This window comes from Zea mays, chromosome 5, assembly GCF_902167145.1.
Source record: "Zea mays cultivar B73 chromosome 5, Zm-B73-REFERENCE-NAM-5.0, whole genome shotgun sequence".
Classification (NCBI taxonomy): domain Eukaryota; kingdom Viridiplantae; phylum Streptophyta; class Magnoliopsida; order Poales; family Poaceae; genus Zea; species Zea mays.
In genome coordinates this window covers 167,609,508-167,681,596 of record NC_050100.1, presented here as the reverse complement: position 1 = coordinate 167,681,596, position 72,089 = coordinate 167,609,508, and the positions used below count along the sequence as shown (strand labels likewise).

Genomic DNA, 72,089 nt, shown 5'->3' with positions numbered 1-72,089 from the left:
CGCCTTCGGCACCAGATGACTTAGTCGAACTGGTCCCTCGGAGGGCAAATGTTGGGGCGAAGGCGAAGACGCCACCCTTCGCTCGATGCCTTCGCTAGACTCGCTCCACCAACGGAGACAAGACGACTGGCAGACTTGACCCTTCGTCCCACGCGTCGGAGGACGAAGGCCCATGACGAGGTCGTCCCATCGCACGGCCTCGTCTAACATGGAGGCCCACGCGTGAACCGACCCATTGTAACAGGCCCTGCGCGGCCGCTACGCATTATGGGCCTAATTTGTAAAGGCTTCCCTGTAATTACAGTCTGTAATCCTGCTTTATGGGAATATTTCGGGGATAATCTGGGCGTCTGAGGGCACATGCGTCCTTAACTCAAGATGTTGGGCACTCAGGCACCTATAAATACCCCCGCACAGTGCCCTTGAGAGGCTAGATTAACAGAGCTATTGCCATCTCGAGTTGAAACCTTGTTTACATCGCTTTTACTCCCCCGTTGGATCAACTTGCCTAGGAGAGCAAGTTCCAACACACGTCCAACAAAATCATGAGTGAGAAACTCATCATTACTCGCAGTGGGGATAGTTCCAACCTAGTCAAAGATGAGTTCATGGTGTCACTAGGTCCGTAAATGTCACTGTGCAGATCAACTCAACGAGTAGTCACATGATCGCTATCTAAAAACCTAAGTCGCGACCCGTGTAGGTTTTTCAGTTGAGCAAGGTTTCAAAGACACTGCTCTCCCCACCGTCGACGTTGTTGGGGACTTGTTCTCAAATGCTATGAATTAAGAACAAGGCAACATAAAATGTTAAATGTTAATGTCCTTCGTCCAACGAAGCATTATTCCCTTGGGGATTAATGGACCTTGGACGAAGGTTGATGACAATACGATTACGAAGGTTAAATCTTCGTAATTGAATTTTAATAGATTGTATAAGATAACATAAAATATAGAGTATCAAAGGTAAATGAATCATAAACGAACCATATTATATCTACTCAGTATATTTAATCATTGAATACAGTTATACCTCTGCCTTGGCAAAGATTGGTTCCCGAATGATGCGATTGCCAATACAGGAATGCGTGAACAGTAAAGGAATATTGTTCACTATTTATAGGCACAGGACACAGCCTGTGGGGAATTACAATTATGCCCCTTATAAGGGATTACAACAGCGACCCAAACATTTATGGACTAAAAGGTCATTCTACTTTTAAGTCGGTTTGTAATTCCGAAGCTTCATGAAGAGGATCCTTCGGTCATCTCATGCGGACAGCTTCAGCCGAAGCTGCTTCTTCCTACAAGACCTTCGGCGACGAAGCATAGTCCCAACAGTAGCCCCTTTCGCGGCGCTAGATCGTTTTTCGTAACGAGCTTGATCCGTGAAAAAAGTCTCTTAAGCTTCGGGAAGCCGAAGGTCCAAAAAACACCTTCCCTGAGCTCGTTGTCGAGAAACGATTCAGTTTCCGAGCGCGTAGCGGTCCCACCTTGTAGAGCTACTGTTTGGTCTCTGCGGTCCACCGCGCAGCGAGTGCAAGCGGCTGTCCGCCTGGTGTAAAAATCCTGGTGATTCACCTTCTTACCTGCATCACTATATAAACAGACGAGTAGGTGTGAAGTTACCACAGCATTCATTGCTATTTGCACTGTTTTGCTGCCAAAATTTTTAACCATAGCCGAAGCTTGACTCTCAGAATCAAACGAAGCTCCAGTTTGAAGCCTACTTCGTCAGAAGAAAAAGCTTCGGAAGAAAAAGCATTTAGTTCCCAAAAAATTCAGAGTTAAATGGCCAGAGTGCGTTCTATCGCTAGGGTTGAGCGTGAGGGAGGCGAAGCTGAAGGATCGGAGACTGTTCCCATCTCCGAAGCGATGCAACGATCCGGACTGGTAACCCCGGAAGAAATCCCCACTGCTGAGACAGAACAGGCGACTGCCGAAGCGGAAGAAGGAAACATTGAGGAAACTGATTCCGAAGATGATTATCGTATTGCCATGCCAAGTAAGCCCAGCCACTTGGACTTCGGAAAGTCGACTGTTTCAAAGGCTGATCTCTCCAAGATGGTGAAGTCGGGTTATTTCAGTGAAAGTCAGAAGAAGCTACTACGCTTCGGGGGGGAAGAAACTACCCCGAAGCCAGAGAAGGATGAAATAGTCATTTTCAAGAGCTTTCTAAAGGCTGGGTTGAGATTCCCCTTGCATGGGATTATTGCAGATGTATTGAAGAGGTTTGGGATCTACTTTCATCAGCTGACTCCTAACGCTATCGTTAGGCTTAGCGTCTATATCTGGGCCCTCCGAAGCCAGGCGGTGGAGCCGTTTGCCGACAGCTTTTGTCGAGTTCATGAGCTGCATTATCAGACGAAGGCTAGAAAAGATGGATTGCATGATAACTTTGGTTGCTATAATTTTGCCTATCGGAAAACCACAAAGTTTCCTGTCATCAGCTATCGAAGCAAGTGGCCGGCAGGCTGGAAATCGGAATGGTTCTACGTCAAGGTTGATGACGACAAGGAGAAGCTTGTGCAGAGTCCGCCTGAACTAATCTTCGGAGAAACCCGACCTCATTGCAACATGACACCAGAAGGTCCAACCCAAAAAGCGTTGGCTGAGTTTAAAATTATTTCAGAGCATATCAGCACAAGAGACCTGGTTCAAGAGTTTTTGGCTTTCAGGGTTTTTCCTACCTTAAAAGAATGGGAAATGCCGAAGCTAGAGGGGGAGAAGAAAGAAGGGGAACTTGTGCGGTTACCTTACTATTACAAGTTTAAGAAATATTTTAAAACACCTTGCCAAGAGTGGCTGGACACAATTGAAATAATGTGTAATGAAATACTCGGTAATTACTCCAAAAAAGAGGATCAGTTGATGACTGCGGCCTTCGGTACCCGTCCGAAGCGAAGACTGAATCGAGTGCTGGACGCCCTGGGTTTTGAATACCCTGACTACGAAAATCTGAATAAAGATGTCGAAGGCCGGAAAAGGAAAAGGGTAGCCGAAGCTTTAAATGAAGATGAGAAAGAACCACCAAAAAAGAAGAATATTCCGAAGAAGAGGAAAGTATCATCTCCGAAGCAAAAAGTATCCGACAAAGAGGAGACTCCCGCATCACGCTCTGCCACTGACGTGGAAGAGATTTTGAAGGTAATGACTGAATCCCTGCCTGCGAAGCTAAGTCCATTGGGGCCTCAACTGACAAAGTTTTTTCAGAAGGAAAAGGAGCCCGAAAAAACGAAGAAAACAACTAAAACAAAGAGACAAAGAATCATCGCAGTGACAGAAGTCATTGACAAGACACCACCGAGAGCTTCAGCTCAGAAGATACCAGCGGCTGAGGAAATAACAAATATTGAAGTCACACCTTCGGAGGTCGCGGCTACCGAAGCTACCTCAACTGAAGATTTGAATTTGGCAAGCACAATCGAACACATCGACAAAATGCTGCTAAACATGGCCACAGAAGAAGCCACTACTGTCGCCGAAGAGGCCATGGCCGCAGTGTCTGAGAAAGAAAAGGAAATTGCTGACGAAGCTTCAGAGGACGAAGCCTTCATGTTTCAAAATTTAGTTGGACAAGAATTATCAAAAACCGAAATAGAAGAGCTTAAAGAATATGCCAAATCTTGCGGATATAAACCAGGAGCACTCCTCTTCGGGGGTATTGACGATGAAAAATTAGACTGTATCCGGGATCAAACTGGAGCTAAGGTTATCGGTACTCTATCAAAGAGTATCGGTTTTCCGAAGCTGGAAACGGACATTAGCCGCTACCGACGACAACATATCGTTGGTAGTTTATTTTATTCCAATTTCAAGGTGAACTACTTTTCCCTTGACTTTTATTGTTTTTAATAATGAAGACATGTCTAACGAAGGTTGTTTACATGCAGAGTATGCTGTTGAGCAAGGCTTTGAAAATGCAGCAAGATCTAGAAGACAAAAAACACGAGGTTATAATTGAAAATTTAGAGAGCAAAATAAAAGAGCAATCAGCTACTATTGAAAAGAAAAACTTCGAGCTTCAGACAACTGAAAGCTTATTGGCAGAAGCCGAAGCTAAAGTAGCAGAATTGGATACGAAGCTTCTCTGCCAATCTGAACAGTTTGAAAAAGAAAAGCAAGAACTTAATACGAAACTTGAAGCCGAAGTCCAACAAAATTCAGATTTGAAAAAATTATTGGCAAGCCTTCAAGACAAATGTTTGGAGTTTAGCAATAAATGTATTCAATGACTGAGAAAAATCTTCCACTCAGTCGGGGCCAGCAGTGGGAAGTTCACCCCGTCAACTGAAGATTTACCAAAGACCTTCGAACATATTGAGGGTGAAATTGATGAGCTTGACGAAGTTATAGCCGGGCACGGTGACTTCTGTGCCTGGGTAGCTTCTCGGGGCACTGCTGCAGCTTTTCTGAAAGCTGGCTGCGACCATGGAAAAATTGTTAATAGGCCCAATTTCACTCTATCACCATCAATTTTAGATGATATTCCTGACCTCGCCCGAAGCATTTCTAATAGATTTGTAAAGATGATATGGACAAAAGGCGGGCGAGAAAAGGCTGGAGACGAAGCTCGGAGTCATCTTGAACCAGTAAGAAATCATGCCTTGTGCTTACCTTTTCCTTCAAGCTTGGTTTTGACCCACGACAACTTAATTCATGTAGGATGACGAAGCCGAGACCGATGCTTAAAGAGTATGACGCCGAAGCTGAGGCCTCATGAAGATCAGTAGGAGTAGACTGTAGACAAACTCAAGAAACTTTTGAAATAACTTTTGTAAATATGACTAAACTGTTCTTAATGAATTCTGTTCATACCTTGTAATATGCTCTTACCCTTCCATTAATGTATGAGAGACGCTTTGATGTGGACGAAATTATCTTTTTGAGCCGAAGGCGAAAAAACACCTTCCCTTCTCTTCGTACACAGCGAAGCATAAAAAACAACTTTTCCTTTTTTCCGAAGCTCTTCTTTTCGTACACGACGAAGTACAAAAGACAGTTTTTTTCCTTTTTGCCGAAGCAACAACTTATGCTATGATGATGGTTATCCTACATATGCCTGGATGAATGTTTATGAATGCAAATGTTATGATGTAATGTGATGTGCAAATGAATGTCCAAACACATATCCGAAGCCATAATCACAACCGTTATTTCCTTAGAAACAATCACATATCAGCGCTGACTTTTCGCTGTAAGCCTCCTTAGGAGCTTCTTCGTCTTTTACTTCAGCGGAATCAGCGTTGACTTTTCGCTGTAAGCTCTGCATTCCCTTAGGAACGTCTTTGGAGCTTCTTCGCCTTTTACTTTCAGCGGAATCAGCGTTTATTTTTCGCTGTAAGCTCTGCATTCCCTTAGGAACGTCTTTGAAGCTTCTTCGCCTTTTACTTTCGGCGGAATCAGCGTTTATTTTTCGCTGTAAGCTCTGCATTCCCTTAGGAACGACTTTGGAGCTTCTTCCCTGTTTCTTTCCGGCACTCGATGGTGCGTTCTCAGCTTTTACATTTACATCTTTGGGGGATTTTGCTCTTATAGAGCTAAAAAAGGAAATTACATGTGATGGCCCCATTAAAAACCTTTCTCCCCCTTCAGAAAGGAAAAGGGTGCCATGAAAGAAAAAATATAAAATATAAAAAATTACATCAAGTTATACATAATATCGCCGAAGCTCATCCGCATTCCAAGATCTAGGAATGTCGTTGCCGTCCATATCCTTCAATCTGTATGAACCGGGTCTTGACGAAGATACTACCAAAAAAGGTCCCTCCCATTTCAACTGCAACTTGCCCACTGTATCTGGGTTAGCCACTCTCCGAAGCACCAAATGTCCTGGCTCAATATTCTTTAGCCGAACCTTTCTATCACGCCATTTGATTGTTTCGGCTTGATATTTATTGATGTTCTCCACAGCTTGAAGCCTGATCCCTTCTATAGCATCTTTTTCCACAAAATGATCAGCTTCAGGATCTGATTCTGCCGAAGCTACTACTCTTATTGATCCAGTTTTAGCTTCTTCCGGGGTTATTGCTTCGTCACCAAACAATAATTTGAATGGAGTAAAGCCTGTTGACCTTGATGTTGTTGTGTTGTGGCTCCATACCACTTTGATTAATTGATCTGGCCACTTTCCCCTGGGTTGATTGAAGATTAACTTCATTATTCCTGTCATTATGATGCCATTGGCTCTTTCAACGAGTCCATTTGACTCCGGATGCCTGACTGATGCAAAATGGATCTTCGTGCCAATTTGATCACAGAATTCTCTGAAAGCTTCGGAGTCGAACTGTGTTCCATTATCTACAGTGATGGCCTTTGGTACTCCGAAATGACAAACAATATTCTGCCAGAAAAACTTTTGAATGGTGGCCGAAGTTATTGTGGCTAAAGGCTTTGCCTCAATCCATTTAGAAAAATATTCCACAGCCACTACAACATATCTTAAGTTTCCTTGGGCCGGTGGTAACGGACCTAACAAGTCAAGGCCCCACCTTTGCAATGGCCAGATGGGTTGTATCAGCTGAGTTAGAGACGAAGGTTGTTTTTGATCTCTTGCACATTTCTGACAACCTTCGCACTTTTGAACTAATTCTGCTGCATCTGAAGCTGCCTTCGGCCAATAAAACCCTTGACGGAAAACTTTTCCAAGTAACGGCCTAGATCCAATGTGAGATCCACACAGGCCTGCATGTATTTCTTTCATCAATTCTATGCCTTCGGCTCTAGATAAACACTTGAGTAATGGAGCACAAACTTCATGCTTGTACAACTCCCCTTCTATCATGACATATGGACGAGCTCTTGCCTCTATCCTCCTGTTGTAAGTTTCGTCATCTGAAAGGAAATTACCCTGAAGGTAAGAGATAATCTCAGTTCTCCAGTCTTCACTATAAACAGGAGATATATTGAGGACTGCTCTTTCAAGAAGTTCCACTGAAGGTGCTTTTATTGTTTCGAAGAACACATCCGAAGGTAAGGGCAGCCCCTGTGCTGCTGACTTAGCTAGCAAATCAACATGCTCATTTTGTCCTCGAGGGATATTTTTGACAGAAAATCCTTCGAAGGAAGCTTCAATCCTTCGGACCGTGTCTAGATATTTTTCAAGCTTCGGATCTTTAGCCTTACAACTCTTGTCGATATGACCCAAAACAACCTGGGAATCAGTTTTAAGAATGGCCCTTCTGATTCCCATTGCTTTTAACTTCCGAAGGCCCAAAAGCAGGGCTTCGTACTCAGTAATATTGTTAGTACAACTAAAATCGAGTCTTGTTGCATAACAAGTTTTAACTTTGGATGGTGAGACAAACACAGCGGCTCCTCCTGCTCCGAAGGTTCCCCAAGACCCATCGCAAAACACTGTCCATACTTCGGCATCTTTATTTGTTTCTTCATCCTGAGCCCCTGGCGTCCAGTCAGCAATGAAATCTGCCAACGCTTGAGACTGGATCGAAGATCTATGCACATAATCAATGCAAAATTCATTGAGCTCTGCAGCCCATTTTCCAATTCGTCCAGTAGCTTCTCTATTTCTCATAATATCCTTCAACGGTTGTGAAGAAGGAACAACAATATTGTATGCTTGAAAGTAATGCCGAAGCTTCCTGGATGCCATCAAAACAGCATATAACACCTTCTCCAATTTTGTATAGTTTTTCTTTGACATACTAAGAACTTCAGATACAAAATACACTGGGACCTGCTTCTTGACTTGGCCATCAAGCTTCTCCTGGACAAGTGCTGCACTTACCGCTGAATGCGAAGCTGCCACATATAATAACAAAGGAGCCCCTGGCGTTGGTGGAGTTAATGTTGTTAAATCTATCAAATATTGCTTCAGTTCCTCGAAGGCTTTTTGTTGGCTTGGTCCCCATTGAAAGACTTCGGCTGATTTCAGCACTTCGAAGAATGGTAAATTTCTCTCTGTTGATCTGGATATGAATCTATTGAGAGATGCCAGCCTCCCTATCAATCTTTGGGGCCCCTTTTTGTAGTTGGTGGCTCCATTCGAAGTATAGCTTCAATTTTACTTGGATTAGCTTCAATTCCCTTTGTTGAAACCAAGCATCCAAGAAATTTCCCCTTCTTTACTCCGAAGACACATTTTTCTGGATTCAACTTTAGACCAGCTTGTCTAAAACTGGCGAAGGTCTCCTGCAAATCAGCAATGTGATTTTCCTGTTTCGTGCTTTTTACAATGATATCATCAACATAAGTTAGCACATTTCTGTCTATCTGAGACTGGAGAACCTTCGCAGTCATTCTGCTAAAACTTCCTCCAGCGTTCTTGAGCCCCTCAGGCATCCGAAGGTAACAATATGTTCCACTAGGGGTTATGAAAATGGTCTTCGGCTCATCCTCCTTCTTCATCCAAATTTGATGATAGCCTGAATAACAATCGAGAAAACTCATAAGCTCTGACGAAGCTGCTGCATCAACTAAGGAGTCTATCCTTGGCAATGGTAATTCGTCCTTCGGACAGGCCTTGTTGAGATCCGTAAAATCGATACACATTCGCCATTTGCCGTTGGCCTTTTTTACCATAACAGTGTTAGCTAGCCATTCTGGGTACTTTACTTCTCTGATAACTCCTGCACTGAGGAGTCTTTTGACTTCATTCCGAGCGCCTTCGGCCTTGTCATCAGACATTTTCCGAAGCCTCTGCTTTCTGGATCTGAAAGATGGGTCAACATTGAGCGAGTGTTCAATAACATCCCTGTTAACTCCGCAAAGATCATTGGCTGACCATGCAAAAACATCTTTGTTGTTGAAAAAAAACCTTATCAAGGTTTTCTCCTGTTCTTCGGATAATTGAGAGCCCAACAGCACCTTCTGCTCTGCTATGTCCTCACATAAGAGCATGGGCTTCGGCTGATCTGCTGAAGCTGCTTTCTCCCTTCTGAATTTGTACTGTTCACAAGCTTCAGCTCCATCTATGTTATGGATTGCTTTTGAGTCAGTCCAGTTTCCCTCGGCCCTTCTGGTAGCTTCCTGACTTCCATGAATAGCAATGGGTCCTTGATCCGAAGGTATCTTCATGCAAAGGTAAGCAGGATGAAGAATTGCTTCAAAAGCATTGAGGGTGCCACGACCAATAATTGCATTGTAAGGGTATTCCATGTCAACAATGTCAAACACAACTTGCTTGGTTCTGGTGTTGTTGATGAAGCCGAAGGTCACTGGCATGGTGATCTTGCCCAGTGCTACAATCTGTCTTCCTCCGAAGCCACAGAGAGGGTGTGTAGCATCATGAATCTTGTCTTCTGGCTCTTGCATTTGTCTGAAGGCCTTAGCAAATATAATATCAGCTGCACTGCCTGTATCAACCAAAACATTGTGGACCAGAAATCCTTTGATAACGCAAGAAATAACCATAGCATCGTTATGAGGAAAATCCTTGAGCTGAAGATCCTCTTGGGAGAAGGTGATTGGAATGTGTGACCATCTTGACTTGATGAAGGGTCCCTGCACTCCAACATGTTGTACCCTTCTCTGCGCCTCTTTCTTCTGCTTTTTGTTGGCTGGTTCTGAGCACGAACCACCTGTTATCGGGAACACCAGCTTCGGGGCCGAAGCAGCTCCAGCTTGATCGTTAATCGAAGCCATCAGCTCAAAAAGTGGAAGTGAGTTGACCGGAGGTGGGCGCCAATGTTGGGGACTTGTTCTCAAATGCTATGAATTAAGAACAAGGCAACATAAAATGTTAAATGTTAATGTCCTTCGTCCAACGAAGCATTATTCCCTTGGGGATTAATGGACCTTGGACGAAGGTTGATGACAATACGATTACGAAGGTTAAATCTTCGTAATTGAATTTTAATAGATTGTATAAGATAACATAAAATATAGAGTATCAAAGGTAAATGAATCATAAACGAACCATATTATATCTACTCAGTATATTTAATCATTGAATACAGTTATACCTCTGCCTTGGCAAAGATTGGTTCCCGAATGATGCGATTGCCAATACAGGAATGCGTGAACAGTAAAGGAATACTGTTTACTATTTATAGGCACAGGACACAGCCTGTGGGGAATTACAATTATGCCCCTTATAAGGGATTACAACAGCGACCCAAACATTTATGGACTAAAAGGTCATTCTACTTTTAAGTCGGTTTGTAATTCTGAAGCTTCATGAAGAGGATCCTTCGGTCATCTCATATGGACAGCTTCAGCCGAAGCTGCTTCTTCCTACAAGACCTTCGGCGACGAAGCATAGTCCCAACAGACGTCATGGATAAATGCGTTAGAGGTTGTGCAACACTGAAAACTCTCTTGCCTAAATCTTATATATGAGTAGATTATTTTTTTCTCATACCTTTTAGTGAGAATGTCATCTTTATGATAGGGGACAATGCTATGGGATTACCCTCAACTTCTAATATGTAACTAGACTTGACAACATTGGTTCATACATGAATTAGCCTTTGAATTTTTTTATTAATTATTAGAAGGAACATGGACCAAAAACCATATAATTTCAACATAACATACTTTTATTGTTGTTCAACATCTTATAAAAATTACTCCATCTGTCCCAAAATGTTTGTCACTATGGTATTCGCGTCGGTTAAACTTTCTCAAGTTTGACTAGATTTATAGAAAACATTAGCAACATTTATATCTCCAAATAATTTTACTATAAAAATAGATTCAAATATTTATCTAATGGTACTAATTATGTACTATAAATATTAATGTTTTCTTATATATATATATATATATATGTTTGGTCAAAGTTAAAAATAGTTGACTCCTTGAAAAGTATGGACGACAAACATTTTGGGATGGAGGCAGTACTTATAACTTAGGTTGTGTTTGGTTGGGGAATCAACTAGAATCAAGTGGCTCTATTCAAGTTTCTGAGAATGGAGTCGTTCCATTTTTTGTTTGGCACAAGTAGAATGATGTTGATCTATTTTTTGTTTGGTTGAAAAGTAGAATAGAGCAGAGTCGCTTCGTTCTTTTGTTTGGTTGGGGAGCCATATGAGTGTGGAGGGAAGAAGAGGGAGGAGAGGGCTTGCGTATGAGAGAGTGTTGGTGTTCGATCGTTTTGGTGGAGCAGGTGCATCCTAGCTGTTTATGATATATTCTCATATGATGTCACACCCGGGTTTCGGGGGCACCAAGACCCAGGCGTGAAATAATCACCAAGTGTGCTTGGACCAAGTCTCACACATATTATGGCCCATGGTACAGATACAAATGTCATATCTTTACTATATAATAGGAGTTCTGTATAAAATAAATAAATAATTACATCATATGGAGAATGATCCAGAAACCCAAAGTTGACTGGGAGACGACGACCTAGACCTCTCACGATCTCATCATAGCATCCTCCATGCGCCTCATCCTGTGGTACCTGTGCTTGACCTGTGGGGGTATGAGACAGCAAGGGTGAGCTCACATACGTTCATCTCTCAATAAGTTGCGGGGAATAATGTGCATGAACTCGCCAAAGGTGGGAGCTCATGTGAAGTGTAAGGTTTACCAAAGAGAATGGTTAAAGCTGAGCGTTGCTTTTAAAGTTGGTCAAAATTTTATTAGCAGTTACTAAATGTAAGTAGATACCAACCCAAAAAAGTAATAGATCAAAATTGGTAACAACACCCGTGTTGCAATGCATATGACAAAATTAAGTTTAGTTCCATAAATTACTCATGTGAGGGTCCGAGCCGCTCATCACCGTGAGCACGGCTGATATACCAGTTTTACACTTTGCAGTGGTTGCACATCTTTACCCACAAGTCGTGTTACCCATCTGTCAAGGGGTCATGAATCCCATACACCTCTACCAAGGAGGCGAGGCAGGGTAACACTACGAGGCCTTTACAAAGTTCTACTAGTTTCAGAAAACCCGCTACAGTTTCTGGGAAGATCCAATGCAGGGATCCCTCGCCTAACCGCCATCACAACAAAATCAACCCAAGGACCTCCCTACACTGACCACTCCCCTACTGCCCTTGCCCCTTTCGGGTAATGTAGTCTTCCACTAGCTTTCCTAATTAGTCAGTCAAGGGCGTCCCATACCACCCTTGTGGTAGCACTGTTTTCCCGGGTGGTCGCTCCATGTTCCAATTAACATAATGATCTTATCATAAACAGTAAATAACAACTGATAATAAAAGCATGATCATGAATAATGTGTATCTCAATGCCCAAATCCACATAAAGCACTAACAAGTACTACCCAAAAGTTCAGTGGTAACAAGGCATAAAGATAGTCAAACTAGGGTAACCTATTGGGTCCCATCAAAATTAACCTGTGCAGATCATAATGATTAACATGAACATTATTGGGTAAATAGAAGTGATCAAGGGCACAACTTGCCTGGGATTCGAGATTCCAGGTACCAAGATGATCTTCCGATTCTCGTGACCCCACTGCTATTCGTAGCAATGCAAACAAACATGGCATAGACAAAATTAACATCCCACCAAACATAAAAACAAACTGCGTAATAATATTCTACACGATGCTACGAGATTGTAGGAACGAGAATCACTAAATTTGGAGTTACGGTTATCGAGTTATGATTTTATGAAATTATTAAGTGTTTGGCATGGAATAAATTAAGTAGACAATTTTAATCTATGTTTCATGTCTAAACAGAGTTACTAGGTGATAAACAATATTAAAACAAAATTAATGCCACTAGAATGGGTCATTTCGGAGTTAAAATGGATTAAATATGAATTACACAAGTTTCTGAATATTTTTACACTAAAAATCAATTTCTAGGATTTACTCATAAATTTTAATAGCGTTTGGATCGAGGGAACAAAATCCCGAGAGCTCAGGGTTCAAACCCTAAATTCCAGGACCATATTGTGAGGAATTTAGCCTTAACCTGGACGTCGTGTTTATTTTAGTAAAACGCAGGGTCTCTTTAGCAAATTGTTGAGGGCGAAGGGGTATCGTATTATCTGGGCCGCACGATCTGTTTTCAACGCTCCAGATTATAACCCGAGCCCCACGAGCCGGTATGCACCCATGACCACCATATCACGATCCCACGGTTCAGATTTTCAATACTCGAGATCCACCTAGAGCCATCCGATCGACGCCCAACCGCCTAGATCCGAACACCCGGAAGGGTCTTCACTGCTCTAATCCCCACCGTTGGTAACCCGATCTATGGACATAGTTTCTCCCCCAGATTTGAGCGCGTGGCAACAAAACCTTACCTAATCTGAGCCGTAGATCATTGCGCCAACGGCCTGGAACCCTTCTTCCTCAGCTCTCCCCGCCGAACTCACAGGTCGCCATGTTCCACGGCGGCACCCTATACCCCGTCGAGCAATCGACAGCGCACTAGTGCTCGAAACACCGAATAGATCTGTGCTACCTACAACGGGTGCTAAGACGAATCAATGGGGAAACGTATTACCGGTGGTGGCAGCACAACAACGATACATGTAGAGGGGGCATGGCGGCGGGTCCCAGCTTCCCCGTCACAGCACAGCGGCGAACTCTCTGTGCGGCCGGCTCATATGGACAAAGCGATGGATAGGCTTTAAATTTTATTGCCCCCAGGCTAAAAGATCCCAACTGCAAATCGTTACGCCCGACGGCGCGATCCTAGGCGGATTTCTGTGCGAGTTTGTTGCGATGTGCTCGCGGTTCGTTACGAAGAAGACGGTGCTGACATCCCGGGCCCACGACACAGCAAGGCGGCTGAAAATGCAGGCCCGCATGGCAGCAAGTGTATCTGGCGCGGCGTGAGTGTCAGGCCGGTGTGGGACCCACGTGCCAGGGAGCCACCCGTGGCTGGTGTGCGCGCGGTTCAGGTGGAGGTGTGGGTAAATGGGCCGAGAAAGATTCGGCTCAGGCGCAAGAAGATATTTTTCTTTCTATTTTCTATTCCAAATCAATTCAAATTCAAATGCAGTTTTAAATTGCAAATTCATTTAGAATGCACAGTTCAAAAACTCCGGCATGAATAGAATTTGTTTAATTTATTTGTTTATTATACTATTTAAACAAATGCTTTCAAATATAAAACTCATACACACTAAAATAGAAAATAGGTATTTTAAGAAATATAATCTCTAGTTTATAAAATTCTTTAGCGAATAATTATAAATATATATTTCAACAAAGGGGTAACAAATTTATATAGAAATTATTTTATTTAAATCTTTATTAGGAACATGTTTATTTTAGGTGATGTTGCTTCAAGTGTAAGAAAATTCTTATTGGAAGGTATTCTAATATCAAAATTCTTGGAGAACTTTTACTAACTTTCAAAATAAGATTTTGGATCTTGAAGATGGCAGGAGCCGTTCCGCTCCTCTTTCATTAAAAACCAAACATTTAGAAAATATGAATTGAGCCGTTTTATTCCCTCCACCCCTTAACCAAACATTAGAGTAGCCGAGGAGTGAAAAAGTAGAAAAATGATAGAAAAAATAAAAAGAAAATAAACATCCCGGGCTCCCGGCCACCGGTACGGTGTCCGCATATGTCACGGAACGAGCTAGCCAGACTCACGCACGGAATCACTCGAATCAAGTGGTAGAAGAGAAGAGAAGAGAAGAGAAGAGAAGAAAAGAAATAAAAAAATCAGACGCCGTGAAGAGTTTAATTAAATCCGCACACACGGCTGTTGGCTGCGAAAGCTAAGAAACGAGTGAGCTAGCTGCCGTACGTGATACTCCCTCCGTTTCTTTTTAGTGATAGTTTAATTTTACACTATCCAGCAATAACTAAAACGAAACGAATGGAGTATTGTATTTGTGCCATATACATCATGCATGTCTGCATCGCTCGAGATGTTTTTAAATCCAACATACAGGACCTAAAAGGTCAGAACTCAGAACGGCGCGATCTATCTACGATGGATCGGCAGGATGTGCAACGCATGCAATATGATGTTAAAAGGTCGCCGTCTAGTCGGAGAGGCATGGCCCCGGCCGCATAAGCCTTCAATTCATTTGCGCGGGTGGTTGAGTGTTTGTCATCGTTCCGATCGCAGGCGGCCGCATAACCCTTCTTCCTCCTCGATCGATCGGCTCTAGCTCTCCTGATCCCATCTCCTCCTCGACCACGAGGAAGCCAAACCCTTCTTTGTCTCTAGCTAGTGTGCCTCTGCTGCACGTACACGCACTCTCTCTCGGCTAGCTAGCTGCTGCTCTGCGTTCTTTCAATTCAGCTCAGCTCAGCTCCTTCTATATATTTTGGCTTAGCTTCGTCCTCCGGCCCGACCGGTCAATCCATCGTCGAGTCCAGCGCCTGCTCCTGCCTCCTGCACGCTGAACCTGTAGCCGCAGAATATGCCTCCAGCCGTCCTCCAAGAGCCATGAATAACACCAGCAATAGCACCAAGAAGCACAGCCTCCTCGCGCCCAAGGCCACCGTGGACATGTCTCGCCTGCACCAGGCCTACGACCGCGGCTAGCTAATAGGCCGGGTTGATAGTCTTTTGATCTGCTGTGGTCGTTAGCTTGTTGAACAGAAAAACCTACTGGGTTGATAGTGTTTGCCTTGTGCAGTTGTGCTAGCTTAGCTTGTTTGCGGCTCAGTTACTACGCCGTTTAATTACTGTCGTAAGTTCGTTCGTAATCGTAACATCAATGAAGGAAGGAGGCGAGAAGAAGAACATCCTGTCCAAGACGCTGCAGAGGTGCCGGACCTCGCTGGCCCAACGGAGGAGGCCGCCACCGCCGGCGGCACCGAAGAGGGCGGCGTCGTCGCCGTCCCTGGGCGTGCCCCCGCCGCCGCCGGTGCCAGCCGCCGGCTACTTCACCGTTCTGGTGGGCCCGGAGAAGGAGCGGTTCGGGGTGCGCGCCCGCTGCGCCAACCACCCGCTGTTCCGGGCGCTGCTGGACGCGGCCGAGGCCGAGTACGGCTTCGCCGGCTGCGACGGCCCGCTCGAGCTGCCCTGCGCCGTCGACGACTTCATGGAGGTCATGTGGGAGATGGAGCTGGGCGACCCCAGCGCGTCGCCTGGCTGTGGACGCTTCGCCGCCGGCAGCACTAGAGGCTACCACCACGTGCACCAGCTGGCCGGCTACCAGTTGGTGGTGAGCCCGCCGGCGAGGTTCCTCGTCGCTGGCCGTTAATTCAACAGAGCACCTGCTTGCATGCATTGCTAGCTGCTTGGACGCCCGGCCGGCGACGGTGGTCTAAAATGGTCTGGTCGTATCGTCGGTTATGGTTGAGCTTGAGCTTGAACACTCTTTTCTTCCTCTTCTTCTTCGGCGTCATCATAAGTAGACTAGAGATCCGGGCGCGCGCAGAACTTTGTTCAAGTGCTTGCTGCTTGCTTTACTTTGCCGTCTGTTAACGTTTGTTTCACTCTCTTTGCCTTTTCATCGCAAGTGTACTCCATAGATTTGTTTTTGTGTCTTTGTAACTCTCATGTTGTCTTCAAATCGTTTAATTAACGATGTATGTATGCATGTATATACATCGTGTTTACTGTAACGAGTGTAACACGTTAAATACATATAATAGAAGTGGTGTATGTATGTTCTGTATATAACTATATATCGTTCGATGCGAGTATGCTCTGATCAATTCACGTGCTCTTCACATTTCGTTTCATAATTTCATCCATATATGCTAGCTAACTAGGATGAACTGTTCTCTGTTCATATAGATAGTATGGTTTTCACCTATATATATGCTAGCTTACTTGTCCTATCCCTACAACTCTGCGTGTTTGAAGGTGATTCTCTTGGCTTTCCTACGATTATTAATGATATATAGGTGAAAGGTGAAGAAACTGTTTTTTTCTCAGATTCTAGCTTCCTAGTTCATTTTAGAGAATTGCTTTATGGAATCAACGTAGAGTTTACTCTATGTGAAGAAACGATGCGCCAACAAATATATGGAGAAAGCATTTGTAACCAAATATGTTTATTTAGGCCGTGCTCGGCAGACTGTACAAAACATTATTTTGTATTGTAGACTATATTATTTACATAATAGAGTTTAAAATAGGAGGGTGTGATATGAAATATGCTAGAGAGATAGCCTTAATGGATGTATGCATTGTGTATTTTTTGTGTTCTGGTCACCTAGTTTCTTATGTGTACATGACTTATTTAAGCGCACGGCAATGGTAACTAATTAATAGGGATGGAAACTAAAACTGTAATTTTCAGTTACCGGAATTTATTTTTCAAATTTTACCGAATTTAGGGCTAAACGAAAACAATTACCAAAAATACGGAAATGAAATAAGTAGAAAAAACTAGAAACTAAAATGAAACGGTTTAGGTCTTTTTCGACCGTTTTCGGTAATTGTCGTATTTATTGGGTATTTCACCGTCGATAACAGATTCGATATTTTTTTGAAAAATATTAAATCTAAAGTAATCTTTGTATATTCATAGTAAATTCATCTTAACTTAGAAAAAATGAAACTAATTTCATTTTTTTCTCTAAAATTAGGATCTATCTAATGGTATATAGTTTATAGTTGTTTGAAACTTTTTTAATGGCTCTTATTCATAGATTTTTACCAATTATTATTCTTGACATATTCATAGTTCGCATGAGAACTTGAGGAAGGATCTAGAGGACACCAATTATGTTAACTAAGTCGAATATGCTAATGTCATGTCATCAATCATCGTACACATCTTGGTTCTATAGTCATATGCTACTAGGCTTTCTAGTGCTTTGCCTTTTTTTTTAAAAGATACATGATTTTTGTATTGATTGTGATCTCCTATCTTGTAATAAAATATCTTATAAATATTACTTATATTATGATGAGTTAAGTTATATGGCTAGTTATACGCTCCATAGTTTGATGTGTGATATTGTTTTATGGTTTTTAGTAGTTATCGATGTATTTTTAATTGGGTAGTTTCGTTTTGTAAGGTACCAAGTTGTGACTTTCTAACTATATATGTATGCACACACAGTTCTTATTGTTTTAATGTTTTGTGAGATATGCTTTAATCCTTCATGGATTTGTGAGTATTTATTATTACTAACTTCTACATGGATGTATGACTCCTGTGAATTTCTTGATTGCATTCTAGATCTGGATCGTGACCGGTGTATTTGTTATACTGAACTTTTGTTTTCGATGTTTTTGAATTATCGATGTCGTTTCCGTTTTCGAGAGTCATTTTCTCATTTGTAAACGAAGAACGAAATTCACTTCTAATTCTACTCTCTCTGCAGACAAAAAGATGGAAAACATTCCACGCACCGATCGAAGGCCTCAACTAGAGATGTCCAAATGGGTCGGGCTTGCCGGGCGGCCCGAAACCCGGCACGTGTTTGGCCCGGCACAAACCCGGCCGGACACGTAGTAAACCGGGCCCGTGTCAGCCCGGTCCGGTCATCGGGATGTGCCTGGGCCGAAGGTGTGGCACGACGGGCTAGGCCCGGCACGAACCCGGCCCGGCACGTAGTGAATCGGGCCCGTGTCGGCCTGGCCCGGTCATCGGGATGTGCCTAGGCCGAAGGTGTGGCACGGCAGGCTAGGCCCGGCACGAACCCGGCCTGGCACGTAGTGAACCGGGCCCGTGTCGGCCTGGCCCGGTCATCTGGATGTGCCTGGGCCAAAGGTGTGGCACGGCGGGCTAGGCCCGGCACGAACCCGGCCCGGCACGTAGTGAATCGGGCCCGTGTCGGCCCGGCCCGGTCATCGGGATGTGTCTGGGCCAAAGGTGTGGCACGGCGGGCTAGGCCCGACACGTAGTGAACCGGGCCCGTGTCGGCCTGGCCCGGTCGAAGGTGTGGCACGGCGGGCTAGGCCTGGCATGAACCCGGCCCGGCACGTAGTGAACCGGGCCCATGTTGGCCCGGTCCGGTCATCGGGATGTGCCTGTGCCGAAGGTGTGGCACGGCGGGCTAGGCACGGCCCGGTTTTATTTTTTTATTTGTTTCATATAAATACATATATTATACTTGAATGTAGAGTATAAAACACAGAAAACATGTGTTTTATTGGTTATATGGGTGTAAATAAATGTTTAGAGCTAATAAATATGGTTGAAACCCTCAAATATGCATACTTTTAGGATATTTTTATCATTTAAACGTAATATGTTGTTATGGACCCGTTAGGCCCGTCGAGCCGTGGGCGGTCCGACACGATTATTAACCTATCGGGTCGTGTCTGGACCTCGTTTGGGGCTCGTGGGCCAGCACGACACGGCCCGCTAGCTAATCCGGGCCGAGCCGGTATGATCCCAATTCGTGCCAGGTCTAGCCATGCTCGGCCCGGCACGGTCCACCCATTTGGATATCTATAGCCTCAACGAGGAAAAGTACGTTTTACTTATACAGTGGAAAGTAACACATGAGCTAAAAGTCAAAGTCGCAGCTACTGCCTACAGCTTGGAAGTCTACTCTAAGAGCAACTTGATCCATATGCAAAGCACTAGCTAGCAGCAAGCGTACGTACCCCTCCCAACTCCCCAAGCGGTTGGCAGGCACAGATTTTTCTGACCTGGCACTTGCCGGGCCTGCAGTGCAGTGCAGATGCTCTGAACCGGCAAAACCAACCATCACCTGCCGCGGAATCGCGCAACAAGTCATTGTCATGGCGTGGCGTTGGCGTTGTGTGCCGTCCCAAGTCGTCAGAGGTTAGAATACGACGAGGACAAGTTTGACAACGTTTATAAAATCAAATGGTACTCATGCAATAATTCGTACCGGGGGCCTAAAGGCTGAGGTCACCGGGCACGCGTGCTTCATCCACCCAACGAGTCCTGGCCCCTCGAAAGCACAACGTCCTCCGTTTCATTTTCCTTTGTGCAGATAATACAGTGTAGGATTGGCAACAGAAACAGACAACTAGTATGACGTGGCCAAGGTCAGTGTACTGGCAGGCTGGCAGCATACGGTCCGACGCGTGTATTTCTATTCACGTCATCGAAACCGCTTATGCAACCACATGCCCACATCATAACTTAGAATAGTCTATGCCCAGCAATCACATACGAGAGGGCTAGTTATCCAGATGTTTCGATACCAAGGTTACTATCGTTTCTCGCCATCCACCTTTGAATATCTACAATACAACAACAACCTTTTGCAAGCAGGGCAGAGCTACAATGAACTGTGGCAGCGCTATACACCCGTTTATACACTCTTCGGAGCTACAGCCTGTGCACGTTGTACAACCTAGCGATCAGGTGAACTAATGAACTATGTTGAAGTAGCAGCCCGCGTCATCTGGCTTCAAGAATCCACTGCACGCAGTCCTGCAGGAGCGGGAACTTTTGGCTCACCGCCACCTTCAGGAACACCCGCATTTTGCTGAGGAAATACGAAGGCTCCTCCTTGCACCGGAAGGAGCCCCCGCAGGAACACTGCTCCGACAGATGGGCGGCCTTCACCTGCCTGCAGCGCACGCACACCAGGTCCTGCAGGTGGTACAGCCTCTCTCGCTGCCGGACCACCTGCAGAAGCGCGTTCTCCATCTGCTCGCGGTGGTACGGCTGCCCGCACTGCGGCACCGCGCATCTCCACTCCTGGCCCTGGAGTGCCGAGTCGCGGCAGAGATCCAGGTCCCGGCAATCGTTGCAATAGCTGCCAGTGTAGTTGTTTCATAAGGTTTGCTAACATCAAGATTCAAGAGAAAAAATAATGAAAATAGCTCTTGAATCTGTCCGTTATGGTTCTAAGATTGGAACAATTTCCAGCTAAAGCTTACATTTACAAATTAAGCAGTAAGGTGAGAACTGGCAAGAGGAGCAAGAAACACTATTTGGTTCCGATTCTCTGATTAACATTTTCCTGTTTGTTGCTTTTTATGAATATATATATATATATATATATATATATATATATATATATATATTCCAGCTCATGTGCTTTGATGCAAGCACAAAGATAAATAGCTAAAATACTATCACAAACGATCATGCAAGGATGCAACAAACTTTCCACAAACAAATCTGGTTCATAGATAAAATACCTGCAGATCACATTTGGCAGAGTGAATGAGGCGCATGGGTCTTGGAATTGTGCTTCTGGAGCAAACTCCTTTACACGAACTAACTTTAACAGGTTCTTCCTCATTCTCTGCCAGAAATATTTGTATGGTGAGAGGAATTATAGTACAATTACAAGCATAACAATATAGCCGTCATAAAAAACGAAAGGTTGCTTATTCTTCTACAGCATTTGAAGGAAAAGGAGTTTATTTTCTTGCCAGAATGTGGCACAAGACCATTTGGTACTGCTGTTAATTCCAAGACAGGCAAACTCAATGACAGAGTGGCAGTAGGTCCTCTAGAGGCTGCCGGTCAGGGTTCAAGCCATTGCTTGCATGAAAAAAGGCTGTTTTCAGAGATACATGTGTTGCAGGACCGTCCTGAGCAGCCAGCTATCAGGGCCTTTTCTCGACCAGCTCAAAGAAATTTCTAGCTTAAACTGTGATGGTTTGGGGGAGGTTTTTCCCCAGGTAAGTCTTTTTAAATTATTTTATTCAAAGGCAGGACATGACCCAAATGTTTTTTAGTTAAGGAGTCAACAAGCATGTCAGAACAGAGAAGACAGACATGTTAACCTATCAGCAAGTAATTGGTAGATATATAGCAACAGCACAGGATGAACACCTAACTACTTGGTAAAGAAATAACAATTAACAAATAATCTTCTGCTATAAGTTCTTCCAGTGAAAATAGCAAGTATCAGTTAAGTCGTCCAAACAGAAGATTTACCAAAATATCATGCTGAACATTTTGATCAAGAGCAAGAACTGCACAGATATGCTTAATGAACTCCAATGCAGCATCGCCTTTATGCGTGTGAGGATCAGATTTTGCAGGTTCATCTGACTCATGTTTGCTTTTCCCTTTGAAATGGTGAAGTATATCACTTACAGTTCTTAGAAGCTTGTCTGCAAAGTAATTGCTAATCTGCATAACCAGGTATTAAAGTCAGATTATAAAGAACAGTGTTTACAGAGCATATGGTACTCCATTTATTACAAATATTTTGCACAACTCCATAACTCTGAATAGCATGTAATTAGGAACCATCATTAGCTTTATGCACAACAATAGCAATATATTCACTGTAGTAAAAATGTCACTTGTAATTGTTTGGACGCCCACATTTTTTTCTCCGAAATGCAGGAGAGCTGCATTTCATTAAAATAAGAATGGTACAGAGTCTCAAATAGACCTTAGACCTTAAACGCTAGGGCCAGCTCATGGTAGCCAGAACTTAGAATACAAAAAGGATCCATAGAAAACACTACCTACCAACAATGGATGACAGGAACACAAGTCCTTTGGCACCAGCCATCAGCCACAAATCCCTCTCTTCACAAAAACGAGAAAAACAGTAGCCGTGTTACCTGGACGAAGAAAACACGTTACCTTGTCACGGAGGTGTTCTATCACCTGGCCCTCAAGATTCTCAGCAGCCATGATTGTTACAGATGGAGTGCATGAGGTATCATCCCTTATGGTAGCTTGAGCAGCTACTTGTTCCTTCATGAATTTCCACGGAATATATAGGAATTCTGATACGATTAAGACAAAATGATCCTGTATTTTAACAAAATATAAGGTCAGAGCAATCATTTGAGTTCATTTGCAGGAAAGTCATTACTAATGTAGGATGATTCTGAAATTATAACAAATAGACCTGTGTATCTTTGGGCAAATCTTCTGCCATGTTCCAGCTTGAGACAATATCAATATCATTATCACCATCTGAAGAGTCTACGTTTTGTGTTTTAGCTTGAATTCCGCCATAGTTATACTAAACCATAAAACAACATAAGATAAAGAACCATCAAAGGCAAAAAAAAAGAAGTCTAAATCAACATAGTGTGGTAACACGACAAAAAGTACAAACCTGATCCATGAACAGTAAGGAATGCCAAAAGTGCAATGGTTCCAATTCTATCCACTCGAAGAGGTCCCTAAAAAATAGACTATTAGTCTCAGTTTAGAAAATAACTGGAGCACCCATTCTATTTGCAACAAGTGGTCAAACGGTACCTCGTCTGCAAGGTCCTTAATAAGCTGTCACAATATGCATGTGCAGATGACAAATCTACTTTTCCAGTATCTATGATTATCTTAGAAAAGTTTGCAAAAATAACATTAGCCCCCAGCTTTCGTAACTCGGCCAACAATAGAGCAAAGACTTTCTTCATCACCTGGTAAAGTTCAATTATAAAGAATAGACAGGGTAAGATAAATTGTAGCATAGGTAATGTTGGACATTCGACAGCATACAAACTGATACTAGATTATTTAACAACAGTTGTTTGGAAAATAAATTGTTTTGCAAATCTAGTAAAAAAATAAGCAGTAAATAGTGGAAACAATATCTGTATTACAAAAAGGACTGTTAACACAGTTAAGTATTCAACTTACATTATGAAGAAGACGATGGAGAGCTGGATCATGAAGTTTCGATCGTGGGCTGAAAAAAGTATTCAAGAACATGCTAAGAGAACACTAAAATTGAAATGCAATTACTAGAAGTTCAAGCATAAACATGAGATATTACCTGCAAAGCCAGCGGTAGAGATGTTGCAATATTGCATCAGCAAATACATTTCCAGACGACACTGCATCTGAAATGCATCTTTGAATAAGTTGCTTTAGCACCTGGAAAGCAGGTATACATAAGCTAGCATCATCAAAGTCAGTTTCAGTGGCATTTGAACCCGGAGGCACGTCGTTTCCAAAGCTACCGATTGATCCTCCTTCCATTTCGTCCACTTGACTACTCTTTAGGAGAGCATTAACCGCCAAATGGTGGATCTGCAGAAGAAACATATGTTACATATAAATTGATTATCAGCAGAGAAATGAGCATGTAGCATTTTAATGGGTCCAAGCCAATAGGATCTGAGCCTACCTTAAGCTCAACAGAAACTCTTCTATATGCACCAGGATAAGTAAGTGCAGGCTGAATGACCTATAAAATGAGGTCATATTTAGCCAAACAGTGAAAAGGGGTATAAGAAAACATGCGTATTAGCAAATGAACGAATGCTTCTCACTTCATCAGCAAAACATGTCTCTCCTTCATAAGTGCCTCCTAAATCAGGAATGCCATCATCAGATATCCATAGTACCTACATATATGCAAGTCAGTAGAAAACATATGCACTACAAATAAACTCCATATTAAACCATGATGGTTTTTTCTAACAAACAGGGTTGAACCCTGCTTTGGCTCATTAATTAAACCAGGCGATAGTGCAGATTGTTGCCATCCCACAGATTACAAACCACACTTCCAAGCCAAATGGACTCAGTTTTAGGCAGAATGAAAACTGGTATTATAATTTCTTATATTTCTCCCATATGATATGGATTTGGTTGGGATTTGGGGTAGATGGGAATAGTAGGAAGAACCAGCTACTCGCTCTTCATCTAGAGGATCTGACTGGTTTCAGGGTTCTTGCTTGATCTCAACGGAAACAAGGCTGTCTCTTTCATAGACGATCTATTTGACCCCCTAAGCAAATGTCCTGATTAAATTTATCCAACGTATAATTTTCCTAACAAACCAACTAATCTTAGAGCCTGTTTGGTACAGCTTAGTTTCTTTAGTGAAGCAATTTTTTGGCTTTGGTTCCATAAAGCAGCTTCACTAGTGAAGCTAAAGCTATTTAAAAAAACACTTGGTAAAAGAGCTTCACAAGTGCATGTGATTCAAACAAAATAAAAGCCAACTTCCATGACCAAGATAGAACAAACCTGCTGTTGATCACGCAATGCCCTTGAAAAGAATACATCGGCAGTAAAAAGAAGCCAGTCTAGTTCAAAATTACCCAGTGGCACCTGTTTAAAAGCATTCGTGTTCAGTTTATTTCCATGCAAACTGGAATAACTAACTGAAGTATTTGCTAGTAGAGAACCTTACATGTGCATATTTAGCGAGTGAAATCCGTTCATTGAACCATTGGGTTGATGCAGCACAACGCTGCATACTTGTTCGGCCAGCTGTTGCTTGCCAGCCAAGAGCCTGGACAAGTAAGCAAAATAAGAGGAAATACAAAAGGTAAAAAATGCAATGGCCTTTGTCTATTTCATACCTGATAGTTGTTGTCACGTGCATTGCTAGGAATGGTTACACATGGCAAATCATCAAGTGCTCGTATAGCTACCTTTATAGCTTGGAGCTTAGGGCACTCTATGATGCCTACGACAGGTCCAGAATGTTGTTGCCTACAAAAGGTTTCCTTGGAGTTTATGATAAACAAAATTACTAAATAATAAATACCATAACAGGACACCAGATACTGTCAAGCATATACACAACTTAGGTGCCTCGGCCATCAAAACAGAAAGAAATTTGGCAATTCTGATGTCGAAACATACATTTATGTAACACATTTGCACTTTATGTTTCAACCTAGTAACCTACTCTGTATGTTTGTCAATCTTTAGGTAGTGCCCTTTCAGACAAAACTTAACCACAGACAACAAAGAATTATACTAATATAACTCTCTACTGAATGAATTAGCTAGACTTACAACAGGAATTTCGGATGTGACAGTTACCACATGGCAAATTTGAGTTAGATGGAGAATCAAGTTATTGAACAATGTATGGAGAAAGGGTACCTATCGTTTTTGCGCTACTTTGCCTGATTATATTAAAATAAGATTTTTTTTTTCCTTCTTTTTTCACCCACATAATTTTCTAGAACAAAATGGCTGGTGTCAGCAACCAGCGAACACGAAAAGAGTCCAAATGTAATCACAGGATACAAAATTTGCATATATGCATGTCCAGTACAACAGCAATTTTTTATTCACCAGATTACAAAACCTGGCCTAATAAAGTGCTCATGGCTCCCAGAAAAAGAAGCCAAGAAAACAAAACTGTTTTTGAATAATCAGAAAACAGCATACCTGTACTCAAGTAACATTCTTTGTGCGTATTTGCTTCCAGCATCAATTGATGTTTGGTAGTCCACCTAAATATAGAATCAAAGAATTAGAATTAGGTATGCCAAGCAGCATGAGAAAAATTATATATTGCATCTCATGATTTCACTCGTACATGGAAAGACAGATTCTCAGGGACAGAACCAAGGGCTTGGCAAGCATCTCCAAATTGCTTTTCAAGAAATGACGGAGATATTTCTTTGTTACGGAAAGGATTGACAATCACTGCATGTATTCGGAAAGACGTGGGGAAGTAAAATACATATACAGCCCTTCCTTCACTCAAGCTGAAATTAAAGAATATGTACGTAAGTCCCAAATTAATAAATGTATAACTGGAGAGTACAGATGGCTTTCATATGATACATGAAAGGGAGTACATTCATTGATGCCCGTCCTACAATATATTTAAAAGTAAAAGATTGTAAACATGTGTTTTATGATTTTGATAAAATGTCCTAGAAACAATCGTGGACTCGTGGTCGTGGAGTCCTAGAGAGATCATACATAACACTAAAATTAGCAGTTTGCTTCATGGTACAAGGGTTTCAATTAGTTAGCTACAATTACTCTATACTTCTGATAGAGATGAAAAATGGGCATACAAGGGTTTCAATTAGTTAACTACAATTACTCTATACTTCTGATAGAGATGAAAAATGGGCATACAAGGGTATCAATTAGTTAACTACAATTACTCTATACTTCTGATACAGATGAAAAATGGGCATAATAACCACTCTGTTGGCAAATTATAATGGTGTCAAGTAGTACACAAATTACCATTATAAGTCTTATATGCTTCTAATAACTATATTATTAGGAGTACCTGTGGTATAAATAGAAAAATGAAAATGTCTGTTCCAGATATGAGCACTCGGCGGTTGTTTTCATTTGCAACTCGGCTAGATCCCATCCATCTTGTATACTTCGTCTTTTTGCAGACTTGTCCACTTTGCAGACACATCCGATTTGGAGAACAGCATTGAGCTCTGGTGGAATTTTTGTCTCGTATATTCCCTAAACGCAATTCAAAGTTATAAAGGAAATGAAAAGAAAATAATGCAAAACTATATCCCATAAACACATCAACAAATGCTCACCTCAACATCTGGCTCTGCTAGATGAGCTGCAAGTTTTTTGCCTTCAGCCCTGAACTGTTCTTCAGTTGTTACAACCTAAATGACATAGTCATAGCATGTTCTCTTAGACAAAGAAACTGTATCCCTACTTACTTTGCAGCTATTATTCACAACATTCACCTCAATAAGGTTGAAACAAGGTCTACCATGTGGGAGAATCTTTTTGACACGCCTTCCTGGAAACTCTTCTGTGACAGGAGCCTTTGAGTTTAGGTAAAAAGTTCTAGGCACATTAATAGGAATCTTGAACATAATCCCTTCAGCAACAACCCACGCAAAAAAGTGACCAGGCACTGTACTTGAAGCAAGCTGGATTATCTGGTGTGGACAATATATGGAATTAACAATCATCAACAAAGCAAAAAAAAAAAGATGGTAAACCAATGCTACAGAGCATAATAGATAACAGAAGACACATGCCTGCCAATGTGATCTAAAGAGGGCCAATTCTTGTTTCTGGAAAAATGTAGATCTATTCCGACTGTTGACAGGTAGCTGATTGGCATGTCTGGCCGAGAGCAAAGCGTTAGGATCGTCAAAAGTGGCGGCAGCACCCAACCTGGCAGAAGCAGAAGAGAGACATGACTTTGTTCTTCTGCATAATTACTGCAGTTAATTGGTTTAGTTCCCCGTCACTTTAATAAGTCCAGAATAAAAGGAACTTAGGGTGAATGTAAGTTCTATGTAAGGGGTACAAATGCACCCCCAAAAATGACAAAACAGTTATTGGTTAAAATTCCACCATATATGCATACGAGACATATCTATGTATCCAAAAAAGTTTAACATATGTAGTATGCGCAGCAAAGTGCAGAAATAGTAGTAAGAACCTACTGAAAGTTTAAGCAATCTGATTGTACTTGAAATTTAACATATGAAGTAGTATACGCTGCAAAGTGCACAAATATTAGTAAGATGACCTACCATACCATAGTTATTAAGGCGACCGACCCCCTTTTTATCTTTTAGGCGGTAAAGTGTAAGGCGAGGCGACACCTTAATAATATATATAAATTATACAATATATATATTACTAATTTAAAGATAATGAGCAAGTTAGCACAATCTAGTTAGAAGAGGGAAACAGGAAAAAAAAAAGCCCAACAGTGAATATCCTGCACCGTGGTCGCGTGGCCCTGCACGGTACCGTTGCGGGCGCCCTGCACGCCGCTGCCGTGCCTCGCCTTACGGGTCCAAGCACGCCTTACCACTTAGGCGTCGTTAAAGCGACGCTTTAGCAACGGCTTAATAACCATGTGACCTACTGAAAGTTTAAGCTATATAATTGTACTTAAAAAACAATCTATAAGAGTCCCATAAAATGACCAGCACCTAACATCAAGCTAAACCGCTAAAGTGTATGGATTTAAAAGAGCACCAATTATAAAAGTATATTAACTTATAAAGATGTATAAAGAAGTGTGTATTTTAATAGTTGCATACCTTCGACGTTTTTTTTGTTCACGGACATATTTCCATTTTCTTTTCTTAGCATCAAGCCATCCTTGATAGTCAGTACCCTTATCAACTGTTTCATAAGAAGCAGCATTTTGGATTTGTGAAGTGCAAGGAACATTTAACCCAGTCATACAGTTTTGTTGTTTTTTACTAATATTCAAACCAGATCCCACTGATGCTCCATTTGGATTGTTTTCTTTGTCAATGTCTAAACCATGAGAAGGATTTTTCCTCAAATCCTTGTTTGAAATTAATAAATCTTCCATATCTCCAGTCCTATTCAAGTTATGCAGCCCCTCTTCTTTAGCCAAGGGACTGAAGATATCACGCAGTTTACGCTGCCGAAATCGATCATCTTTCTCCCTGACCTTTTTGTGTAACCAATCTGGATGAAGAACTCGAGGAACAGGATTTGAGATCTGTAAGAAATAAGGATTCACCAATAAGATTAATCAAAGAGAACAAAAAATAATTACAACCTCCGATTCCAGATCTAGGTCATACTAGGATTGGATTTTATCAAATCAAACTTTATTGACTTAGACAATCAGCATGTGAAAAGTTGCATAGATTCACAATCACAACGCATGTTGATGTTATCATATTCATCATGGAATATACTATTGCAGTATATATTATTCTCACTACTTAAAACTGTCCATTTAAAAAAATATAATTCAAAGTATCACATTGGAGCCCATGTCCATTTCCTAAACCTACATTTGGAATCAGAGGGAATATATTACCTTTTGCATTGCTGCAGGAATTGTAATGATTTTCTGAATAGCTGAACTTAAGCGTTGCTTGTAGTAAGACCAATCAACAATAGATCGAATGTTTGCATCAGAGGAGAATCTAAACCATTTCCTTAAATAATGCTTTGCGATCTCTGAAAGGTACATGGATAGCATGAGAGTAAGTAAATTGAACAGTTTGACTGATGTAGAAGGTGCGGTTTTCATGTAAAATGGTACCAGGATCTGTCTCGAATATAGCTACCGGAACAGCACGCTCGCTCACTGGAGTGCCCTAAATATTTTAAGAAAATCAAGTTAACCATACTAAAGACAAATACAAATAATTCAACTTGCCCAATATTACAATTTACATGGGCAAACTAATGCCACAAAATATTTGCCAACAAGAAGAAAGAACTAATTCCACCAAAATGAATCAAGGGATGTTCATGTAGTTCCTTGATAGGATCACATTAGGGATGCCAAAATAGGACAGGGGAAAGACCACGGAAACATAACATTGACAACTATCCTAATTTGAAGTTATGTAAGCTGAATGAATTTAATCACTGAACCACTTCAAAGCTTACTTGTGGCTCCCGAGCAACAATATATTGGCAATGTAGTCCTTTGTCTTTAACCATCGAATCTCCAAGAAATTCGGCAAGTCTTTTTGCTGTAGTTACAGCACAAGACTTCTGCTCTCCGTAGTCAACTAAAGATTTACTCATTGTGCTCGACTCCGATATGAAATCAAGCAATTCACTGTCAGCAATATCAATTCCTTGATTCTGTAACAGAAAAATATTTTTATATGTATTGATCAATAACATAAGTTGGTTGGCTTGTTGAGGATTTAGAGAATAAGAATATAAGAATATAGTTCATTATACAGATCGCTTACATCCAGTAGGTCCAACCACCGGTTAGCAACAGAGGCAACAGCAGAATAGCATTCCTCCAAAGTTGAACCATGAAGAAATTTGTCAAATACCTCCGCCTGTAAGCAAATTATTTATGTTAAATCTAAGAAATTAAACTGGTCAACTAACAGATAACTTGTCCACAAAGATCTACAATGCAAATGGACATTTTAGCAGCACTTTTTTATGGAGATTTTCACAATTGCTTCATGGAAGATTTGGAAAGTATGGAATGGAAAATATCTTTAACTTCTGTCCTTTTTCTTTTTATCTGTTTGCACATAACTAAACCCTTTCTATAACAAAAAACACTGCAGCAGGTCCTGAGTTCGTTAGGTGGTAGCTGAGTTGTCAAAAAATTGAGTTCTTTATTGGTAGCTAAGTTGGTTAGGTGGTCTGAGTACCACTCCATCTGAGTACCACTCCTCAGTCCTGAGTTCAACTCCATGTGGGAGCGAATTTCAGGGTGGGGTTAAGAAAATCCCCTCGTGTGTCTCACGCCAAAGCACAGGTCTAACGTCTGGTCCTGATCGTTCTCACATGGGCTACGGTGCCGATGTGTATCGATGGGGCAGGGGTTCGGTGGTTTTCTCGACCTGTGTGAGGTCTTCTTCTTAATACAATACCCGAGGGTTGTCTTACCCCCGACAGGTCAAGCTTTTTAAATGCAACAAATGTAGAGAAACTATGTGTATAAGGTATGAGGTAAAGAAGAGAGTGTGTGCAGGGCATGCAACACACCAGAAATTCCCACTCTAAATATGGTATCTACTATCTAGCCAGGGTTACTTAGTCGTCGGCAGCAGTGGTGCAAGCGCGAGGTGGTAACGCATGCAGGTGAGTCTCTAAAGGAAATTCGAGGGAAAGCCTTCGAAGTAAAAGATCTTGTGTCCCTTTGTTATTTCCTTAGGATTGAGATTGTCAGGTCGCCAAAGGGGGTTGTTCTCTCAAAGGATATATTGGCAGAAACAGTTATGCTTTGATGTCATCCATGTAGTTCCCCTATCGATAGAAGTCACCAAACTCATGCCCAATCAAGAGATCCGGTTGATAGAAAAGCTTATCCAATCATGCAATACCTGACATCTTCTATGCAGTGTGGTGAGTACATAAATGTATGGCCCTAGAACAAGACATATGGAGGTGGTCTATCGAATCCTAAGGTGCCTAAAGGGAACTCCTAGAAAGGAGTTGTGGTTCCGGAAGAACATGCATCTGAATCTGGAAGGGTACTGTGATGCAGATTGGGCACGTAGCAAGGATGATAAAAGATCTACATCTAGATATTGTGTGTTTGTGGGTGGTAATCTTGTCTCATGGCTGAGCAAGAAACAAGCAGTGGTGGCTCAAGATACTGTGGAGGCCGAGTATAGAGCAATAGCATTGAGGCTATGAGATGGTGTGGTTAAAAGGCTTGTTGAAAGAACATTGATTGCTGAGAAATGAAACTATGGTGCTTCATTGTGATAATATTGCAGCGATCAATATTGCAAATAATTCAGTTTGATCGCACAAAGCAAGGTTATTAAAACGATATAACATTGAAATGCTCATGGGTGAAGTTTTGACTTTTAAACGTTAAACGATCGTTTAAACGTAGTTTTAAACAACATAGGAAAAATACCAATATATGATAATTTCAGACAATAACATGAAGTTAAATACCAAAATACAGAGGTTAGTGGCTTACCAGAACTGCACCCATGAGCTGGATTGGACCCAAAAGTAACTAACAGACTGGGCTCAAAAGTAGCTAATGGTCTAAAATGCATGAAACACTGTGTTTTACAGTTTGGAATGCCAAAACCCCAAAACATTGTTTCAACATCTAATTAGCATTTTGACGCGTTTAAACATAGTTTTAATAACATTGGCACAAAGCATATGGAGAATTATCAAGGAGAAGCTAGGATTGTGGGGTCATAAGGCTAAACCGCTAAAGTACATCAAATCTTGTAACCAGCCAGTTGTTTATTTCAAAAAAAGGTCCAAGCCCTACAAATAACAAGTCGATTTATAACAAGATGAGCATGATAAATATTTTTAGTTCATCTTGAGGGGGAGTGTTGGTCAAAATGTACAAATGTAGAGAACCTATGTGTAAATGTAAGAGATAATGAAGACAGAGTGTGTGTGTGTGTGTGTGCAGGGGATGCAACACACCAGAATTTCTCGATCTCAATATTCTTATTCCCCTTTAGAGCACAAACAGTACTCAGTTCTTTTTCTGGTGTTTGTGGAGCGAAAAAATGTTCCCTTGCTTGTGTTATCTGAGGATTTTAAGAAGAGGCATGGCCTATATGTTTACCAAGTGCCCTTACCTCAGTTAGTTTATGCCTCCATATATAAGACTCGATCTCTTCTCTAAACATAAAAGACTTGCTGTCTTTGTTCATTGATCACTGAGATTAAACAAGGATGATTTAGGAGAGAAATATATTTAATAGGGGTACTAAGGCACAGTTTTCGAGCACATAGTCTTGTGTTTCTATTTCTCAGTAAGTGTAAACAAATTTAAAACATTTAATAAAGTGAATGTTAAGAAACTTGAAAAGTTGAAAGGAAGCATATACCTGAAAAACTTTTATGAGCTTCAGCTCACCTCTACGCTTGATTTCAAAACCTTTAAGTTCTGCCAAAGTGCCATCTTCATTGAAGACAGCATATCTCTTCTTTATCAGAATCCCTTCCTCTTTAGAGGCAGGTAAGATCATGGCCTGTTATGTTAAGATGTATTGCAAGGTTAACTAAGTAGGATTGGTCAGTATTTTATAGTAAATAGTTGGACCAAGGAACATAATTACTATAAAAAGAGAGTAAACTAAACAGTAATACCATTTAAGTACTCACCTTGTAAGGTCCATCAACCTCAAACTCAATGGAACACTCACTGTGTGTTGTATATGTCTTGTTTACTGGGTCTTTCAATGTCTAATAGAACAAATAAACCAAGCAACCAATAACATTAGGATCAACCATGACAACATAGAACTTGAATAATGATTTGAAGTATAACTTTCAGAAGGACAAAACATGTACTCTACTACTCTTACTTGATATTGATCATTAGTGTTGTTCCTTGCAACGTCAGCATTAAGCATGACACAGGGATAAGATATAGTTAGCTTCTTCCCAGCTCTGAAATATAGCCAGTGAGTGTCAGATTGAAAAAACTGCAAATGAATCACTTGATAATAGATAGTTTCAGTAGTTATTTTGTGCTATGTCCAGCCCAAAACATACGCACTATGATTTGAATATACACAACATCCGCTTTGGCCATCAATAAAAGTAGTGGAAGCACAAAAAACTTCTTTCATGGCATCAGTCTTATGTCGTCTTATTGATTTTTCTTAACTATTGTGATGAGAATTAGTAATCAAAATTCTGCCTTGTGCCTTCAGAATCTTCAATGTAAAGTAAAAACGGCAAGTACTTATGGAATTATGCTGGGTTTGCATTTATTTATATAGCCTCCCAGTAACTTCAATGCTCAAAATCCTTGATCAAATCACAAGTAATAGCACATACTGAAAAGCTAGAAACCACAAGGATTAAAAGCAATCCAGCAAATACTACACTCAAGACCCAACTCGGGCAATCATTTCAACATAAATGTCTAGGACAGACAATCCAGCCTTGAATTAGTGACAGCAGCTATAGGAGATTTTCACAGTAATAAAACAAGACAGCTTGTTTGAAAATTACTTCTCATTGATGTAGTTTACTCACTTTGTCTTGAAAGTAAAGTTTTCTGGAAAAGAGCCAGGCAAAACACACCAAATGCCATCTGTATCCAGTTCCAGTGGCCTTCCAATTTTTTCTACAAGTAATCGAGCATTTTGGATAATCTTTGCACCAGTATATGTTACAACACCAGCCATTTCCATAGAGTACCATCTTGCTCCCCTAAATAAAAAAAAAGTATGAGACTATTACATAGCTAATCATACCGGATGAATACAAATGAAAACCATGTTATCTTTAAATTTCACATACTTGCGCATAACATATCCATAAAAAGAATTCAATATGCACTTGTGAGCAAGTTGCAAAGAATCATATAGAACAACCATATCCTGCAAAAGAAAAGTTGGAGAAGGAAAATAATTCAGATGCCTGAAACATGAAATGAGGCTGTATGATGTGTAGCGCACAATCAAACCTGCGCTTCCTGAATTTTCATAGAATTTCCACTGGCTTTCGCTTCTGCGAGTTTTCCTTTCCATGTTTTGTTAAGACCTTTGTATTCATATCTTCTATCACGAAAGCTGGATTATCAAATGAAGGGAATAATTTAGAGCATGTCCATTTAAACGACTAAATCATTAGTAAAAAACAGAGCTGCAGTTTGCTCCATGAAAAACTACCATGTAGACAGATTGACAACCAATGTCAAATGTTTATGCTATCAAAAATAAAGAGGAATATGGATATAGACATATAGTAAGCATTGGACTGACCTACGCACTGTGTCTACATAGAAAGAATTTTCACGCATGCATATTCCCGCTTCTCTGACTTCAGTAATTGGTTTATCAACAACTCTTTTGTGCGCCTGCATTGTGGCGTAAGAACATCCATGTAAGGCTCGCCAAAAGAGAATTTACCAGTGAATTTGGGAACAGTACCTTTTGGCAGTATTTCTTCAAACGATCCTTCAATTTAAGTAAATGTTCTGGTTTTGAGAGGTCAAGAAAAGGCTTTGACGATGCAATGCCACCAGATTGAATCAGCTCTGATTCAATTTGCCTCTTTATGTGATAATAGTCACTACAAAACATAACTGCATTAAAAAATATTCATAAAAATCATAGTACATAATTTTTTAGAAACATACTTCTTTTTTGCCATGTAGGTCTCTCCTCGCCAGACCCATTCAAGCTTTCTGAGGCAATTTTTTCCAGGACGATTGAAATCACATGCTGTGCAGTCCACATCTGTAACTATGGATGGTGGCTACAATGAACAAGGAGGAAAAGGTTCATTTATTTATATAATCATGTAGGGTCTAATATGGTAGCACAACTTGACGAAAGTGGATGGTTTTTGAATAAACAGAATAGTTAATGGAACAGAGCTATTGATTCAAAGAGACCTTAGTTGTTTCCATAGCAGTCACTAATTTACATTAATACTGAGGCAACCACCAAGGTGCCTGTTGAAATATTTACATGCCCAGCCTTCTAATAGCTTATCCTTTCAGGTGAATTGGTTTGTGTACAAATCTCAGTACAATTATTTGGAGCTGGAGGTATCAAGTAAAGGCTAACAAAAGTTTCATCTTATCTAATTTTAATAATTATTGGCACAAGGTTGACTAGGCAAGGCCTGCACTTCTAACTCTGGGCTCTGTGTTAGAGTGTGTGTTCCTATATGTATGTGTAGGTGGGCTGGCACCACAGTTGGGTTGCCGGCCCATTAGGGTTAGGGTTTCCCCTGGGTCTCTCTCTCTCTCTCTCTCTCTCTCTCTCTCTCTCTCTCTCTCTCTCTCTCTCTATCTGTGTGTGTGTGTGTGTAATCATCTCTTGTGCAATACAACAAGCCGTATCATTCTCTTACATGGTATCGGCTAGGTTTTCATCTCTCTTCCCTCCCACCCCACAGCCGTCGGCCACCTCCTGCACAGCGGCCGGCCACCTGCTTCGGCGTCGCTGCCCTCGTGAGGCTCCCGAGGGCGGCCTACGCTGGCTCAGCCTCCACGGGCCGTCGGCCTCGCTCCCCTCCGCAACAACGACGCCAACACGGCCATGGGCGTCACCCTGCGCGCTCCCTCCTCCCGGCAAATCTCCCTGTGCTCCCTCACCGGTCGTCATCTACACCTGTGCTCTCTCCAGTGCCCTGGTGTCGCCCCAGCCGCGTTCGGCCGCCGCCGCCCAACAGGAGCGCGGGCGCGAGCCGCCTCCATCGCGCGAGCAGGCCTGCTCGTCAGCGGAGTTGCCGCCACCCATCCCCGCGGGTGCCCCCCCCCTGAGACCACGTCGACGCCCTCTCCCTTGGACATGGCCACGTGGCCCCCGCTTCCCTCTTCTCCCAAACGGTCGCCCGATCCGCCGTTGTCGCACCTCTACGCGCTGCCAACGGGGCAGAAGGCCGCTCCCTTCCTCTCTGTGGTCGTCGCCGTCGTCGGGCCTACTGCAGCCCCCCCCCCCCCGACCTTCTCCAATCGTCGGCGTCAAACCCCCCTGCCAAGCCCGGCATAGGCCCATGCCTGGCTGGACCTGACCCGCCACCAACTCCTTCGTCACCACCACAGCTGGATCTGTCGCTGCTGCGACCTTCCCAACTGGATCGTCGTCTTTATGGCTGGATCCGTCATTGTCGTGGCCTTCCCGGCCAGATCCGCCGATACTCCTATTCTGTCACGGGCGCGGCCACCCTGACCGGCGCAGACGCATGCGCTGTCGCCGGCCTCCCTGGCGGGGCTCCTCGATGATCGGACGCGGAAAGAAGCAAGAAGACCCTCAAGAGTTCTGTTGTTTCTTTTTGTGTCGCCTCGCCGACCATTGACGCTCGAACATCGACCCCCCGAAGGACAAGGTTGTTGCTGCATGTCTCCAAGCCGCAGCAGCTCACCACCTCGACTTCGGCTACCTCGGCATCTAGGGGCTATCATCTACATGGAGTGCATATCGGTCTCTACTCCAACCACAACAATCGCACCCTCACAACGCCACGACTGCGGAGGGATTTCAACCCGTCGGCTCCAGTTTCATCGTTTATGGTGGTCCCGTTGCGACTGCGGGGGATGTTAGAGTTTGTGTTCCTATATGTATGTGTAGGTGGGCTGGCACCAGTGCACCACTGTTGGGCTGCCAACCCATTAGGGTTAGGGTTTCCCCTGGGCCTATATATATATATAAGCCATCTCATTCTCTTATAATACCTGATTGAGATTATGCTCTGAGTCCTAAAATATGAGTGTTTTGCCTACCTACACCTAACAACTAAAGCTTTTCAGAGAATTGGTTAGTGCATGAAAACCAATAGTGCCTTAATGAATTTTTGGCAATGCAACAGTCTAAACATTCTTCGCTTCTTTGTGTTGTCTATATAACCCAGAAGGCCAGAATGATGCTTTAGTGATATAGTGCCCAATGAGATTGTGGGCATCAACCATATAATCCTTTGGACTAGCCATATGGCTAGAAATGGTAGCCAAAGAATCTTAAGCCATGTATGTACCTCACAAGATCATGATCTTTTTAAACTTCTTATATGACTACATCCGACATAGATAACTCCCTAAGGATATCAGGGAACTCACCTCAATAGGAAATAGATCAACTTAGATTGGTGTATTTGGTAAAATAATTAAACAACTCAACTGTTCAGTAGCTGCTTTGATAGTAATACTAGTGAATTTTAGTCAATGCGCAACTAAGTATTATATAGAGGCATCTCCGATCTCTGTCTAATCTTTCTTTTGTAAATATTATTGGCATCTTCAAGGCCTACTAATTCTACAAGCTAGGTTCAACTTACATTAGAGCACAAAGTAATACGACATTAGACATACTTGATTAATGTACAAGAAAATACCTGGAGTCTATTGGTTAAAATAATATTTGGATACATAGCAGCAACATCCAGATGATAGATTAGAGGGCGTTCTTCGCGAATTGGGTGATCACGCAATGCAACAAGCTGAGAATTCAACATAACAACAGAGGTCACACAAGCTTGGTTTCAAAATATATAATATGTGATTAATGCAAATTATGTAGTGACATGTTCAGGGAGGTTCTTATATAAACATTAGAGAACTACTGTCCTTGATGCATTAGCCAATTCCTCAAGTTATAATCCTGGAGTGCAGTGAATTATATGTTTCAAAATCAAAAGATAATTAACAATCGTCCAAGTGAAAACACAATGAGTCACAGATGGAATATATTGGTCTCAGTTTTGAATTATTTTCATTTTCCTGGTCCAATTATTTCAATATATTTCCATTTGTCAATTTGCCATTTGATAGCCTGGACTTAAAGTGAAAATCAAAGTATCTTGCTGGACAATACATACCTTTTGCTCTATGGCATCCTTGACTTCATCATAATTTGTGACAGAATCAATATCCAACTTTCCTTCTACAGCAATGACATAATGCAGATCACGATCAAGATTTCCAATGAGTTGCTGCAACAAGAATGTGAATTGTTGATATAGAAATTGCAAATTATCTGTTGAACCACATCAGAGTAAAATAGATTAATACCCTAACCAGCTCTAGAAAAGGAATAACAAGTTACCTCATATGCTAATGGTTCAAGTTGGAACTTTGTAGGGAGATCAGATCTAAAGACGCCAGTTTCAAGACACTCAACGTGACCACCAATGTAGGTTTCACTTTCCAATAAACGGTTATTGTAGAACTTCTCAAGATCAGCTTGGTGCTTGTTAGGACAAATGACACTAGCCTTGAATGCCTATACATTAAAAGAAACTAAATTCAGCAAGCATGAGTAATCAGAGGTAGATTGGAAAAGATGCACTATTCATAGTTATGGAAATTGGGCGTTCAAGCCCTTGACATGGGCTCAAATCCAAGAACAAGCAATGAAGCAAGAGTGGGAAAAACCACATGACTTTTTCCTGAAAATGTGTATTTTACATCCTCTTGAGAAGCAAACAAGCTTTATGTAACACATAAACTGTCTGTGGTGCAACTTAAGATAACAAAAAAAGTCAGATGATATACTTAGAACTTAAGCAGGAAGGAAAAGCATGGCATAAAAATAAAACCATCGCCAATTTCACATCAAAAAAACAGAAGAGCAAAAGGAGAAAGGTCTACTTCAGCACAATTTGACAGCTCAAGTACTTGAGAGTTTCATATAAAACACCCGGATCTAGATGAAGGTATTGCTTCAAGATGCATATGTTATTGAAACATGGCAGAAAATATTCACTAAACATACCTGAACCATTAGCAGCATTTCACAAAGTGTCCCACTTCCTTTCCGCAGTACCTCATCAGGTGACATAGGTATTATGGTTGCAAGAGAAAAGATGAAAGGATGGACATAAGTCATGTATAGATAGTATGTTGCAACAGCATCTGATACAGAATACGAAGCCATTGTCTGAAAAAGAAACAATGGGGTGAAAATGAACTCAGGCAAATATTTCAAATTAAGACGAGTACAATCCATAAAACTAAACACAAAATCACAGACAAGGAGTAATATTTAGTTTTGTGTGTCACATAGATGTATTTAGACCACCTCCATTGGAGATAATGTCACTTCAGGATAAGAAAAAAAAGGAAAACTTCAGGTACCTGTGGCTGCTCCATTGCAAAGCGAACCATATCTTCTGGATTAACCTCCAGAGGATCGTAACCTAGCTTGGCTTTTGTAACAGCCTGCAAGTGTGCCAATGTAACAAGAGAAATGAAATATAGTTAAATAACATGCCCTTGTTGTGCTCGTGGAATAAAAAATGCTAAAATTATGCATATTGATTGTATGCTCCACACCGTATCACTAAAAATTTGTTTTGTACTATTGTAAATATGTAGTTTTATTAACACATTTAGAAACAAAACCAAGCACTCCATAAAAAATGAATAACATCAAACCCTGAAGTTAGTTTAAAGGTATTTTTGTTTGTGAGTAATGCATCACCTTTAGACCTTGGCTTCCTTGTGGAAGGTAACTGTCTCGCTTCACCCAAGCAAAACAGTCAAGATGGCAAGAAAATTTAGCCCGACACTCGCCCTGGTTATTGTCACATTGGAAACCAATCTCCTGCAACAATACAAATACAAATGAAGTAGATATGAAACAGTCATCAACTTTGCCATTTCTAAATCTTATCCAATCTGCTCTAGGTGAGAAATAAATGGAGAGCAAAAACATGTTTCACATAGAACAGTACTAAAGAATAGCTTGCCCTTGTTTATTTTCCCTGCAGATGCAGACAGTTTTTTCTTAGATCACTTTGTTTTGTATCAAGTGGTTGAACTATAATTAATGCCCCCCACCTCCTGAAAAAACAAATAAACTTTTTTCTTCAGCAGTCTTTGATGCTAGTTTTGAGAATGGTTATGCCACCAGAGCAGCCACATAACCTGGTTTGGCGGATTATACATTCTAGATAGGTTGTGCTCCACAACATTTTTTTAAACATGCTTTAGAAAAGTAGTAAGATATACTGCTGCAGCTGCAGGTGGGTTGATAGCCCAGTGGTGAAGGCGGTGTTGTCCCTTTCACCAGGTCAAGGGTTCGACCCCTAGTTCCGCACCCAAAAAAATCCCCTCGCTGTGCCCCACCCACTCTCAGGGATTGATGTCCTGCGCGCCACCCTCTGGCTGGGCCGTTGCAGAGTGAGCAGTTGTAATCGGCCGGTTAGTGATTGGGGGCTAGGGTTCGCTGGTTTTCTTGACCGGGACCAGTGGTTCAGGTCCTTCTTATTACTATACCGGGAGGGCGGTCATTCCCTCCCCAGCCGAGTTTTTTTATACTGCTGCAGCTTAGCTTAAAGGAGATCAGATTTTCTAAAAGTGCTTCCACAATACAAGATTATAATAACCAAATTACCCATTCTTCCTAATAAAACCTGAAGTGAATTAAATCAACAACGCACCTCATTCATTTTTATTCCATGGTGTGCAGCCCTCTTCTCTAAAAATGGCCAGTCAAAAAAGTCACCGTTGTATGTAACATAAATGCCAGGCTTAACCTCTTGCATGTGAGAAAACCATGCTTTAAGTAGATCCAACTATAGACAACAAAAATAAAGGGGTTATAGCAAAATAAGTATGATGCATACGGTTGATATTATGCTGAACAATATAATGATAGTTCCTGATACCTCAGTTTGAACATTCTTAACTCTAAAATACCCCTCAAATTCGGGTTTAGGTGTGTACTCCAAATCATCAATGTCTTCTCCAACGCACTACAAAAAATAAAATAAAAATACTGCATTGTATATAAACTTAATTGAGAAATATCTGCATCTTGAAAAAGCAATCAATAAAAGTGGGTAATCAAGATAATGATTTTGCTATATATATTCCTATAATCTTCTTAAACTCTGCATCTTTCCTACCATATAAGGGGTTTCCTGCACATCTCCATGATGAGTACAACTATGTGTAACAGATTTGACTGTTGTTTTTTGTGAATTCTGATCTCGAAGTACGTATCCAGTACACGACAGACAAGCCAATTGTTCTTTACCATTTTCTAAAACACAAAAAATCATTCCTGTTATAAAAAAAGGGGGCTTTTTTACATAAGAAACATAGCAGAATGTTACTCCGCTAGAAGTGAGATAAAGAAAGAATGTCATGAAGGAGTTCTCAGGTGATTAGTGCTGCCAATGCTAGACGGTACGCCTAAAAAATAGAGCAAGGATGTTTGAAGCCATAAATTCTGTGGATTTTTGGAGATGCTTCAGGTTTTGTCACTAACATTAATAAGTGCAGTTTGTCCCCTATCCATTGCAATGAGCAAGACCTTAATAATACACAAGACCTCTTCCCCTGCAATGTTGTAGTAGACTTTCCTTGTAAGTATTTGGGATTACCTCTTTCTATTAAGAAGCTGCCCAGAAGTGTCTTTCTAAACCTCATTGACAAGGTGGCTGATAAGTTACCTGGGTGGAAAGCTGCTCTAATCAGCCAGATGGGAGGGTGACTTTGGTTAAATCTGTGCTTAGGGCAGTCCCCATCTACCACCTCATAGCTCTTCAGCGCCCCAAATAGGTTGTCAAGGCTATAGATAAAGTTCGGAGAGGATTTCTTTGGAAAGGCAGAACTGATATCAAAGGTGGTCATTGTGTTGTAGGGTGGGAGAAGGTTTGTAAACCAGTGACCATGGGAGGTCTAGGTCGGCATAACTTGAAAGTTCTTGGGTGGGCTCTCAATCTGAGGTGGCTATGGCTTAAAAAACACAGCCAGACAGACCCTGGGCAGAGTTTGATATCCAGATTCATCCGAATACAGCAGCCCTTTTCTCAGCTTGTATTTGCTCCTCTGTTGATGACGGGTCCTCAACTCTTTTCTAGGCAGATCGCTGGTTTCAGGGGCAATCCATTAAACAGATTGCACCAAATCTAATTTGTATGGTTCCAAATGTTAGAGTACCCGTTAGGGTTTTGGGGTTAGCCCCTTGTAATTACAGTCTCACCCATGTGTAATGGGTCAGGCCCATCTAACTTGATCTTTTAATACAAGCACCCAACCCTGAGTTAGGGTTAGGGTTTCCCACATGATATAAAGCTAGGTTTTTATTTTTCGCCCACCCACTTCCTCCCAGCCGCCGTCGGCCCGCTCTTCCCCGTCGGTCCCCTCTCCCAGCAGGCGCTCCCCACTGTGGCCCCCTCTCCCAACCGCGGGCGCTCCTCGTCGCGGCCCCTCTCCTCCCGCATCGGCCACCCCCATGGACCCGACGACCGGCGCCCCCCCCCCCTCCTCTCCCCTGCAGTTGTTGCTGCTGCCGCCGCGGGCATGGCCGCAGCCACCGACATGGATGTCGTCACCGCGGGACTGGCCAGCGCCTGCCCCACCAGCGGGCGCGGTCTCTGGTGCCGCTGCAGCAGCATCAAGTCTGCTCGGTCGACAGGCCGCCCTACTCGGGCTCCCCTCCTCCGGCGCTCTCTAGCTCACCCCCGATGCGAGCACAGCACTCCGGCGCCCCGGAACGCCCGTCGGGGAAGACCCCTCCCTCATCGCCGACTTCTCACTCGCGCAGCAGCGCCCTCGTCGACCCCCGTCGAGCTTCACCCACATTGCTCCTGTGTTGACGGCACCCGCCATCGACTCCTCGTTGGTTGCCGCCATCGCCACAATCCAGGCCGTCGTGGCTGCCTCGCAGGAGCGCGAGCACGCCGCGTCCCTCGCCCTGGAGCAAGAGCGTGCCATGGGCGCCGCCCTAACCGCCCAGATGGCCACCGCGCAGCGCCTCATCCTCGATCATCCTCCGGTCACTCTCGAGGCCCACCTCACCTCTGGACTCGATGTCGACCACATCGTCGCTCTCCACGCTCAGGCCACCGGGATGCACAATATTTGGTCCCTCGTGTCCATCATGTTGGACCAGGTGTCCTCCCACTACCCTCGTTGACGGGGCCAGGTCTTTCTCACGCTTCGGCGGTACGCTCTCGCCAACCACGCCCTCGACAACCTCGTCGCCCCGCCGTCTCCATCGTGGTACCTAATGGACATTGTGGTCCTCTCATGGCTCCACGACACCATCGTCGTTGAGCTACAGGACATCATCTGCGACCAGGCGGACACTGCTCGACATCTGTGGCTCTCTCTCGAGGGACAGTGCCTCGGAAACCGGGAGGCTCGGACACTCCACCTCGACGCCCAATTTCACCAGTTCTCTCAGGGGGGGCCTCTCTATGGGAGAATACTGCCGCCAAATGAAGGGCATGGTTGACTCTCTTCGCGACCTCGGCGAGTCCATCGGCGATCGTACCCTGGTGTTGAACCTTCTGTGTGGCCTCAGTCCTCGCTGCGGCCACCTGAAGGCTCTCATCAAAAGGATCATACCCTTCCCCGCCTTCAACGTTGTCCACAACGAGCTTCCCCTCGAGGAGCTCACCATGGAGACTGAGCCCCTGCTCCAGTGATGACCCTCTACAATGCTCCTATCGATGGTCAGGCACCGTCGGGGGGGCCTACCCCTCGCCCTCTGTCGACTGGGGCTACCACCCGCACTCCACCTGCTGCCCCTGCGGCCCCTCATCCGGCTTCCAATGCCGACAAAGGTCGTCGTCCTCGCAAGGGTAACTGTGGGAACGCTGGCTCCACTCGAGGTGGTCCCTCCGGTCGGGGTGGCAGCCAGGCATGGCCGTCATTCTACAACCCCTGGATCGGGACCATTGTCATGTGCTCGGGCCAGGCTCCGAGTGCCTCCCGCCCTCCTGTGTCGACCCTCCTGATCGTGCCTCCCTACGACGTGCCCCCTCTGACTCCGCCCCAGCTCACGCCTCTGGGGACCTCCACCCCGACACCTTGGTCCCCGCTGGCTAGAGGGTGGCACCCAGCCGCCCTCGTCGCCGCCTTCAGCACCATGGCGATGACACCACCCTCGTCAGACTGGGTGGTCGACTCTGGTGCATCTTACCACACCACCTCCAACACGGGCACATTATCCCACCCCCATCCCTCACATCCCTCCTCGATTGTCGTTGGAAACGGTTCCACTCTGTCGGTCACCTCAGTAGGTGCCTCGGTTCTCCCCGAACCGTTCTATCTCAACAACGTTCTCGTAGCGCCTCACTTTACTCACAACCTTCTTTATGTTCGTCGGTTCACCACCGACAATTCTTGTTCCATTGAGTTTGACCCTTTTGGTTTCTCTGTGAAGGATCTGGCCACCAGGACACCCCTCGCCCGTTGTGATAGCTCGGGGCCCCTCTACACGCTTCAGCCTTCCTCCACCTGCGCGTCCTCCCCACCCGTCCTGGTCTCCACCACCAGCTCAACTACTTGGCATTGTCGTCTCGTCCATCCAGGACCCGACGTCATGAACAAGCTCACTAGTAGTTTAGATCTTTTATGTAGTACGTGACATTCTGAGGGCCTCTGTCATGCTTGTCGGCTAGGCCGACATACTTGTCTCCCATTTCCTACTTCTAGTAGTTGAGCAGGCTTTTGATCTAGCTCATTGTAATCTCTGGACTTCACATGTACTCAGTCTTTCTGGATGCAAATACTACTTGGTGATTTTGGATGATTTTTCTCACTTTCTTTGGACTTTTCCCCTTCGGCAAAAGTCTGACACGTTCACCACCCTCACTCACTTCTTCGCCTGGGTCTCCACCCAGTTCTGTCGCTCAGTTCGTGCCCTTCAGTGTGATAACGGTAGCAAGTTCAACAACAACGCCTCTCGCTCCATCCTCGCCCACGACGTTCAGTTGCGCCTCTCGTGCCCTTACACCTCTTCCCAGAACGATCGGGCAGAACGCATCATTCACACCACCACCAACATGATCTATTGCCTTCTCTTTCAGGCGTCTCTCCCTGCCAACTACTGGGCAGAGCCCAGAACACCGCTACACATCTCCTCAACTGCCTCCCCTCGAAGGCGGTGAGCCATCCCACTCCCCACTTTGCCCTGTATGGCACAACCCCCTCCTACGACCACGTTCGCGTGTTCGACTGTGCCTGCTATCCCAACACTTCCGCCACCGCTCCCGATAAGCGAACTCCTCGCTCCACTCGTTGCCTCTTCCTCGGTTACTCCCGTGACCACAAGGGGTATCGATGCCTTGACCTCGCCACCCACCGCATACTCATCTCTCGTCACGTCGTTTTCGACGAAGATGTGATTCCCCTTGCTAGCTCCTCCCCACCCCCCAATCTCGTCTCCTTGCGTCCTATCCAGCTCCCCTCTACCCCAGTCGCTCATGTCTGCTTCCCCCCAGGCTCAGACGCCACCGCTCGCGCCTGTACCCGCACCCCGCGCGGCTCAGACACCTCGCCTTGCGTCGTTACTCGCGCCATGCGCGGCCTTGTCGACGAACGCGGCCCGCTTCGTCGTCCTCGCTCTCGTCTACCACCGTCGCGGGCGGGTCACTCCATCGGCCCCGCCGAACCAGCACTACTGACAAGCGCAGCTCGCTTCGCCAACCCCGCCCTCGTCTACCACTGCCGCAAGATGGCCCCTCCCTCGGCTCTTGACGACCCACCGGCCCGCACTGAGCCTCCCGTGTACCACACAGTCGCCATCCACCACGACCCCGGGCACGTCCACCCGATGGTGACTTGCCGCGCAGCCGGCGTTCTCCACCCCGTCGACCGGTTGATCCTGGCGGTCGACACGACTGCCACTCCTCCAGATGCCTCCCCGGTTCCCCCCTCCGTTCGTGCCTCCCTCGCCGACCCCCACTGGTGTTGCGCTATGGAGTATACGGCCCTGCTGGCCAACCACACATGGGACCTGGTGCCGCGTCCACTAGGCACCAACATGGTCACTGGCAAGTGGCTGTTTCGCCACAAGCTGACCTCAGACGGCTCCATCGACCGCTACAAGGCCCGTTGGGTCTTTCGATGCTTCACCCAGCACCCAGAAGTGGACTATGACGAGACCTTCAGCCCCGGCGTCAAGTTCGCCACCGTTCGAGCCATCCTCTCCCTCACCCCCTCCAAGGACTGGGCGATCCATCAGCTCGATGTCAAGAATGCCTTCCTCCACGGCACTCTGACGGAGACTGTCTACTGCAGCCAGCCCAGTAGCTTCGTCGACGCCGCTCGTTCGGACCTGGTCTGTCGACTGAACCGCTCCCTGTACGGCCTTAAGCAGGCACCGCGAGCATGATACAATCGCTTCGCCTCCTACTTGACCTCCATCGGCTTCGTCAAGGCCAAGTCGGACACATCCCTATTCATCTACCAGTGCGGCGATGACACCGTCTACCTCCTACTCTACGTCGACGACATTGTGCTCACGGCATCAACTGCCGACCTACAGCGCACAATCGCCGCCCTTCAGCAGGAGTTCGCGATGAAGGACCTAGGGCCTCTTCACCACTCCCTCGGCATCACTGCCAAGCGTCGTCCTCAGGGTCTCTTCCTCCACCAGCGCCAGTACACCATTAACATCCTGGAGCGGGCTAGCATGTCCAACTGCAAGCCCTGCTCCACGGCTGTCGATACTCAGGCGAAGCTCTCTTAGGACGACGGGCATAGGTCGCTGACGCGACGTCCTACCAGAGCCTAACTAACGCGCTCCAGTATCTGACCTTCTCCAGGCCCAACATCGCCTATGTCGTCCAGTATGTGTGTCTGCATACGCACACCCCGCGAGAGCCCCATCTCACCGCTCTCAAGAGGATCATGCGCTACCTCTGCGGCTCCCTCGACTACAGCCTTCTACTCCAACCCTCCCTAACGTCGGAGCTCGTGGTTTACACCGACGCTGACTGGATTGGTTGTCCCGACACGCGTCGGTCCACCTCCGGTTATGATGTGTTCCTGGGCACCAACCTCGTCTCCTGGGCCACCAAGCGACATCCCATCATCTCTCGCTCCAGCGTAGAGGCTGAGTACCGCGTCATAGCCAACGGAGTGGCAGAGACCTCCTGGTTGTGCCAGCTACTCCAGGAGCTCCACAGCCCCCTTCAGTGTGCCACCCTCGTCTATTGCGACAACGTCAGCGCGGTCTACCTCCAATCCTGTGCAGCATCAGCGCACTAAGCACGTGGAGATCGACCTGCACTTCGTCCAGGCCCATGGAGATCGACCTGTACGGGATAGAGTTGAGACTGCGGGGGTGTTAGAGTACCCGTTAGGTTTTTGGGGTTAGTCCCTTGTAATTACATCTCACTCTTGTGTAATGAGGCAGGCCCGTATAACTTGGTCTATTAATACAAGCACCCAACCATGAGTTAGGGTTTCCCACACCAAAGAAAGTTCAGTCCAGCAGATCTATCCAAGAAGCTTTGATTGACAATAGGTGGGTGAACGATATCAAGGGAAGTCTGCCTGAGCAAGATTTATTTGAGTACCTCAAGATTTGGGATCTGATTCAGCCATTCAGGGGGTCCAGCTTCATCCAGAGACGCGACACAGATGGCTACCTACATCCTTAGGGGAATATTCTGCCAAATCAGCTTATAATCGGCTTCTAGCTGGATCTATTCTTTTTGAGCCAGCTGAAAGGACATGGAAGAGTTGGGCCCCTCCGCGATGCAAATTCTTTATATGTCTGGCTTCCCTTAATAGATGTTGGACTGCAAATAGACTAGCTCGCCAGGCCTTGATCACCCGGAAAGTTGCCCTCTCTGCGATCAGCAGGAAGAAATAGTCTAGCATATTTTGAATTCTTATGTTTTTGCTAGAGATATTTGGTTTCAAGTCCTAAGCAAGGTGGAACTGCAATCTTTATCCCATGGGAACTACTGACCTTGTGTTCCAGGAGTGGAGGAAGGTTGAAAGCAAGGTGTCTAAAGACCAGAAAAAGGTTTCAATTCCACTGTGGTTCTAGTTTCCTAGTGGTTGTGGAAGCACAGGAATGCCTGTGTGTTTGATGGCACCTCCCCAAGCACCAGCTCGGTTTTGCTTCACATTCAGCAAGATGCTCATCTGTGGGGTCTAACCGGGGCAGTAGGCCTCAGAAGGCTTTGGCCTTAATCATGGGGTGGGTTGTTTGTTTTTGGTAGTTGCTTCCCTGGCTCCTGTGGACTCTTTCGTGTATGCCTGTGTCTGGCCGCCGTAAAGTGGTTGCTTCTTGTGTTCTTCTGTACTTGGCCCTCTTTGGCCTTTTATTTCTACTTCTTAATATATTGATGCTGGTAGGACTGTGGATCCTACCAGGGATCTCCCTTAGCCTATAAGGATGAACAGTTGCGCGAGGGAGATGGGGGCGGCGCTGGGGCGTCGTGGCTGACCTAGGCTGCGCGGGCAAGACAGATTGATTCCAACTCCTCGCTACCTCAGGGAAGCCAGAATAATCTGATTCTGCTTAATTCCATATATGACCTCTTACAAGTATTTATATCCCAGCTGATGCTTATCTGATCCAAGGATAAGAGCTATGAGATCTCTTCTAATCCTTATCCAACTAACTAGAGATAATCTCTCCTTTTTATTAGCTAATCCTTATTTAATCTCTCCTGGCCGCATGTGGCCTGTGGCCTGGCCGTGGGCCTTAGCCCTCCTAGCCACTAATGTCCCTGCGCCTGGTGTAGGGGATGCCGGTCATAACAGATGCACAGTTCTCCTGCGCTTTCGAGAAAAAAAACATGATAAAACAGAAAGTAATAAGCAAGCATTGGGCAAAAAAAACAAGTCAAAACCTCTCTGTTGATTATCAGGTATCCTTGCCCATCAATCATGTATGAAATCATCATTACGTTGTCGTATTCAGCATCTGGAAACTTCAGGGGCAGTTTTGTGGTCTCAATATCAAATGCACAGACATGAACTTCTGCACGCTGAAGCAGGTCTTCCCTTCTCTGAAGCAAAACATCAGAACCAGATACATTAACATTGTACCACTGTCCACTTCTGACATCTGCAAAATAATTTGATTTAGCAAAACATCGAAGAGTGAGTGGCAAATCAGCATGTGAAAAAATAAGAATTAGCGGGTATATGGCTTACCATTATCTATAGCAAAACGAACATGATATGGAACATCATACTCACGCAAATCAATGATGTAATTTATGTAATCTTGTGGCCTTTCTACCCTGCCATAGTGCACATGATCAACAGACTAGATTCACAAATAAACACAGAAATGGATAAGGTAGTAAACATTAATCCAAATAAAACTATGGAAAGGACTATATAAAATACTTTTGCATAGGAAGCATAAATGTCTTAGATCACAATAATTAGGCTGGATGCTGGCGAAGTATATAGGCACCTTTTTACACCATGAATTGATTCAAATGCCTCCACAGCATCTATTTTTTCTTCGTTCTTTTCAACAACATGTAAAAGGTCATTCCTTACACGCATTAATTGTTGTACGGTGTCAAACTGAAGCTTCAGGTATTTTCTCTTCAAGCCAGAAAGATGATTTTTCTGCAACAAGAGTGGGATGTTAAAAGTTATATTCTACACCTGACCCAGACACATCAGAATGGCAGCAAAAAGACACAAACAATTAGCACATTGGCATCGCCCTTACTCATATTTAAATAACAATAATCTACAAGTTTAGCATCAAAATTTGAATCTGAACATATGAAGCATTCAACTTCAGCTAAATTCAAGAGATATATGAATCTCATTATGGCTATAACACAAGGATGGTCATCAATATAGAATCAAGTGCAGTGACACAAACCTAAGGAGATCAATTCCTGCAGAAAAATCTTAGACATAAACTTAGAGCCAAACTTATCGCCATGACATCATTTAATTGTGGACGTCAAACAGAATATTAGATTCAATATGCAGAGCAAGTGACAAACCAGATCTAAATCCTCTTTCTCAATTATTTCTATGTCAGAAATTTCCCCTTCATAACGTCGCCTAATATATGCCTCAACTTCCAACTCCATCTTGTCCTACAAAATTTAAAATATACCAAAATAGAACACCAAAACACAAATACTGCATGAGAAAAGGTTCAAGTTTCTCCATGATCGAATTTTATGATGGGAATATTAGAATAAAACCTCAAGCTCTAGCTCACCTTGGTCGCAGCATAAAAGTAAGGCCGAAACTTGTATTTCACTTTAAACGTAGACCCATCCTGCAAGAAACCATACGAAGTTAGACATAGAAGTTCAGACAGGCCTCATATTGTAATTGCAAAATTTACCTGTGATACAAAGTATAAGTCAACACAGCTGTAGATTTTTCCGGTGTCCTCGTCTTCCCATGATGACTGCAGGTGTTATAGGGGTTAAATTGTAATCTTACTTTTTTCCTTAAACAAAGCTCAGTCTTGATTTCATTTTACAATTAAGAAAATTTAAGGTAATGTCAGTTGATCAGATGACATGTATTTTTCTTTTTCCTCTTTTTAAGTACATGAATTCTCTCTTTTAACTTTTTATTAATATATTTACAATAAGGGTCAAATAATACTGTTTCACAAGACAAGAACCTTCAAGTCGCTCCTTAAAATATATTGTGAATCATCTACATTGAAACACTTTATTTACATTCAATGAAATTTCAACAATTTATGTAGCTCTATATATGAAACTAGAAGGACCAGTTTTTGTGGTATTTCAAGATGTTATATTAGTGAGTAGACACTAGTATGCACACAAGTTTTCACTAAGCTACATCAAAATTCACTGAGCGTTCCTACCTGCCAGCATACGGTGGTAGTCGCTTCAATGGCTAGAGCTATACTAACCAAACAGAAACTAAAATCTTTCTTGCTGATTTGCACATTTCTACTTGACTTTCGACCTCATTTCTAATGTATGCCAATTCAATCCAACGCGGATCACGGCATCGTGCAGGTCCGCCCCTAATTCCCGGGAGATCCACAGTTGAGACTCAACCCAAAACAACTGCAACGAAGAGACCAGAGAGGGCGAGATCGAACTCACCGGTGAAAAGGTGAGAAGCCATCCGAGGCGCCGCTCCCCATCAGTGTATGGCGCGAATCCTAGCCGGCTCTCGAGGAGCTCCTCCGCGCCCAGGCGCAGCCGCTGCTCCTTCGCCTTCGCCGACCCGCTCCGCCGCCAGTTCCCGCCGCCTCCGCCTCCGCCTCCCCGTCCGCCTCCTGTGGCAGCTGGACCCCGCCGCCCGCTCATGCTGGCAGGTGCGCTCCGTTGAGCGGGAATGGAAGACGCGCTGGCCCAGTGGCCGCTTGGATAGTTTGGACTGCCGTTGCACGCCGGGGAAGGGGAAGAGTGAACCCTAGATTTGGGTTTTGGCAAGGGGAGAAAGGCGCGCCAAAAGTTGAAGGCGGTTGGGGCTTTTCCCGCGCGCTTCAGTTCCGCTGTGGGCCGCTTTCTTTTCTCGTTTGCGTCCTACACGGGCCCCTGTATCTCTGTGGCCTGCTAGCCGGGGCCCGCTAGTGAGGATAATTGAGTCCGTCGATCTAACAGGTGAAATCTCACGTCTGTGGTGATGAATTGCAGTCCTATCAAAAAAAAAAGCATCCGCACTAGGTGTTGGGGTCTTCTTCTCCACCGAAGATACTCAAGACAAAGACATCATCGGTAAATTGATACTGAAGACTTTCTTTCTCTCTACCGAAGCTCCTCAAGACGAAGGTCTCGTCTAGAAGCAAACAATGGCAAGTGCCGAAGCTGCCACTAGCTTCGGCTTAGACCAAACAGATGAAAAAAAGACTAACTAGTCCCTAGTGGTTTATGTTATGATTATGAACAAATGTTAAAGGTTATAAATATATTTTTACCTGGGTTGCGTCACATGCCTATAAATTGGTGAACAATATCCTCGTACTGTTCACGCTGATTGGTAATCATTCTCGTATCAGCACCTTCAAGCAAGTCGAATGTATCAATGTAATGTAAATTTTGCTGATATTCGTGTGTATATTATAAAATATAAATGTGAATGAACCAATGAATTATATTTCTCATCTTTATGTATTCTTATTTGTTCACGAAATGATGAAGGCATGTCCTTCATGACCTTCGCCCGACGATCATTAAATCCAAGAGGAGGCAATGCTTCGGAAGACGAATGTCCTTAATGCTTAACGATTGTGTTGTCTTGTTCTTGATTCACAACATTTGAGAACAAGTGATTAACATTGGCGCCCACCTCTGGTGAACTCACTTCCACGACTGTGAGAATGGCTTCGCAAGGAACCCAAGTCGTGGCACCTTCAACTATGAAGCTGGTGCTCCCAATCACAGGTAGTTCAAGTTCTGAACCAGCTAATAAGAAGCAGAAAAAGGAGGCACAAAGAAGGGTACAACATGTTGGAGTGCATGGACCCTTCATCAAATCTAAGTGGTCTCATATACCAATCACCTTCTCCTAGGAAGACCTTTAGCTCAAGGACTATCTCCATAATGATGCAATGGCCATATCTTGTGTCATCAAGGGGTTTCTGGTGCACAACGTCCTTGTAGACACAAGCAGTGCAGCAGATATCATCTTTGCAAAAGCTTTCAGGCCGATGCAGCAGGAGGATGATAAGATACATGATGCAACACACCCCCTGTGTGGCTTTGGAGGAAGGCAGATAGTGGCGCTCGGGAAAATAACAATGCCAATCACCTTCGGTTATGTTCATAACACAAGGACAGAGCAAGTTGTTTTTGACATTGTTGATATGGAATAGCCCTGCAATGCAATCATTGGTCGAGGGACATTAAATGCCTTCGAAGCAATACTTCATACAACATATCTATGCATGAAGATATCATCTGACAAGGGTCCCATAGTTGTGCATGGAAGTCAAGAGGCTGCTAGAAGGGCCGAAGTGAACTGGACAGATTCAGAGGTCATCCATAACATAGATGAAGCCGAAGCTCATCAACAGTATAAGCATAAAAGAGATAAGGCCGCCTCAACAGATCAACCGAAGCCCATACTTCTATGTGAAGACATAACCGAGCAGAAAGTGTTGTTGGGGTCTCAATTGTCTGGTGAACAAGAAAAAACTTTGTTGAGGTTTCTGTTCAACAACAAGGATGTATTTGCTTGGTCAGCCAATGATCTTTGTGGTGTCAACAAAGACGTCATTGAGCACTCACTCAATGTAGATCCAGTTATCAGGCCAAGGAAGCAGAAGCTTCAGAAGATGTCCGATGACAAAGCCGAAGGTGCAAGAAACGAAGTCAACAGACTCCTGAGTGCCGGAGTAAGGGAGGTGACATATCTAGAGTGGCTAGCCAATACTATGATGGTGAAGAAGGCCAATGAAAAGTGTAGGATGTGCATTGATTTTACGGGTCTCAATAAAGCATGTCCGAAGGATGAGTTCCCTTTGCCAAGAATAGACTCCCTTATGGATGCAACATCTACTTTGGAGCTCATGATCCTATTAGATTGCGATTCAGGCTATCATCAAATCTGGATGAATAAGGAAGATAAGTCCAAGACAAGCTTCATAACCCCTAGTGGGACCTACTGCTACCTTCGGATGCTCTATGGGCTCAAGAATGCCGGAAGAAGCTTCAGCAGAATGACTGTCAAAGTCCTTAGCTCTCAGATTGGTAGGAATATTCTAACATATGTCGATGATATCATAGTGAAAAGTACCAAGCAAGAAAATCACATCGCCGATTTACAAGAAACATTTGCCAGAAAGGTCGGCCTCAAGCTCAACCCAGAGAAATGTGTCTTCGGAGTAAAGGGGAAATTTCTTGGGTGTCTTGTGTCAACAAAAGGAATTGAAGCTAACTGAAAGGGAATTAGGCTTATACCTAGTTCCTAATTGATTTTGGTGGTTGAATTGCCCAACACAAATAATTGGACTAACTAGTTTTGCTCCAGTGTATAAGTTATACAGGTGCCAAAGGTTCACACTTAGCCAATAAAAAGACCAAGAATTGGGTTCAACAAAAAGAGCAAGGGATAACCGAAGGCAGCCCTGGTCTGGCGCACCGGACTGTCCGGTGTGCCACCGGACTATGTCCGGTGCACCACCGGACAGTGTCCGGTGCACCAGGGGACTTCACGATGAACTCCTCACCTTCGAGAAAATCCAGAGGCGCTCCGCTATAATTCACCGGACTGTCCGGTGTACACCGGACAGTGTCCGGTGCTCCAAGGAAGAGCGTCTCAGAAACTCGCCAGCTTCGGGAATTCGCTCCGCTATAATTCACCGGACATGCCCGGTGTGCACTGGACTGTCCGGTGAGCCAGCGGAACAACGGCTACTTCGCGCCAACGGTCACCTGCAGAAGCATTAAATGCGCGCCAGAGCGCGCAGAAGTCAGGCACGCGCGAAGTGGCACACCGGACACTCTACAGTGCATGTCCGGTGCGCCACCGGACATCCAGGTGGGCCCAGAAGTCAGAGCTCCAACGGTCGGAACCCAACGGCCTGGTGACGTGGCTGGCGCACCGGACACTGTCCGGTGTGCACCGGTCTGTCCGGTGCACCATGCGACAGACAACCCCACCAAACGGCTAGTTTGGTGGTTGGGGCTATAAATACCCCCAACCACCCCACATTCAAGACATCCAAGTTTTCAACCTTCCAACCACCACTTACAAGAGCTAGGCATTCAATACAAGACACACCCAAGTGATCAAATCCTCTCCCAAATTCCACAAAAGCTTTAGTGTTAAGTGAGAGAGATTTGTTGTGTTCTTTTGAGCTCTTGCGCTTGGATCGCTTTCTTCTTTCTCATTCTTTCTTGTGATCAAACACTCACTTGTAACCAAGGCAAGAGACACCAATTGTGTGGTGGTCCTTGCGGGGAAGTTTTGTTCCAGGTTGATTTGAGAAGAGAAAGCTCACTCAGTCCGAGGGACCGTTTGAGAGAGGGAAAGGGTTGAAAGAGACCCGGTCTTTGTGACCACCTCAACGGGGTGTAGGCTTGCAAGAATCGAACCTCGGTAAACAAATTCGCGTGTCACACTTCTTATTCGCTTGAGATTTGTTTTGCGCCCTCTCTCGCGGACTCAATTATATTTCTAATGCTAACCCGGCTTGTAGTTGTGATTAACTTTGTAAATTTCAGTTTCGCCCTATTCACCCCCCCTCTAAGCGACTTTCAATTGGTATCAGAGCCTGGTGCTTCATTAGAGCCTAACCGCTCGAAGTGATGTCGGGAGATCACACCAAGAAGGAGATGGAGACCGGCGAAAAGCCCACTACAAGCCACAGGAAGGCTTCATCGGAAGAATCCCGCAAAAAGGGAAAGGGGAAGGAGAAGAAAGCTTCTTCCCACAAGTCGCATCGGAGTGGGGACAAGAAAAAGAAGATGAGGAAGGTGGTCTACTACGAGACCGACACCTCATCGCCCTCTACCACCGGCTCCGACGCGCCCTCCGTAACTTCTAAGCGCCATGAGCGCAAAAAGTTTAGTAAGATCCCCTTACACTATCCTCGTACTTCTAGACATACTCCATTACTTTCCGTTCCATTAGGCAAACCGCCAACCTTTGACGGTGAAGATTATGCTAGGTGGAGTGATTTAATGAAATATCACCTAACCTCACTCCACAAAAGTATATGGAATGTTGTTGAGTTTGGAGCACAGGTACCATCCGTAGGGGATGAGGATTATGATGAGGACGAGGTGGCCCAAATCGAGCACTTCAACTCCCAAGCCACAACCATACTCCTCGCCTCTCTAAGTAGGGAGGAGTACAACAAGGTGCAAGGATTAAAGAGCGCCAAGGAAGTTTGGGACGTGCTCAAGACCACGCACGAGGGTGATGAACTCACCAAAATCACCAAGCGGGAAACGATCGAAGGGGAGCTCGGTCGCTTCCGTCTACGCCAAGGGGAGGAGCCACAAGACATGTACAACCGGCTCAAAACCTTGGTGAATCAAGTGCGCAACCTCGGGAGCAAGAAATGGGATGACCACGAGGTGGTTAAGGTTATTCTAAGATCACTTATTTTCCTTAACCCTACTCAAGTACAATTAATTCGTGGCAATCTGAGATATACACTAATGACTCCCGAGGAAGTAATCGGGAATTTTGTGAGCTTTGAATTCATGATCAAGGGATCAAGGAAGATCAACAAGCTTGACGGTCCCTCCACGTCCGAAGCTCAACCGGTCGCATTTAAGGCGACGGAGGAGAAGAAGGAGGAGTCTACACCAAGTAGACAACCAATCGACGCCTCCAAGCTCGACAATGAGTAAATGGCGCTCATCATCAAGAGCTTTCGCCAAATCCTCAAACAAAGGAGGGGGAAGGACTACAAACCCCGCTCCAAGAAAGTGTGCTACAAATGTGGTAAGCCCGGTCATTTTATTGCAAAATGTCCCATATCTAGTGACAGTGACAGGGGCGACGACAAGAAGGGGAGAAGAAATGAGAAGAAGAGGTACTACAAGAAGAAGGGCGGCGATGCCCATGTTTGTCGAGAGTGGGACTCCGACGAAAGCTCTAGCGACTCCTCCGACGACGAGGATGCCGCCAACATCGTCGTCACCAAGGGTCTTCTCTTCCCCAACGTCGGCCACAAGTGCCTCATGGCAAAGGACTGCAAAAAGAAGAAGGTTAAATCTAAATCCTCCACTAGATATGAGTCTTCTAGCGATGATAATGCTAGTGATGAGAAAGATAATTTACGTACTCTTTTTGCCAACTTAAACATGCAGCAAAAAGAAAAATTTGAATGAATTAATTAGTGCCATCCATGAAAAAGGATGATCTCTTGGACTCCCAAGAGGACTTCCTAATCAAGGAAAACAAAAGGCATGTTAAGGTTAAAAATGCTTACGCTCTAGAAGTAGAAAAATGTGAAAAACTATCTAGTGAGCTAAGCACATGCCATGAGACTATAGACAACCTTAGAAATGAGAATGCTAATTTGTTAGCTAAGGTTGATTCTATTGCTTGTAATATTTCAATTCCCAATCCTAGAAATGATAATGATGATTTGCTTGCTAGGATCGAAGAATTGAATATATCTCTTGCTAGCCTTAGAAATGAAAATGAAAAATTGCTTGCTAAGGCTAAAGAACTAGATGTTTGCAATGTTACAATTTCCGACCTTAGAACTAAAAATGATATATTGCATGCTAAGGTTGTAGAATTGAAATCTTGCAAGCCCTCTACATCTACCGTTGAGCACACTTCTATTTGTACTAGATGTAAAGATGTTGATATTAATGCTATTCATGTTCACATGACTTTAATCAAACAACAAAATGATCATATAGCAAAATTAGATGCTAAAATTGCCGAGCATGAACTTGAAAATGAAAATTTTAAATTTGCTCGTAGTATGCTTTATAGTGGGAGACGTCATGGCATCAAGGATGGCATTGGCTTCCAAAAGGGGGACAATGTCAAAATTAATGCCCCTTCTAAGAAATTGTCCAACTTTGTTAAGGGTAAGACTCCCATGCCTCAATATAACGAGGGTTACATTTTATACCCTGTCGGTTATCCTGAGAGCAAAATTAGGAGAATTCATTCCAGGAAGTCTCACTCTGGCCCTAACCATGCATTTATGTATAAGGATGAGACATCTAGCTCTAGGCAACCAACCCGTGCTAAGTTGCCTAAGAAGAAAACTCCTAGTGCATCAAATGATCATGACATCTCATTTAAAACTTTTGATGCATCCTATGTTTTAACTAACAAATCCGGCAAAGTAGTTGCCAAGTATGTTGGGGGCAAGCACAAGGGGTCAAAGACTTGTGTTTGGGTACCCAAAGTTCTTGTATCTAATGCCAAAGGACCCAAAACCATTTGGGTACCTAAAGTCGAGAACTAAACATGTTTTGTAGGTTTATGCATCCGGGGGCTCAAGTTGGATCATCGACAGCGGGTGCACAAACCACATGACAGGGGAGAAGAAGATGTTCTCCTCCAACGAGAAAAACCAAGATCCCCAACGAGCTATCACATTCGGGGATGGAAATCAAGGTTTGGTCAAAGGATTGGGTAAAATTGCTATATCTCATGACCATTCTATTTCCAATGTTTTTCTTGTAGATTCTTTAGACTACAATTTGCTTTCTGTTTCTCAATTATGTCAAATGGGCTACAACTGTCTTTTTACTGATATAGGTGTCACTGTCTTTAGAAGAAGTGATGATTCAATAGCATTTAAGGGAGTGTTAGAGGGTCAGCTATACTTAGTAGATTTTGATAGAGCTGAACTCGACACTTGCTTAATTACTAAGACTAACATGGGTTGGCTCTGGCACCGCCGACTAGCCCATGTTGGGATGAAGAATCTTCATAAGCTTCTAAAGGGAGAGCACATTTTAGGATTAACAAATGATCATTTTGAGAAAGACAGGATTTGTAGTGCATGCCAAGCAGGGAAGCAAGTTGGTGCCCATCATCCACACAAGAACATCATGACGAGTGACAGGCCACTGGAGCTCCTACACATGGATCTATTCGGCCCGATTGCTTATATAAGCATCGGCGGGAGTAAGTACTATCTAGTTATTGTGGATGATTATTCTCGCTTCACTTGGGTATTCTTTTTGCAGGAAAAATCTCATACCCAAGAGACCTTAAAGGGATTCTTGAGACGAGCTCAAAACGCGTTCGACTTAAGGATCAAGAAAATAAGAAGCGACAACGGGACGGAGTTCAAGAACTCTCAAATTGAAGGCTTCCTTGAGGAGGAGGGCATCAAACATGAGTTCTCTTCTCCATACACACCACAACAAAATGGTGTAGTGGAGAGGAAGAATAGAACTCTATTAGACATGGCAAGAACCATGCTTGATGAGTACAAGACATCAGATCGGTTTTGGACCGAGGCGGTCAACACCGCCTGCTACGCCATCAACCGGTTATATCTACACCGAATCCTCAAGAAGACATCATACGAACTCCTAACCGGTAAAAAGCCCAATATTTCATATTTTAGAGTCTTTGGTAGCAAATGCTTTATACTTGTTAAAAGAGGTAGAAAATCTAATATTGCTCCTAAGACTAGAGAAGGCTTTTTACTAGGATATGATTCAAACACAAGGGCATATAGAGTCTTTAACAAGTCCTCAGGACAAGTTGAAGTTTCTTGTGACGTTGTGTTTGATGAGACTAACGGCTCTCAAGTAGAGCAAGTTGATCTTGATGAGATAGGTGATGAAGAGGCTCCATGCATCGCGCTAAGGAACATGTCCATTGGGAATGTGTGTCATAAGGAATCCGAAGAGCCTCCAAATGCACAAGATCAACCATCCTCCTCCACGCAAGCATCCCCACCAACTCAAAATGAGGATGAGGCTCAAGTTGATGAAGGAGAAGATCAAGCAAATGAGCCACCTCAAGATGACGGCAATGATCAAGGGGGAGATGCAAATGATCAAGACAAGGAGGATGAAGAACCAAGGCCGCCACACCCAAGAGTCCACCAAGCAATCCAACGAGATCACCCCGTCGACACCATCCTCGGTGACATTCATAAGGGGGTAACCACTAGATCTCGTGTTGCACATTTTTGTGAACATTACTCGTTTGTTTCCTCTATTGAGCCACACAGGGTAGAGGAAGCACTTCAAGATTCGGATTGGGTGGTGGCGATGCAAGAGGAGCTCAACAACTTCACTAGGAATGAGGTATGGCATTTAGTTCCACGTCCTAATCAAAATGTTGTAGGAACCAAATGGGTGTTCCACAACAAGCAAGATGAGCATGGTATGGTGACAAGAAACAAAGCCCGACTTGTGGCCAAAGGATACTCCCAAGTCGAAGGTTTGGATTTTGGTGAAACCTATGCACCCGTAGCTACGCTTGAGTCAATTCGTATATTATTGGCCTATGCTACTTACCATGGCTTCAAGCTTTACCAAATGGAGGTGAAAAGTGCCTTCCTCAATGGACCAATCAAGGAAGAGGTCTATGTTGAGCAACCTCCCGGCTTTGAAGATAGTGAGTACCCTAACCATGTGTATAAACTCTCTAAGGCGCTTTATGGGCTTAAGCAAGCCCCACGAGCATGGTATGAATGCCTTAGGGATTTCCTTATCACTAATGGATTCAAAGTCGGAAAGGCCGATCCTACTTTATGCACTAAAACTCTTGAAATGACTTGTTTGTATGCCAAATTTATGTTGATGATATTATATTTGGGTCTACTAACGAGTCTACATGTGAAGAATTTAGTAGGATCATGACACAAAAATTCGAGATGTCTATGATGGGGGAGTTGAAGTATTTCTTAGGATTTCAAGTAAAGCAACTCCAAGAGGGCACCTTCCTAAGCCAAACGAAGTATACTCAAGATATTCTAAGCAAGTTTGGGATGAAGGATGCCAAACCCATTAAGACACCCATGGGAACCAATGGGCATCTCGACCTCGACGAGGGAGGTAAATCCGTCGATCAAAAGGTATTGAAAGGGAAATGTGCCCTTGGGCCATTTCTAAGTATTTTGGTGATTGAATGTCAACACAAGTGCTTAAATGTGCCCATGGTTGAACAAAGTGCAAATCACAAGTAAAGGTATGTTTCTAAGCCTTAGTACATTGGTTTTGTGTAATAATATCTTGTCTAAGTGTTAGAAACAGGAAGAAGAAGAAAAGAAAAGAAGTGGAGAGTGGCTGTGTACAGCCAAAGGCTGTTTCGGGCTGGGGCACCGGACTGTCCGGTGTGCACCGGACAGTGTCCGGTGCGCCAGACCAGCGTGGAGCAAACCAGCCGCTCTCGGGTTTTTCTCCGGCGACTTCGGCTAAAATTCACCGGACTGTCCGGTGTGCACCGGACTGTCCGGTGAGCCAACGGTCGGCCGGGCCAACGGTCGGCCGCGCGATCGGCGCGCGACACGTGGCCGAGCCAACGGTCGAGAAGGGGCACCGGACTGTCCGGTGTGCACCGGACATGTCCGGTGCGCCAACGGTGCGCAGATCTGACTCAGCCAGCAACGGTCGGATGCGCTGTTTATGGAAACAAATCGGGCACCGGACAGTGTCCGGTGTGCACCGGACTGTCCGGTGCGCCACGAGACAGAAGGCAAAGATGGCCTTCCAGATTTGTTCCCAACGGCTCCTAGCTGCCTTGGGGCTATAAAAGGGACCCCTTGGCGCATGGAGGAGAACACCAAGCATTCCTATAACTCTTCTAAGCACCAAGACATCAATCTCACGCATTCGTTTCATTGTGATAGCATATAGAGCTCTTGTGGAGTTGTGAACTCTTTGTGTTACATTGCGAGCTCTTGTTGCGACTTGTGTGCGTGTTGTTGCTCTGATTTTCGAGTCTTGTGTGCGTTGCTCATTCCCACCTCACTCCGTATTTCTTTGTGAACTCAATTGTAAGGGCGAGAGACTCCAAGTTGTGGAGATTCCTCGCAAACGGGAAAAGATCAAAGGAAAGAAAAACACCGTGGTATTCAAGTTGATCATTGGATCACTTGAGAGGAGTTGAGTGCAACTCTCGTCCGTTGGGACGCCACAACGTGGAGTAGGCAAGTTTTGTACTTGGCCGAACCACGGGATAACCACCGTGTCAACTCTGTGATTGCTTTCTTGTGGTTATCGTGTTTTGAGTTCTCTCTAGCCACTTGGCAATTACTGTGCTAACGCTTAATCTAAGTTTTGTGGCTATAAGTTTAAGTTTTTACAGGATCACCTATTCACCCCCCCCTCTAGGTGCTCTCAATTGGTATCAGAGCCGTTCTCTTCAAGAAAGGGACTAGCCGCCCGAAGAGATGGATCCTAAGGGGAAGGGAATCGTGATCAACGATAAGGAGAAGGAGTCCTTCGTCAATGAGCTCAAAGATGACAAGCCTACCGACTCCGGCTCGGGTCATAGACGAAAGGAAGGGAAGAAGAAGAAGACAAGGCACATCAAGGAGATCGTCTACTACGACGACAGTGATGAGTCTACTTCTTCCCAAAAGGACGACGACCACAACGACTACGAGCAAAGGAAACCGGTTAATTCTAACTTTTCCTTTGACTACTCTTGTATTCCGCAAAGCTCAAATTCACATTTGCTTTCCATTCCACTCGGCAAGCCCCCACACTTTGATGGGGAGGACTACGGATTTTGGAGCCACAAAATGCGTAGTCACCTATTTTCTCTCCACCCTAGTATATGGGAGATTGTAGATAGTGGAATGCACTTTAATAGTTCAGATAGTCCTATATTCATTAATGAGCAAATCCATAAGAATGCACAAGCTACTACTGTTCTTCTAGCTTCATTGTGCAGGGATGAATATAACAAAGTGAGTGGCTTGGATAACGCCAAGCAAATCTGGGATACCCTCAAGATCTCTCATGAGGGAAATGACGCTACCTTGCTCACCAAAATGGAGTTGGTGGAGGGCGAGCTTGGACGGTTCGCGATGATAAGGGGCGAGGAGCCAACTCAAACATACAACCGGCTCAAGACCCTTATCAACAAAATAAGGAGCTACGGAAGCACGCGATGGACGGACCACGACGTCGTCCGACTAATGCTAAGGTCCTTTACCGTTCTTGATCCTCATTTGGTGAATAATATTCGTGAGAATCCCAGGTACACCAAAATGTCGCCCGAAGAAGTCTTAGGAAAATTCGTCAGCGGGCGAATGATGATCAAGGAGGCAAGATACGTGGACGACGCCTTGAATGGACCGATCAACGAACCACAACCTTTTGCTCTCAAAGCATCAAGAAGTAAGGAGGCGCTACCTAGCAAGGTGGCACAAATTGAGGCGGTCGGACTTAATGATGAAGAGATGGCTCTCATCATCAAACGCTTCAAGACGGTGCTAAAGGGTCACAAGGGGCAGCCAAGCAAGACCAAGACGAAGGGAAAGCGCTCATGCTTCAAGTGCGGTAAGATTGGTCATTTTATCGCTAACTGCCCCGATAATGATAGTGATCAGGAAAAGGGAAACAAGAGGGAAAAGAAGAAGCATTACAAGAAGGCAAAGGGCGAGGCGCATCTAGGCAAGGAGTGGGACTCGGATTGCTCCTCTACCGACTCCGACAATGAAGGACTCGCCGCCACCGCCTTCAACAAATCAACCCTCTTCCCCAACGAGCGTCACACATGCCTTATGGCAAAGGAGAAGAAGGTATGTACTCGCAACTCTACCTATGCTTCTTCAAGTGAGGACGAATCTAGTGATGAGGATGAAGTAGATTATTCATGTTTGTTCAAGGGCTTAGATAGATCTAAGATAGACAAAATTAATGAATTAATTGATGCCTTGAATGAAAAGAATATACTTTTAGAAAAGCAAGAGGATTTGTTGTATGAAGAACATGATAAGTTTGTAGAGGCTCAAAAATCCCTTGCATTAGAAATTAAGAGGAATGAAATGCTTGCCTGTGAAGTGTCAACATGCCATGATTCTATTTCTAACTTAAAGAGCATAAACGATGATTTAAATGCTAAACTAGTAAAAGCACAAAAATCCAACTCTTGTGTTGAACATGTTGAAATTTGCACTAGGTGTAAGGATGTTGATATTAATGCCTGTAGTGAACACTTAGTTTCCATTTCAAAATTGAGTGATGAAGTGGCTAGTCTTAATGCTCAACTTAAGACTAGCAAAAGTGATTTTGAAAAACTAAAATTTGCTAGGGATGCCTACACGGTTGGTAGACACCCCTCAATTAAGGATGGACTTGGCTTCAAGAGGGAAGCCAAGAACTTAACAAGCCATAAGGCTCCCATTCCCGCCAAGGAGAAAGGGAAGGCCCCTATGGCTACTAGTGCTAAAAGGAACCATGCCTTTTTGTATCATGATAAAAGACAAACTAGAAATAGAAGTTATGATGCTTTTGATTCATATGTTTATGATTCTCATGCCATGTTTGCTCCTAGTTCTTCTTATGTGTATGATAGAAATGTTACTAGGAGAAATGTTGTTCCTAAAAGAGATGTTGCAAATGTTCATAGAAAAGTAGTGAATGAACCCTCTACAATTTATTGTGCTTTGAATGCTTCATTTGCAATTTGTAGAAAGGATAGAAAAGTAATTGCTAGGAAGTTAGGGGCAAAATGCAAAGGTGATAAAACTTGCATTTGGGTCCCTAAGGAAATTGTGACTAACCTTGTAGGACCCAACAAGAGTTGGGTACCTAAGTCCCAAGCCTAAATTTGCCTTGCAGGTTTATGCATCCGGGGGTTCAAGCTGGATTATTGATAGCGGATGCACAAACCATATGACGGGGGAGAAGAAGATGTTCACTTCCTACGTCAAGAATAAGGATTCCCAAGATTCAATTATATTCGGTGATGGGAATCAAGGCAAGGTAAAAGGGTTAGGTAAAATTGCGATTTCTAATGAGCATTCTATCTCTAATGTATTTTTAGTAGAGAGTCTTGGATATAATTTGCTATCTGTTAGTCAATTATGTCATATGGGGTATAACTGTCTATTTACAAATGTAGATGTGTCTGTCTTTAGAAGAAGTGATGGTTCACTAGCTTTTAAGGGTGTATTAGACGACAAACTTTATTTAGTTGATTTTGCAAAAGAAGAGGCCGGTCTAGATGCATGCTTAATAGCTAAGACTAGCATGGGCTGGCTGTGGCATCGCCGCTTAGCACATGTGGGGATGAAGAACCTTCACAAGCTTCTAAAGGGAGAACACGTGATAGGTTTGACTAACGTGCATTTCGAAAAAGATAGACCTTGTGCAGCTTGTCAAGCAGGTAAACAAGTGGGAGGAGCACATCACAGCAAGAACGTGATGACCACTTCAAGACCCCTGGAGCTGCTGCATATGGACCTCTTCGGACCTGTCGCCTATCTGAGCATAGGAGGGAGTAAGTATGGTTTAGTTATTGTTGATGATTTTTCCCGCTTCACTTGGGTGTTCTTTTTGCAGGATAAGTCTGAAACCCAAGGGACCCTCAAGCGCTTCCTCAGGAGAGCTCAAAATGAGTTTGAGCTCAAGGTGAAGAAGATAAGGAGCGACAACGGGTCCGAATTCAAGAACCTTCAAGTGGAGGAATTCCTTGAGGAGGAAGGGATCAAGCACGAGTTCTCCGCTCCCTACACACCACAGCAAAATGGTGTGGTAGAGAGGAAGAACAGGACGATAATCGATATGGCGAGGACAATGCTTGGAGAATTCAAGACCCCCGAGTGTTTCTGGTCGGAAGCCGTGAACACGGCTTGTCACGCCATCAACAGGGTCTACCTCCATCGCCTCCTCAAGAAGACTTCGTATGAGCTTCTAACCGGTAACAAACCCAATGTATCTTACTTTCGTGTATTTGGGAGCAAGTGCTACATTCTAGTGAAGAAAGGTAGAAATTCTAAGTTTGCTCCCAAAGCTGTAGAAGGGTTTTTGTTAGGTTATGACTCAAATACAAAGGCGTATAGAGTCTTCAACAAATCATCGGGTTTGGTTGAAGTCTCTAGCGACGTTGTATTTGATGAGACTAATGGCTCTCCAAGAGAGCAAGTTGTTGATTGTGATGATGTAGATGAAGAAGATGTTCCGACGGCCGCTATACGAACCATGGCGATTGGAGAAGTACGGCCACAGGAACAAGATGAACGAGATCAACCTTCTTCCTCAACTATGGTGCATCCCCCAACCGAAGATGACGAACAGGTACCTCAAGTGGAGGCGTTTGATCAAGGGGGAGCACAAGATGATCAAGCAATGGAGGAAGAAGCGCAACCGGCACCTCCAACCCAAGTTCGAGCGATGATTCAAAGGGATCATCCCGTCGATCAAATTTTGGGTGACATTAGCAAGGGAGTAATACTCGATCTCGATTAGTTAATTTTTGTGAGCATTACTCCTTTGTCTCTTCTATTGAGCCTTTCAGGGTAGAGGAGGCCTTGCTAGATCCGGATTGGGTATTGGCCATGCAAGAGGAGCTCAACAACTTCAAGCGCAATGAAGTTTGGACACTGGTGCCTCGTCCGAAGCAAAATGTTGTGGGAACCAAGTGGGTGTTCCGCAACAAACAGGACGAGCACGGGGTGGTGACGAGGAACAAGGCTCGACTTGTGGCAAAAGGTTATGCCCAAGTCGCAGGTTTGGACTTTGAGGAGACTTTCGCTCCTGTGGCTAGGCTAGAGTCCATTCGTATCTTGCTAGCATATGCCGCTCACCATTCTTTCAGGTTGTACCAAATGGATGTAAAGAGCGCTTTCCTCAACGGGCCAATCAAGGAGGAAGTGTACATGGAGCAACCCCCTGGCTTCGAGGATGAACGGTACCCCGACCATGTGTGTAAGCTCTCTAAGGCGCTCTATGGACTTAAGCAAGCCCCAAGAGCATGGTATGAATGCCTTAGAGACTTTTTAATTGCTAATGCTTTCAAGGTTGGGAAAGCCGATCCAACTCTTTTCACTAAGACATGTGATGGTGATTTGTTTGTGTGCCAAATTTATGTCGATGACATAATATTTGGTCCTACTAACCAAAAGTCATGTGAAGAGTTTAGCAGGGTGATGACGCAGAAATTCGAGATGTCGATGATGGGCGAGTTGAACTACTTCCTTGGGTTCCAAGTGAAGCAACTCAAGGACGGCACCTTCATCTCCCAAACGAAGTACACGCAAGATCTGCTAAAGCGGTTTGGGATGAAGGACGCCAAGCCCGCCAAGACTCCGATGGGGACCGACGGACACACCGACCTCAACAAAGGAGGTAAGTCCGTTGATCAAAAAGCATACCGGTCAATGATAGGTTCTTTACTTTATTTATGTGCTAGTAGACCGGATATTATGCTTAGCGTATGCATGTGTGCTAGATTTCAATCCGATCCTAAGGAATGTCACTTAGTGGCGGTGAAGCGAATTCTTAGATATTTGGTTGCTACGCCTTGCTTCGGGCTCTGGTATCCAAAGGGGTCTACCTTTGACTTAGTTGGATACTCAGACTCCGACTATGCTGGATGTAAGGTCGATAGGAAAAGTACATCAGGGACGTGCCAATTCTTAGGAAGGTCCCTGGTGTCATGGAACTCTAAGAAACAAACATTCGTTGCCCTATCCACCGCTGAGGCCGAGTACGTTGCCGCAGGTCAGTGTTGCGCGCAACTACTTTGGATGAGGCAAACCCTCCGGGACTTTGGCTACAATCTGAGCAAAGTCCCACTCCTATGTGACAATGAGAGTGCTATCCGCATGGCGGAGAATCCTGTTGAGCACAGCCGCACAAAGCACATTGACATCCGGCATCACTTTTTGAGAGACCACCAGCAAAAGGGAGATATCGAAGTGTTTCATGTTAGCACCGAGAACCAGCTAGCCGATATCTTCACTAAGCCTCTAGATGAGAAGACCTTTTGCAAGTTGCGTAGTGAGCTAAATGTCTTAGATTCGCGGAACCTGGATTGAATTGTAGCATACATGTATTTATGTTTTTGATCATGTTCCTTTTTGCATTTTGTTGCTTATTGTGGTGCTCAAGTTGTACAAACACTCCCTGGACCTCACAAGTCCGTTGCAAAGTGATGCACATGTTTAGGGGGAGATGTGTTACAACTTGACCCTTTGAGACTAACCATGTGCTTGAGTTTGATGATTTAGTCTCGAAGGAGGATTGAAAGGGATAAGGTGGACTTGGACCATGAAAGACTTCCACTGCACTCCGATGAGAGGGTAACTTATTCCAAGTTCATCTTTAGACTCTTATTGCCTTTGTATTCTTACTGAAGATTTTGGTGAGGCAATGGGGTTAAAGGGCCAAGATTGATCCCGTTTTGGTGCTTGATGCCAAAGGGGGAGAAAATAAAGGCCAAAGCGATAAATGGATCAGCTACCACTTGAGAGATTTTGAAAATAGTAGAATAGAGTTTTTGTTTTGTCAAAAGCTTTTATTGTCTTTTATTGTCTCTATTGTCAAAAGTTGGTTTCTTGTGGGGAGAAGTGTTGATTATGGGAAATAGGGGGAGTTTTTGAAATCTTTGATCAATCTCTTTTGGAATGACTCTCTTTATGCCTCAACATGTGTGTTTGACATAGAAATAGAGATTTGAGTTTGATCTGCAAAAACAAACCAAGTGGTGGCAAAGGATGATCCATATATGCCAAAATTGAATCAAAACCAATTTGAGTTTTTATTTTAAGTGATTTTGCACTTGTTCTAGTTGCTTTATGTTGTGTTGGCATAAATCACCAAAAAGGGGGAGATTGAAAGGGAAATGTGCCCTTGGGCCATTTCTAAGTATTTTGGTGATTGAATGTCAACACAAGTGCTTAAATGTGCCCATGGTTGAACAAAGTGCAAATCACAAGTAAAGGTATGTTTCTAAGCCTTAGTACATTGGTTTTGTGTACTAATATCTTGTCTAAGTGTTAGAAACAGGAAGAAGAAGAAAAGAAAAGAAGTGGAGAGTGGCTGTGTACAGCCAAAGGCTGTTTCGGGCTGGGGCACCGGACTGTCCGGTGTGCACCGGACAGTGTCCGGTGCGCCAGACCAGCGTGGAGCAAACCAGCCGCTCTCGGGTTTTTCTCCGGCGACTTCGGCTAAAATTCACCGGACTGTCCGGTGTGCACCGGACTGTCCGGTGAGCCAACGGTCGGCCGGGCCAACGGTCGGCCGCGCGATCGGCGCGCGACACGTGGCCGAGCCAACGGTCGAGAAGGGGCACCGGACTGTCCGGTGTGCACCGAACATGTCCGGTGCGCCAACGGTGCGCAGATCTGACTCAGCCAGCAACGGTCGGATGCGCTGTTTATGGAAACAAATCGGGCACCGGACAGTGTCCGGTGTGCACCGGACTGTCCGGTGCGCCACGAGACAGAAGGCAAAGATGGCCTTCCAGATTTGTTCCCAACGGCTCCTAGCTGCCTTGGGGCTATAAAAGGGACCCCTTGGCGCATGGAGGAGAACACCAAGCATTCCTACAACTCTTCTAAGCACCAAGACATCAATCTCACACATTCGTTTCATTGTGATAGCATATAGAGCTCTTGTGGAGTTGTGAACTCTTTGTGTTACATTGCGAGCTCTTGTTGCGACTTGTGTGCGTGTTGTTGCTCTGATTTTCGAGTCTTGTGTGCGTTGCTCATTCCCACCTCACTCCGTATTTCTTTGTGAACTCAATTGTAAGGGCGAGAGACTCCAAGTTGTGGAGATTCCTCGCAAACGGGAAAAGATCAAAGGAAAGAAAAACACCGTGGTATTCAAGTTGATCATTGGATCACTTGAGAGGAGTTGAGTGCAACTCTCGTCCGTTGGGACGCCACAACGTGGAGTAGGCAAGTTTTGTACTTGGCCGAACCACGGGATAACCACCGTGTCAACTCTGTGATTGCTTTCTTGTGGTTATCGTGTTTTGAGTTCTCTCTAGCCACTTGGCAATTACTGTGCTAACGCTTAATCTAAGTTTTGTGGCTATAAGTTTAAGTTTTTACAGGATCACCTATTCACCCCCCCCTCTAGGTGCTCTCAGGTATACCGGTCGATGATAGGCTCTTTACTCTATTTATGTGCATCTCGACCGGATATTATGCTTTCCGTATGCATGTGTGCAAGATTCCAAGCCGCCCCTAATGAAGCTCACCTTACGGCCGTAAAACGAATCTTGAGATATTTAGTTTATACTCCTAAGTTTGGGCTTTGGTATCCTAGGGGATCCACATTTGATTTGATTGGTTATTCGGATGCCGATTGGGCAGGGTGTATAATTAATAGAAAGAGCACATCGGAAACTTGCCAGTTCTTGGGAAGATCCTTGGTGTCTTGGGCTTCAAAGAAGCAAAATTCAGTCGCTCTTTCTACCGCCGAAGCCGAGTACATTGCCGCAGGCCATTGTTGCGCGCAACTACTTTGGATGAGGCAAACCCTTAGGGACTATGGTTACAAATTAACCAAAGTTCCTCTTCTATGTGATAGTGAGAGTGCAATCCGCATGGCGGATAATCCCGTTGAGCATAGTCGCACTAAACACATAGCCATTCGATATCACTTTTTGAGGGATCACCAACAAAAGGGAGATATCAAGATTTCGTATATTAATACTAAAGATCAATTAGCCGATATCTTTACCAAGCCTCTTGATGAACAAATCTTTAACAAACTTAGGCATGAGCTAAATATTCTTGATTCTAGGAACTTCTTTTGTTGATTTGCACACATAGCTCATTCATATACCTTTGATCATGTCTCTTTTATATATATGACTAATGTGTTTTCAAGTCTATTTCAAACCAAGTCATAGGTGTATTGAAAGGGAATTGGAGTCTTCGGCGAAGACAAAGGCTCCCACTCCGTAACTCATCCTTCGCCGTCACTCCGAGCAACTCTCCATCTTTGGGGGAGAAAAGGACTCCGTCTTTGGTATAATCTTCACTCATTTATTTATGACCAAAGGGGGAGAGAGTAATTCTGAGGGCTCTAATGACTCCGTTTTTGGCGATTCATGCCAAAGGGGGAGAGAGCATGAGCCCAAAGCAAAAGGACCGCACCACCACCTCAATTAAAATGATTTTCAATTTGAAGTTTCAAATTGGTATCCTATTATGCTCAAAAGGGGGAGAAAGTAGTATTTCAAAATGGATATATCAAAACCCTCTTGAACACTAAGAGGAGGATTTCATTTAGGGGGAGTTTTGTTTAGTCAAAGGAAAAGCATTTGAAACAAGGGGAGAAAATTTCAAATCTTGAAAATGCTTTGCAAAATCTTATTCATTTACCCTTGACTATTTGCAAAAGAACTTTGAAAAAGATTTACAAAAAGAATTTGCAAAAACAAAACATGTGGTGCAAGAGTGGTCCAAAATGTTAGAAATAAAGAAACAATCCATGCGCATCTTATAAGTATTTATATTGGCTCAATTCTAAGCAACCTTTGCACTTACATTATGCAAACTAGTTCAATTATGCACTTCTATACTTGCTTTGGTTTGTGTTGGCATCAATCACCAAAAAAGGGGAGATTGAAAGGGAATTAGGCTTATACCTAGTTCCTAATTGATTTTGGTGGTTGAATTGCCCAACACAAATAATTGGACTAACTAGTTTTGCTCCAGTGTATAAGTTATACAGGTGCCAAAGGTTCACACTTAGCCAATAAAAAGACCAAGAATTGGGTTCAACAAAGAGAGCAAGGGATAACCGAAGGCAGCCCTGTTCTGGCGCACCGGACTGTCCGGTGCACCAGGGGACTTCACGATGAAGTCCTCACCTTTGGGAAAATCCCGAGGCGCTCCGCTATAATTCACCGGACTGTCCGGTGTACACCGGACAGTGTCCGGTGCTCCAAGGAAGAGCGTCTCAGGAACTCGCCAGCTTCGGGAATTCGCTCCGCTATAATTCACCGGACATGTCCGGTGTGCACCGGACTGTCCGGTGAGCCAGCGGAACAACGGCTACTTCGCGCCAACGGTCACCTGTAGAAGCATTAAATGCGCGCCAGAGCGAGCAGAAGTCAGGCACGCGCGAAGTGGCGCACCGGACACTCTACAGTGCATGTCCGGTGCGCCACCGGACATCCAGGCGGGCCCAGAAGTCAGAGCTCCAACGGTCGGATCCCAACGGCCTGGTGACGTGGCTGGCGCACCGGACACTGTCCGGTGTGCACCGGACTGTCCGGTGCACCATGCGACAGACAGCCCCACCAAACGGCTAGTTTGGTGGTTGGGGCTATAAATACCCCCAACCACCCCACATTCAAGACATCCAAGTTTTCAACCTTCCAACCACTTACAAGAGCTAGGCATTCAATACAAGACACACCCAAGTGATCAAATCCTCTCCCAAATTCCACAAAAGCTTTAGTGTTAAGTGAGAGAGATTTGTTGTGTTCTTTTGAGCTCTTGCGCTTGGATCGCTTTCTTCTTTCTCATTCTTTCTTGTGATCAAACACTCACTTGTAACCAAGGCAAGAGACACCAATTGTGTGGTGGTCCTTGCGGGGAAGTTTTGTTCCCGGTTGATTTGAGAAGAGAAAGCTCACTCGGTCCGAGGGACCGTTTGAGAGAGGGAAAGGGTTGAAAGAGACCCGGTCTTTGTGACCACCTCAACGGGGAGTAGGCTTGCAAGAACCGAACCTCGGTAAACAAATCCGCGTGTCACACTTCTTATTCG

The 72,089-nt window shown here is 44.1% G+C and overlaps 2 protein-coding genes across 3 annotated transcripts; one reads left to right on the top strand and one right to left on the bottom strand.

The window, feature by feature from the left end:
* Positions 1 to 14,831: 14,831 nt before the first annotated feature.
* On the top strand, positions 14,832 to 16,492 carry LOC103627198 (SAUR-like auxin-responsive protein family). The gene has a single exon (XM_008647497.4). It carries the CDS (start codon positions 15,582 to 15,584, stop codon positions 16,068 to 16,070), a length of 489 nt encoding a protein of 162 aa, XP_008645719.1. The 5' UTR covers positions 14,832 to 15,581; the 3' UTR covers positions 16,071 to 16,492.
* Positions 16,493 to 19,698: 3,206 nt separating this feature from the next.
* Positions 19,699 to 51,480, bottom strand: LOC103627197 (DNA polymerase epsilon catalytic subunit A). 2 transcript variants are annotated; one of them, XM_008647495.3, is made up of 49 exons: positions 51,105 to 51,480; positions 50,360 to 50,425; positions 50,231 to 50,290; positions 50,007 to 50,102; positions 49,454 to 49,614; positions 49,186 to 49,274; positions 48,879 to 49,096; positions 40,935 to 41,021; positions 40,707 to 40,841; positions 39,746 to 39,868; positions 39,400 to 39,483; positions 39,038 to 39,202; positions 38,369 to 38,545; positions 38,142 to 38,255; positions 37,659 to 37,763; positions 34,957 to 35,075; positions 34,748 to 34,889; positions 34,580 to 34,674; positions 34,282 to 34,387; positions 34,116 to 34,195; positions 33,849 to 34,025; positions 33,170 to 33,254; positions 32,967 to 33,047; positions 32,690 to 32,833; positions 30,098 to 30,193; positions 29,784 to 29,984; positions 29,431 to 29,485; positions 29,203 to 29,345; positions 28,442 to 28,875; positions 27,419 to 27,557; positions 27,119 to 27,316; positions 26,960 to 27,034; positions 26,686 to 26,876; positions 25,972 to 26,143; positions 25,821 to 25,885; positions 24,998 to 25,130; positions 24,826 to 24,927; positions 24,660 to 24,743; positions 23,957 to 24,031; positions 23,812 to 23,871; positions 23,458 to 23,714; positions 23,322 to 23,370; positions 22,941 to 23,101; positions 22,795 to 22,861; positions 22,582 to 22,698; positions 22,311 to 22,481; positions 21,648 to 21,845; positions 20,900 to 21,006; positions 19,699 to 20,511 (listed from the first exon to the last, which is right to left on the bottom strand). In XM_008647495.3, exons 1-49 carry the CDS (start codon positions 51,309 to 51,311, stop codon positions 20,151 to 20,153), a joined length of 6,627 nt encoding a protein of 2,208 aa, XP_008645717.1. In that variant the 5' UTR covers positions 51,312 to 51,480; the 3' UTR covers positions 19,699 to 20,150. The 2 variants fall into 2 exon arrangements, with proteins under 2 accessions (XP_008645717.1, XP_008645718.1); XM_008647496.4 differs by lacking the exon at positions 40,707 to 40,841 and having other exon boundaries at positions 19,700 to 20,511; positions 51,105 to 51,476.
* Positions 51,481 to 72,089: the final 20,609 nt, after the last annotated feature.

Coding starts and splice junctions, on each gene's coding strand:
- LOC103627198 (XM_008647497.4), top strand. CDS start 15,582: ATGAAGGAAGGAGGCGAGAAGAAGAACATCCTGTCCAAGACGCTGCAG.
- LOC103627197 (XM_008647495.3), bottom strand. CDS start 51,311: ATGAGCGGGCGGCGGGGTCCAGCTGCCACAGGAGGCGGACGGGGAGGC. Junction 50,291..50,359: donor ACTTATACTTTGTATCACAG/GTAAATTTTGCA, acceptor GGTTTCTTGCAG/GATGGGTCTACGTTTAAAGT. Junction 49,097..49,185: donor TCGTTTTGCTATAGATAATG/GTAAGCCATATA, acceptor ATTATTTTGCAG/ATGTCAGAAGTGGACAGTGG.